Source organism: Otolemur garnettii, unplaced genomic scaffold (genome assembly GCF_000181295.1).
Source record: "Otolemur garnettii isolate 467f Iridium unplaced genomic scaffold, OtoGar3 scaffold00020, whole genome shotgun sequence".
NCBI classification, from domain to species: domain Eukaryota; kingdom Metazoa; phylum Chordata; class Mammalia; order Primates; family Galagidae; genus Otolemur; species Otolemur garnettii.
Genome location: NW_003852415.1, coordinates 20,163,786 through 20,235,874, shown reverse-complemented (window position 1 = coordinate 20,235,874; position 72,089 = coordinate 20,163,786). Strand labels below are relative to the sequence as shown.

At 43.4% G+C, this 72,089-nt stretch overlaps 1 protein-coding gene across 2 annotated transcripts; it reads left to right on the top strand.

The window, feature by feature from the left end:
• The first annotated feature begins 40,679 nt into the window (after nucleotides 1-40,679).
• Nucleotides 40,680-53,302, top strand: SERPINA6 (serpin family A member 6). 2 transcript variants are annotated; one of them, XM_003787011.3, is made up of 5 exons: nucleotides 40,680-40,804; nucleotides 44,551-45,179; nucleotides 48,369-48,639; nucleotides 51,396-51,543; nucleotides 52,952-53,302. In XM_003787011.3, exons 2-5 carry the CDS (start codon nucleotides 44,570-44,572, stop codon nucleotides 53,144-53,146), a joined length of 1,224 nt encoding a protein of 407 aa, XP_003787059.1. In that variant the 5' UTR covers nucleotides 40,680-40,804; nucleotides 44,551-44,569; the 3' UTR covers nucleotides 53,147-53,302. The 2 variants fall into 2 exon arrangements, with proteins under 2 accessions (XP_003787059.1, XP_023367339.1); XM_023511571.1 differs by lacking the exons at nucleotides 51,396-51,543; nucleotides 52,952-53,302 and adding an exon at nucleotides 50,551-50,828.
• Nucleotides 53,303-72,089: the final 18,787 nt, after the last annotated feature.

The following is a 72,089-nucleotide window of genomic DNA, read 5'->3' as shown; positions in this document are numbered from 1 at the left end:
AGCTGAGGGGAAAAAAACCTGTTAATGCCTTTCTATGAAATGCTAAGATCACTAATCAAGCAAACAAGACTTCAACCAAAAAGATCAATTTGCTTCTGAAATTCAAAGACCACTTAGAGATTTTGTTTTTCTTATACAATTCAGCCAGGCCTGGCTAAAGTGTAAACATTTGAATATTTAATCCCGAAACTCATTTGAAACTGAAAAAAAAAAAAAAAAAAGAATAAAAAGAGGTTTTTAAAATCAAACAGGTATGGAAACTGCTTTCACCAAAATGCTCATTGACAGCTTTCATAAGGTAACTTATCAGGACAAATAAAATTTAGCCAGGTTAACAGGTCCCATTTCGTCAGAAATGTAATTTGGACGCAACTGGCCTTTTAAAACCTGTTGAGTTTATATTACTGTCTGTCTTATGACCAAAGTTTCAAAACAGAAGCTAGAAATTTCAAAACAGAATATCTGCTTCTGTCAATGTATTTGTGTTGCCTGTACCTTTTTTTCTTTTTTTCTTTTTTCTTTTTTTTAGTGTCTTACTCTGTTACCCAGGCTAGAGTTCAGTGATGTCATCATAGCTCACTGCAACCTCAAACTCCAGCGCTCAAGCAATCGTTCTACCTCAGTCTCCTGAGTAGCTGGGATTATAGGAGTACATCACTGTTCCAGCTAATTTTTCTGTTTTTGTAGAGATAGGGGTCTCACTCTTGCTTAGGCTCAGGCTGGACTTGAACTCCTGATCTCAAGCAATCCTTCTGCCTTAGCCTGCCAGAGAGCTAAGATCACAGGTGTGTACCTTTTTATGGTGTATGTATGTTGTATTTTTCAACCAAACTATATCAAAGAATTTGAATTAATTAATTGACTGAAAGGGAAAAACTTAGTACTTAAATATTTTATCAAAAGTATACTGATTAAAATGTTTTTATGTTCATGTGACTTGGGTAAATCTTTGATAAAAAACTGATTTTAAAAGTGTTGGTAAAATGAAAACAGAAATGTCTTCAGAATTGCCTACATAAATTTTTGCCTAAGTTTACTGGTCAGACTATTTTATATTTGTCTCTGTTAGAGGTCTAAGGTGTGAGGGTTTGACAATTAGGTCATAAAACAATAAGGACAGTCTAAAAACAGAATTATCTTTGTTTACATAATTATTTGATAAGTAAGTCCAATTTAATATTGTTGTTTTAGTGAAAATAGCTGTATTTTCTGAGCTTCCAGTAATATACCCATATATTTAACTTTAAGGTTCTTACTTAAGTGATCAATGCCTGATAGTCACAGGCTGTACAAACGGTTACAAAGGAAATAGCTTGAAATAATGACTAACCTTGCCCAATATCTCAGTATTTTTAAATAGTAAGGGGAAATTTGGTACAAATAAATAAATTAGGAGAAGTTTAACATAAATATGTATAAACAAACTCTTCATAGCTTGCGAAATCATTTTGATAACTTAAAATCTTAAGTTATGTTAAATTAAGTGCTAGCTATTAAAGGTTAGGGTCATTTCCAAATAAAATATTAAAACATAAAAATATTTTGCCGCACATAAATATAAGTTTGTTCTTGGCTTCCTAAGCTTATAGGAAGACTATATTTGTACACATTTAATACATTATGTTATAGGAAAACAGGCCCCTAAATTTACAAGATGTTTTTCATCTATAAAATACTGAAATGTGACAAATCAAAATTTCTTGATTTCTATGTTTTAATTAGAAATTAAGGCTAGTAAAAGTTTTAATTTATACATATGTTATATAAATGTATATGATATATATGTGTATATATCTAGATATCTAATATAGAATACATATTATGTAATTATGTACATAAACTATACCAAATACATAAATGTGGTTTTGATGGGAAAAATTCTAAGAAAGGCATGAATATATTCTTTATTGAGAAAAAAAAAACTGTCTCTGAGGTTATTTAAAGATTGTTTCAAAATATAGATTTAGAAAGAAAATAGAAAAAAGATAGAAAGGAACCAGTTAAGTAGGAGAGAGATGTGAAGAAAGTTACAAGTATAAAAAGATACACATTTCTGATAGGAGAACATAATTTTTCAAAACAATAAAGGATAAAAGAAATAAAATTTCTATTGTAAAGCAAAAAGACTACTGGTTCTTGAAGAAAGAAGGAACACAGTACAAAACTGAAGGCTTAGCGTGTCATCAGCAGCCTTTCCAGGTTGTGAGAGGGTTCCAAAGGATGAATTTATGAAAGGAATTTTGTATATCATCAAGTTGGCTATAATTAAAAGAGAATTATTTATATGTCTTTCTAAGATTGACCTTTGATAGAATTGGCTTTCCTATTGACTTTTCTTGATGTGAATGAATTGCTCTATATAAGGAGGCTTTTCACAACCCTTTTCCTTTATCTAAGAGCCATGTATTCTCCACCTGCTCAAAGCATTGATTGTCTCATTTACTTCTTCTATGATATTCATAGTGTATTTTCATAACCTTGAACACATACTCTTCTCATGTCTGATGAAATTCAGGTACTTTTTCATCAGCTTTGACTTCCAGATTATCTCCATGGGCTTCCCATAAGAAGCAGCAGTAACGCTGTGAGTGCTTTATCTTTACCTTGTAATAACTAGCCTAGGAAAAAAGACTTTATAATAATATCCTGTGCTTTGTGCTGTCTTTCATAGGTTTTCTGATTACTTAGGAAAAGCGAGTTTTAAAAGCTTAGGACTTTTTTTTTTTAATCCATGTAATTATCTGTGTGGCTTTTGAAGTCTGTTGTTACCACTCTGATTAAATCAGTGACTATTACCTAACAGTGACCTGTGAGCCTGTTTTGATCAAGCATTTTCAGCCTTTGACATCTTTGACAGGCTTCCCCAGGATCAACTTCTACATTAAGTTTATTGAAATCAAATTAGCTTTGAGATTTTCCAGCTGGGCCCCTGAAGAGGTACAGTGAATGTATCTCTCATCAGGTAGTGATATTAAATAGATTCATTTGGTAAATTGTATCTGAAGCATTATCAAAGATAAGTGACATTAGATCTTTCAGTTACATTCCTAGATATATTACTGATATGACTCTTCCAAAATTGTCTAAAACTCTAAGAAATATGTTATCAGTCATAATTCTGAATTATTATGCTGTATGCCACAAAATAACCACGTTTTTGTGTTAATTTCTGATTTGGTAAATTTTTCGTCAGATCTTTAACCACAGGTATTCTAAGATTTTGTCATCCACTGTTAGTGTTTTGAATTCGTCTCTAAAGACATCCGCAATTAGACTCATGACTTTAAGTCAATGGATTAAATAAACATTTTCTGAACTCTGAGGAAGAAATTGATGGATTCATGATCCTGTTAAGGTCAAGCAAAACAAGAATTAATTAAATGAAACCAAATGAAATGACAAAAAGGAATGATGGCTCTTTATTTGAAATATTGCTGATTCTTTACTTAAATGTTTTGTTTTCCAGACCTAAGGAAACGTTATGTTTTAAACTATCTATAGTTGATGACAATTTGGTAAAGTATACATTTGTGAACAAGAATGGAACCATTTACTTTGTCTCCTTACTCGATCCCAGCAGCCTTGAACCTTTTTGGCACCACAGATCAGTTTTGTGGAAGACAATTTTTCCATGGATGGGAAAGAGAGGAAATCATTAGATTCTCATAAGGAGCATGAAACCTAGATTCCTCACATGTGCAGTTTACAGTAGGGTCTGCGCTCCTATGAGAATCTAATGCCACCGCTGACGGACAGGAGGCAGAGCTCAGACGGTGATGGGGAGCGGCTGCAAATACAGATGCACACAGCTTTGTTCATTCACCCGCTGCTCGCATTCTGCTGGGCAGTCCAGTTCCCAACAGGGCACAGACCGGTACTAGTCCACAGCCCAGAGTTTGGGGACCCCAGTTTTAAACCATTCATAAATATTCTTATTTTTTATGACAATATAATTGTTTACATAAGTTCAATAAGAAAGTGCTCTCTTTATAACAGGATACAATTGGAAACATTGGTTACATGACAAGGTTTTACTGGAATTGTTTATAGGTACTCTGGACAAAGTCTAAAGTCTGCCTGATATTGGCTTTCTAGACTCAAGAGGTTTTCACATGAGATTACTGTGTGGTCAAATCACTATTTTTGCAGGCTACATTTAATAAACCTAACTTTATTTTGCAAATCAGTCTGTCTTATTCTGATTTTCTTTAATAAAAATCCGGATGACGATAGAAAGGAAAAGTTATATTTCTAATGAAAAAGTACTATATTTGTTATTTGACTGTAACCCTGTACATCATTTTCTTGGTGTTCAAAGTTCTTATTGTTTACCTATTGACTGGATTAGATTCTGAATTCTCCTAATTTCCTTTAGTGTTTGGCTACCACTCCCCAAATAAGGACAAAAACGTCCCTGTTCCTATAGCCCTAGAAGCTGAAGCTAAACAACTTGATATAAATTTTAAGAAACAAGTCTCATGCCTGATGCATGGGCCACTCAGAAAGTTTACTGAACTGCCTAATGTCAATAACCAGAGACATTCAAACTGCAAATTGGGGCAGGAGGTTGAGAGTCTCACACTACAGGCCATTTTTCCAAGACAATGGAACAAGAATCCCCTTCATAATGCGACTCTTGCGCCTCTTAATTTTTCCTTTCTTAGGCTTACTTTTCTCTTTGACAGAGCTATGGATGTAACTGAAATTTCACAATCCACAGCTGCTGCTGGTAACGTGACAGAACCAGACTGAAGAGCCCCTTCATGATCTATTGGTTAAAGAAGGAGATGTACAATTTTTATTCTACGTGCTCTGCCCGGATAAATGCCGCTGAGGAAGTTGAGACCCACATACATGAGATTAAAAAAACAGGTCACATATCTACAACAGGTCTCACCTACTTCCCTGTAGTCATCTGATTTCTTCAATTGGTTGCCTTTAAGCCTAGCTTCAGACCTCAGAACCATTATACAAACTGGGGTGATCATATTACTATTAATTTTATTTTGTGTTTTCCTTTTCAAACTTAGTACCCATTACTTGTCAAATCTCTGCCGAAGTATAACTACTAACAGAATAATGTTCATCCAGCACCCTGAGATTATAGCCAAAAACTATGGAACAGACAAAATTGAACTTAACAATGGGTTTCAGATAGTCTTAACCTGAGAGTCACTCCCTCCAAACCTTCCTTGTGACTCAAGTGTGGCTAAAATGATTTTGACAACTGACTCCTAGTCACCAGTTATTCCTTCTAATGTGGGACCAGACCAACGGCCCAAGTCAGGTCCATCCTGGGAGCAAAGGACAATCAAAACCTAACTAGAGGATGATTGATCTGTGGTGCTTTAAGAAAAGATGTCGCTCAAAAGAGGAAAATGTTAGAGTTGTCAGAATCAAAGGGGAGTCATTTATTAAAAAAAAAAAAAGAAAGAAAAGAAAAGAAAAAGAAACCTGAAAAATGGTGCTGAGGAAGGCCATGAAAGAACTATCCTAATATATGAATGTCTAATGATAAAACACCATAGAAGACTGCAAAATCTACAGCCTAGCACAAACGCCATTATTACAACCTTACCCCCAAAAATACACTTTTGTGAGGACATCTGGCCAGCAATTGCCTGACAACATTGGACTGATGTTACTCTCAATATTAATCCTTGTAGTCAAGGATAATTATCTCAACACAATTACATAATCCTCCTGATTTTTCCTTTAAAAACCTTTGCCTTCCCTGCATGTGCACATAGTTTACTATGGCACCCAGGTTTCCATTCCAGTACCCATTACTCGATAAATATCATATTTCTTTAGAGAATTTCTGTTTGTTATTTAGGAAGACAACATTAAAAATATTATACACCATGACCAAATAGGACTGATTCCTTAAATGCAAGAATGGTTTAACATGAAAATTAATCAATACTGTATATACCGTATTAACAAAATGAAGGGAAAAAACCCACACGATCATCTCAATTGATGCAGAAAAAGCACATGACAAAATTCAACCCCTTTTCAGGATAAAAACATTAAATAAAGTAGGAATAGAAAGAAACATACTAAGGGACATATGTGAAAAGCCCACAGTTAATATCATGCTTAGTGGGCTTGGTGCCCGTAGCTTTGTGAGTAAGGGCTCCAGCCACATACACCAAGGCTGGTAGGTTTGAGCCCAGACAACTGCAACCAAAATACAGCCAGGTGTTATGGCGAGCACCTATACTCCCAGCTACTTGGGAGGCTGAGGCAGGGAGATCACTTAAGCCCAAGAGTTTGAGCTTGCTGTAAACCATGGCACTCTACCGAGGGCAACATAGTGAGAGTCTGTCTCAAATCTATATATGTGTGTCATGCTCAGTGGTGAAAGACTGAAACTCTTCCTCCAAGATCAGAAATGAAAAAAGAGTCCTGCTTTTTCTATATTTATTTAATATTGTAGTAGAAGTTCTAATCAGAGGAATTGGACAGAGAAAGAAAATACATCCAAATTGGAAAGGAGGAAGTGAAATTATTTCTGTTCACAAACAACATAATCTTATATGTAGAAAAAGATTACACATGCACTCACACAACCTGTTAGAATGAATAAGGTTAGCAAAGTGGTAGGATACAAAATCAGCACATAAAAATTAGTTGTATTTCCATACACTAACAATAAGCAATCCTAAAGAGAAATAAGAAAAAAATTCCATTTACAAAGAAGAAAGGATAACATATTTAAGGGTAAACTTTTACCAAAAATGTAAAAAACACACTGAGAATTACAAAATGTTGCTGATGACACAAATAAATGGAAGGACAATCTTGTGTTCATGGATTGTAAGACTTACTAGTATTAAGATGGCAATACTACTTTAAGCAATCTATAGATTACTGTAATTCTTATGAAAATCCCCCAAAAGTTTTTGCAGAAATAGAAAAAACCATTCTAAAATTCGTATGGAATCTCAAGGGACCCTAAGTAGCCAAAAGTCTTGAAAAAGAAAGTTCTCATATTTCTTGATTTCAGAGCAACACAAATCTAAACAGTATTGTATTTGCATACGACAGATTTACAGACCAACAGAATAGAATAATGAGCCCACAAATTAACCCTCATATTTATGATCAACTGCTTTTCAAAGAAGGTGCTAAGACTATTCTATGCGGGGACAGCATAGTCTTTCAAGAAATGCTGTTGAGAAAACTGAACATCCACATACAAAAGAATGGAGGTGGAGCCTTACCTAACACTATAAACAAAAATGGATAAAAACCCTAAATGTAAGAGTTAAAACTATAAAACATTTAGAACAAAACATAGGGCAATGCTTCCTGACGTTGGGCTTAGTGGTGATTCCTAGGAAATGCATAGGCACAGAAGTAAAATAAATAGGACTACATCAAAATTTAAAATTTCTGTGTATCCAAGGACACAACGGAGTAAAAAGGCAACCTATGGAATGAGAGAATGTATTTGCAAATCACATATCTGATAAGGGGATAATTTTTAGAATATATAAAGAACTCCTACAACTCAACAATGAAAAAAACAGATAACCAAATTTTTTAAAAGGGGGGGCATAAGACTTGAATAGATAGTCCTCCAAAGACATATATATATGCGTGCATGTGTGTGTGTGCACGTGTGTGTGTGTATCAATAAATGGCCAATGAGCACATGAAGAGGTGCTCAATATCATTAATTATTAGGGAAATGCAAATCAAAACCACAATGACATGCCACCTCCCACTCATAGATATTAGAATGACTACTATAATGAAAACAATCAAAAAATAACAAGTGTTGGCAAGGAGGCAGAAACACATAATTCTTGTGTACATTTGGTAGGAATGTAATATGGTGGAGCCACTATGGAAAACAGTATGGGAGCTCCTAAAAATAACTAAAAATTGAATTACCACAAGATCCAGCAATTTCACTTCTGGGTATACCAACTCTCCTGCCCCACCCCCACCCCCACCCCCCAAATAAAAGCAGCAATTTGAGGAGGTACCTGTACACTCAGGTTCACAGCAGCACTATTCACAATAGGTAAAAGCTAGGACAACCCAATTTCCATCAACAGGTGAATAAATAAATGCAGTATATACATACAATGGAATATTATTCAGCCTTTTAAAAAAAGAAAATTCTGACACAACCTACAATATAGATGAATCTTCAGGTGAAATAAGCCAGTCACAAAAAGACAAATACCAGATAATTCCACTTACACATAGTATGAAGCACCTAGAGTGGTCAAATTCATAGAGTTAGAAAGTGGGATGGCAGGTGCCAGGGCCTAGTGGAAGGGAAGAATGGGGAGTTTGAGCTTTGCAAGACGAAAAATGTTCTGGAGATTGGTTGCACATGTAAATGTACTTAACATGATTGAACTGTAGCCTTAAGAATGGTCAAGGTGGTAACTTTTTGTGGGAAAGAAATTCTCCTAACTCTGACAGGAGTGCAGCCATTTTAGAAAATCATATGTCATTTGGTCAGCAACCTCCCTCCCCAGACTCCTGGAGTGCTTCAAGGACAGAGTTTCATCCTGACCCTCACTAGATAAGAGCCTCAGGCAGTAAGCTAGGCTCGCTTCCCCATTCCAGCTGTACTAATAAGCTAATAAAAGCCTTTTGCAACTGTGTGGGACCAGAGCTGACATCTGGTCAGTCTCCTCTGCTATTCCCCTCTATTAGTCTTTCCTTGTCTCTGGGGGATAAGGAAAAGGTAAGGGTGACAAATGACAGCTCGGGGAGGCTGTTCTGTCCTGGACAGTAGGCAAGGGCCTGTCCTGCAGGGGAACATTCTCTCAAAGCATTTCTCCATGGGGTTAATTTGTGTTAGGTGGGAAGGGATTCCTTCCTCTAACAGTTTGAGAAAACTCCGGGTCTTTGCTGCAGGACTTCTCAAATCTTTTAAAATATTACCACTCAAATGGTTGAAAGAAGATGTGTTTTCCGTCTCAGCGCCCGTAGCTTAGCGGCTAGGGCGCTGACCACATACGTTGGAGCTGGCAGATTTGAATCTAGCCTGGGCCTCCCAAACAACAATGACAACTACAACAACAAAAAATAGCCAGGTATTGTGGCGGGCACCTGTTACTGGGGAGGCTAAGGCAAGAGAATCGCTTAAGCCCAAGAGTTTCAGGTTGCTGTGAGCTGTGATGCCACGACACTCTACTGAGGATGATAGCTGAAGACTCTGTCTCAAAAAAAAAAAACAATAAATAAATAAAGAGGACGTGTTTTCCCTAACTTATTAGACCAATGGAACCATTCTTAAACCATTTCTAGCATCCCATAGAATACCCTCTACAAAATTCTGGGGTGAAAAGTCTGTTAAATGAGGTAGTGGCAAAGGCAGACTTGCAGTTAAGTGTCTCGCACCAGCAGTGGCAAGGGGAATGTGTTGGGGGGCAAGACCTGGCATAAGCAGATCTCAGAGCTTACTTTCCTGCCATGCACTTCTGCTTCCCCATCTGAACTGATGCCCTGTGCCCAGAGATAGTGAAGCAGGTGCCTTCGATGCCTCACTTATACTTCCTGAACTCAGTGGCATGCACCAACCATATGCTGATGTGACACAGTGAATTCTTGGTCTGGAGTATAATCACCACCTGCTGCTGCCCAGTGTCCCAGCCTACCTCCCTCCTTACTGAGCACTAACTGGAGGGCAATCGGGGTATAGGAGGTGGGGTGACTGAACAGGATTGTCCACTGGGGAGGAGGTGGCTGGAACCATGATTGCACAAGCCCACATCACCTTGGGCCTGTCAATATTAACTCAAGCTCTAACCTAGGAGAGCACTAGCAATTCCCAAAGCCACTGTCCCGATAAACTTTGTTTTGCTCATCTTGTTGACTAGATCTTCAAGGCTTCTCGCTTGGCCTTTGAAGGTAACCTCATAGAGTCCCCCGTAAATATGCAGCTTTATCTCTGTAGCTGCATGCTGAGGAAGTTCCTCCCACAGAACAGAGTAGAAACTAGTGGGAGATTGCATAGGAGGAGAAACCCAGGGTAAGAAACCTGAACTATCAACCCAAGGGCTTCAGGATAACCTTTGTATGAGTAATTTCAATAGCTGTGCCATCAAAGCTGCTTCTAGGAATAATATATTTCTTTCTGATGGACGGTCCCTGTATTTGACCTCTGAACATTGTTTTTTGATTGCTAGTCATTGTTTACATAAATTGGGCTATAAAGAATTACATGTGGGCAGCACCTGTGGCTCAAAGGAGTAGGACACTGACCCCATATGCCAGAGGTGGCAAGTTCAAACCCAGCCCCGGCCAAAAACTGCACACACACAAAGAAGTACATGTGTTCAACCATCTTGTGTTGAGTGAACCATTTATTCATCCAACCATCCTGTGTTGAATGAATCATTCATTCATCTTTGCTCTGTGCCACCACATGCCAGTCCTGGGCTACACTTCATGCTATGTATAAGGTCCAAGTAAGATGAATGAACAATTCTGAATTACAAGCTTCTTTGTAAAAAAGGAAAGGACTTCGTGGATACTTTATCGTTCTGCTGCTTTAGGAAGATCATCTTCAAGGTCAGCGTAAGCAAAGGTACAGACTGTGTCCTGCACGTGGCTGCCTGGCAGAAGGAGCGCAGGACCTGAAATCCAACCTACATTCTACTTGCCAGGTGGTGTTCTTGTTGTATGGTGACAGTCGCCTGATTAAAAGGACTTTTTTTTTTTACTTTATACAAAGATACCATCACTCCAGAGAACATGTGATCAAACAAACATAGTGAATTGTTAATGGTGGGATGTGGGTAGTAGGTTTAGGTTACTTTAAAAATCTTTCCCCTTTGCTGTATGTTTGAAATTGTCATAAGAAAATGTTGGCGTGGCACCTCATTCCTTGTCAAGTTATATGTGGGCAGAGGAGTGCTGATGGATTGAATTATGCCTCCCCCCAAATTCCTACATTAAAGTCCTAACCCCCAATACCTTAGAATCTGAGTATTATTTTGGAAACAGGGCCTTCACAGAAGTAATTAAGTTAAAATGAGATGATTTGGGGAGTTCCTAATCCAATATAACTGGTGTCCTTAGAAAGGAAAAATTGAACACAAAGACACACACAGAAAAGGAACCTGATGTGTGAGGATACAGAGAACATCCTATGAGTAAGCAGATGGCCATCCCTGGGCCAGAGGAGGCCTAGATCCCTCCCTCAAAGTTCTCAAAAGGAACCAACACTGCCAACAAGTTTATTTCAGACCCTTTAGAACTGGGAGACAATAAATTTCAGTTCTTTAAGCCACCCCATCTGTGGTACTCAGTTATGCTAGCCCTAGAATACTTTCTAATATAGATGCCTTTTAAATAATCTGTACAAAGGGGATTGTCCTGAGGTCTAGCAGTGAGCTGATCACCTTCTTGAACCCTCAAGATGAAGACAGATGTAAGGAGGATAGTATTGTGGTAAATGCAGAGTTTAGAGAGCTGGAAACTGTGGACAAATGTTTGCCTTGGGAAGAAGTGACTGTAAATGAAGAGAGGTTATTGCCCATTGGGGTCTAAAGGCCAATTAATATCCAATGACAGGGCTATAATCGCAGAGCTTTTGCCACAATTAACTATTGACACAAAAGTTCCACAAATACACAATGGAATACTATGCAGCCATAAAGAAAGATGGAGACTTTACGTCCTTCATGTTCACATGGATGGAGCTGGAAAATGTTCTTCTTAGCAAAGTATCACAGGAATGGAAGAAAAAGTATCCAATGTACACACAGCTATTATGAAATTAATTTAAACCTTTTTATATGAAAGCTATAACCTAATAACAACCTAAGGATATGGGGAGGGGGGAGGGAGGGGGGAGACGGTGGAGGGAGAGGGATTCGAGGGTTCACTTCTGTGGTTCATCTTGCAAGGGTACAAGTGAATCTTTCTATGAGTCGAATATGAATGTTTTGACATAATAACTAAGAAAGTTACATGAAGGCTATGTTAACCAGTTTGATGGAAGTGTCTTGGATTGTGTATGAAAACACCACACTGTACCCCCAAAGTGCATCAATGTACACAGTTACCATTCAATTAAAAAAAAAAAAAGTTCCACAAATAAAGAGACTAAATAAGATTGTTGAAAACCCCAGAGCAACCCAAGCAATCTTATACGACAAAGAGTCTGCAGCTTGGGTTCCACTTCTGCCACTAACCACACACAAGCTACAGCATCTTGGGCAAGCCACTTGAACTCTGCTTTCTCCTGCACAAAGACATGAATAATTGTGGCTTCTTTCTAGTGTGTTGAGAGGAATAAACAAGATGTAAAGACGCAAGCACATAGTAAGTGCTCAAGAAAATGGGGGGCAAAAATCCAGGCATGGATTGAGAGGACTAATAAACAGACTCAAAGGCTTGTTTGTTCAAGAAACAGGTGGCTGCAAGTGAAGGTTATCAGAGCTGTGGAGGTTAGAATCAATACTCAGCTAGTATCAGATGTTTGTCCCCTCCAGACCCCATGAGAATTGGCTGTGCTCTCTCCCCAGTCCTGAGGGAAGGCATGGTGGAGCAGAAAGAGCCAGAAGAGCCTTCTTGCTCATGAACCAGAAGGATTCTAATTCTCACTTTCCCCCAGCTGTGTAACCCTCTGTAAATCTCTATCACTTCTCCCAACCCCTGCTTCCTCATCTGTAGAAAGAGAGCATCAGACTAGACTAACAATGGCAAGCATGTGGTCTGCACGCCAGCCCTTTTACTCTCATTTCCACAACAGACAGCACTAATCAATCATAGCCCTGACTACCATCTTCTTTTAGACACAGCTTCAGAATCCTCAAGATGATATTTAGGAACCAATATAATAGACCCAACATTACAGCTTAGGTGAAACCATTTACTGTTCTGTCCTAGAAGATCTCTAAAATGTCTTCCAATTCCAAAGTTTTCTCAGTCTGATCCCTTTCTTGGCCAGAAATGACCTCATTTTGCACCTTCCAATACTTTCATGTGGTATGTAGAGTCTTTCCTTGTCTGGCCCCTACATCATGAATGGTTTCCATATCTTCTTCTCCCAGAACAGATATCCAACATCCTCAGTAGGACAGGGTCTTAGATTTTGGTAATTCCATTATTTTAAGTAACCTACTTCCCCGTAGCCTCTCACTCTCTTCCCTCTTTACTTTTCAAAACTCCTAGACATGCTAGAGCAGGGTTGATTTATACCAAAATATTTATTTCACCCCCTCCTCTGCCCAAGCCCAAGACAGTCATAGTTAACAGATTAAGGCACAATCCCACATGAGATGGAATTTCAAATGCCTTCTCAACCCAGTCTCACAGGCAACTCCTGATAATTTCCTGAAATTGACATATCAAATAAAAACTATTGGCTGGTCTCCTTGAATATATTACTATCATTACTGTACTACTCCTACATTGATCTGTCAGTTTGGGGGCCAGGGTCTTGGGATTTTCCATAGAAAAATAACATACTGTGTCTGCCCAAAAAGTGCAAAAGGGAACAAAAACAGATGAACTGGAGAAATACAGTATTGCCACAAAAGGCTCTGAGTCCCTTGGGGAACTGTCCAGAGGTTGTTTATCCAGTATTTCCTCTTCCCTCTTTCTGGACCCTGAAATCCTGCCCACCTTTCAGAACCTAGCTCAAGGCCACATTCTTATGGGAGCCTCTACTGAAAACATGAACCTCTACTCTGCCTGGTGAAGAAAGTCTAACCTTAGTCAATTTAAGTTGAACTGTGTTAGTTCAACATCAACTTTGTCAGCTCAGGGTTGTTTCAGTCAAATCGAAGTTTCCCCAGTCCAGAGCATTTTTTACACCCTCATCTCCCACCCCAGACACAGTGAGATTTCAGTATGGAGACAATTGGCACCCAGGGCATCAAGTGACACATGCCTCCTGAAGGCAGTTGAAAGATTTAGTCTCCCTGAAACCACCCCCCCATACCTGCCCATGGTTAGATATGTAACTTCAGAAGTGCCTCAGAAATGGATAGAGGGATGCATAGGAGGGAGAAAAGAAAGCAGAGGGGAATATGGGAAAGTACTTCCCACACAGAAGGTGGCCTTCATCCTTCCCTTCTCAGGCTCTCAGGTAGTAGAGCATGACCACTTCCACGGCAAGGACAGCTCACCAGTTTCTGTCCTTCCAGTTTCCTCATGCGTCAGTGAGCACTGCACACTATAGGATCCACAAGACACAGGTGTGGGCTGGAACACTTGCCTGAGGACAGTACAAGCTGAACTTTTCACATGGTTCTGTGTCCTTAACCATCAGAATCAGATGATATCTGCTACCCTCTCAACTCTTTAGCCCAGGACAGCCACGTACAGGGACCAGACTTCAGGTGCAGTGGATACGTCAGACTCCTGTACATGGCCTGTAAGTAAAATTACCTCCCTTCTCCATGCATGCCTACTCCCCATGGCTCCCAGTTTGCACCCAAGGAAATAGCTCCCTACATGGCTATCAGCAATAAGGGGAGAACAAAACTCAGAGGTTCTCTCAGGCTTGCAGAGCAACACTACAGGATCTTCAGGGCTCACATGCAGGTGAATCTTGCAGTTTGGTTTATTTTGGGGGGGGGGCAGGGCTGGGTTTGATACCACCACCTCCGGTATATGGGGCCAGCCATAGCCGCCACCCAGGTGAATCTTATTGTACAATGTCACCTTATTCTGAAATAGGGATCTAGTGATGGATAAAATAAAACATTCATCTTTGGGGCAGCAAACCTGGGATGCTGCCCCTTTCCTTCCCTTGGACTCTATGTTTTGCAAGAGTTGGTTGTGAGGATTAAATGCAGTATTACCCAGAGCCCCCCCCAGTGCTACAAAGAACAAGATTTTAATGAAAAGTCTACATGGAAAGGTGTGGAAAGAAGAGAACATGAGTGTGAGGGCCCCAGAGTTTAGCAAAAGCAGGGAGATGTTACCTACCCAGAGCTGAGTGGAAAGAGTGAGGGCTGAAGCCATGGGGAGGGAGCTATCTGCAGGCATCTGTGGTGGTCATGCTCAGGGGGACGCAGCTCCTATTAGAGATCTTGAGCAGAATTAAGGGAGAGAGAGTGGGAATTAACACTGTGACTTTTCTCTTCTCCTTCCGAGGACTCCCACCACCAAACCCAAGAGGAGGGCAGCAGGGAGGAAAGCCCAGTGGTGCAGTCCAAGGGGGTCAGCCACTCAGTGCACAAAACAGGGCACAGAAGGTCAGACAAAGGATGTGGACGGGAGGCTGGCAAACAGAGAACAGCTGGAGAACAGGCATAGCTGACAGTAATAGTAACAGGCAACGTTTGCTGAGCATTTACCCTCTGCCATGACACATACACTTTTTCATTTGATTTTGGCTCAGAAAGAGCTTAGCCCTGAGCACAGAGGCACTCACTGTAATATAACTCCTATTATTGATTGAATGGAGTTTCCCACTGAGCCAGGAGGTAAATTCAGATTCTGAACATTTTTAGAAATGGGGAAATCAATGCCCCCCCCACCCCATGTTTTCCTTAATGACTTGTTTTTAATGAAGGTATGCCTTTTACCAAATCATGAAATACTGTATACAGGGGCACCAAAGATGGTAAGACTGATGGTTCTAACAGAGGACTGCGGAGGGATGGCCTGGCCTTCACTCTGCCAGGCCTGGCAGATGGCAGGGAGGCCTGAGGCCTGGGTGAAGCCTGGAATGCCCTAGGATACTCAGCAGTCCTCTCACACACATCCCACCTCTCACAAAGCACCTACCTAACCCTTCCGCAGCCCTCTTTCTCTAGACCAGTTTCTTCCACCCAAATGATAGCAAACCCCACAGTTCCTCTGCTCACAAGAGAGGGAAGTCTGCCACAGTCCCAAACACAAATTCTGAAGGCAGGGGCCGCCATCTTGGATCAGCTGCCAGCTCTGAACCAATCAGAATGGCCAAGGTGAGGGGTGGGGAGGTGCCTGCGCAGTGGGAGGCCACCCCTTGCACTGCTGCGCGTGTGCCAGGAGCAGCAGGTACCGACAGGCAGGTCTCACAGGTCTTTATTGCCAGGAGAAAGACAACACCCCTATATGCGTAAAAAAAACTTTAAGACACAACAGAGAGGTTTTTAGAATGACCAAGAGAATCTACTAAGGTAGCCAGTCAATCACTAGGTAACTTGCCAAAATTAGGTTCTGGCAATTAGAATGAGAAAAAAATAACCTCATTATCAATGGTAACCAAAACTTACCTACAAATACACTAATACCATATGGAATATAAGTGTAACAGGCAAAGGGCAAGACATATATGGAAAAAAAAAGCTACTTTAAAAGGTCTGAATTATGGGAGAGCTATACAGAATCCCTGGTTTTAAAGATTCACTTTTAGACATTTGTCCTCAAATTAATCATCCTAATTATATTTAGAACATATTATAACTAGAACAGGGTATTATTATAGCTAACATCTAAGGAAGTCCACAAGGTACAGTGAAGGCTTTTCTTCCTGGCATTTGTGGTTTGACTGAACACCTGTTGTGTTTCACCCACCCTCTTCCCACATCAAGGCTCACACAGTTCTGCATGGCAGGTATTTTTATTTCCATTTCACCAGGGACTACTTCTTGGGAGGGAAATTGTGTGAGATCACACAGCTGAGCGTGCCAGAGTCAGGCTTTGAATACAGGTGACTCCAAAGCCCGTGCCTTCCCACGTGACTGATTGTTCCCCTTGAATTCCAGGGGATTGAGCCCAGTAACACTGATCCCCAGGGGCACTCAATGTGGGGAGGCACAGAAAGTATTCTAGGAGAACATGCCAAACTGGGTGATGGCACTCTATGTCTCTTTGTCTAGGATGGCGCGCCCCATTCTGCCCCTCTTGCTGCTAGTGGCTGGGCTGGGCCATCATGCCTGTGGCCAAAGGGCTTTTGAGACACCAATCAGAGGGACCCTGTCGGCCTCCTCAACTTCCCTGAATAATTCCCACTTAGCCTTCAGCCTGTATAGGCAGCTGGTGGCCCCAGACCCAGAGACCAATGTGCTCTTCTCCCCGCTGAGCTTCTCCCTTCCCCTTACTCTGTTGGCCCTTTATGCCAAGCCAGAAGCCAGTGCTAAGATTCTGCAGGGCCTGGGGATTCCCCTTGCCAAGGTCTCACCGGAGCGGGCCCATGTGTACTACAGCCAGCAACTTCGTTCTTTACTGCCGTCCCCTGACGGATGCCAGATAGACATGGACAGCGTGCTATTTGTGGATAAAACGTGGAAAATGTTACAGAAGTTTATTGAAACTGCCCAGACTTTGTACCGCACAGACGTCTTCTACACCTCCTTTAAGAATGAAGACTTCGCCAAGTATGAGATGGACTTCTTCATGAAGAAGAAAAGTAATGGCAAAGTTGGAAATATTGTCCAGGCATTCGGTCTAGACACTGCCTTAATTCTGGCCAATTATATTTTGTTTAAAGGTAAGTAAGTATTCTTCATATGATTCGTTATAACTCTTTGCAGCTTATTGCAAAATTAATCCATCTTTGGTCCAAGAGGAATATTTCCTCAGCCTCTACTCCAGATTACATCCCGCCCTGGCTCTCCAAGATTTTGTTCTGTGGAGGGTTACTCTCTTCCCCATATCCGCGGCCTCTGTCTTTAGCCACCTTTATCGGAACATTCAAACTCCAGTTCCCTTTCTAGCTCTATGCCTCAGCTCTTTCCTCTGTCACAGCTGAAGTTTTAGGAAGGGGTGCCCCCACACAGGACCAACTACACAAATTGTGAGACCCTTGTTCAAAGTCTCATTTCAGCATGTGACAGCAGAGGGCTCAGCGCCCGTAGCACAGTAGTTACAATGCCAGCCGCATACCCCGGGCCAGCTAAACAATGATGACAACTGCCATAAAAAATAGCCAGGTGTTGTGGCAGGTGTCTGTAGTGCCCGCTACTTGGGAGGCTGAGGCAAGAGTTGGAGGTTGCTGTGAGCTGTGACACCATGGCACTCTATTGAGGGCACTATAGTGAGACTATCTCAGGAAAAAAAAAAAAAAGAGGCAACAGCAGAGTATTAAAATACCTGCGGGGCCCTATATGACTATTCAGACTATGCCTGCCCACAATGGCCTGCCTTTCCACTGAACATAAGTCTTGCTTCTGGACCTGTTACTCCCTTATCTCCAATTGCTTCATCAAGCCAGCCTCCCCCTCCAAGAAATTCTATTGAGCAGAAACCTCCTTCCTTGCCCTCTCTTCTTGGCCACACTTGACACGGCTTTTTGACCCTCTCTCTTGACTTTCCTCTCTGGAGCTCAACATGACTTTCCCTCAGCCCCCCTCTCCTTACTGCACCTCCCTGTCTTGTAGACCCAGAGACCATTAATTGTTGACATTCCTTAGAGTTCTTTCCCAGCCTCCACGGAGTCTGCCTCAGATGGGCTTGGCCTCGAATCCTCCCAGAGGCTGGAGACTCCCAACTCCCTGGGACCAGCCAGCACCTGTCAGAGCTCCGGACCCACATCCTCACTGGCCATCTGTCACCTCCTGAAAGAAAGCACCTTAAGCTCAGCATGTTCCAAAACAAAAACACCATTTCTTCTCACCCTCCAAAATCTCCTCTTCCTTATCTTTCCCTCTAAGTCTCTGTAAATGGCCCAAACTCCTGCCTAACCCAGAACCATGAGGTTGCCATTCACCACTAGCTGGGCAGATCAGCCACACTACGTGTCTAAACAGGAACCAGGTCCACGTAGTGTGTACCTTCCTCATCTTTCCTCAATTGGTGCACCCTTGTTCCTCTCTGCGGCCACTATTCCTGTTCATGTTACATTATCTCTTACCAAAATTATTGCACTTGTTTCCTAACTGGTCTCTGTGTCTGCAGTGAGCCTCCCACCTGTTATCCCTAATCCAATTTCCAAACTGCAGGCAGAGCAATCTCTCTATAAGCCAAATTTGACCTTGTAACTCCACTGCTTAAAATCTTTCTATGGCTTCAGCCCAGTTTTAGCCCTTGAACGATGCTCCACATCTGTAGCAGGGATCAGGCCTTGCAGCGACCTGTCTCCTTCTGCTGTCTTTGCCCATATCTCTTGTCACCTCCCTACTTTTCCTCTCCCCACAGGCTAGCCACACAGAACAATACCCATGTCCTGAATTTCACCCTTACCTGCAGGTCTTACAGAGGCCACCCCGTGCTTGGATTGCCCTTCTCTCCCCACTTCTCCTCTGCGTGCCCTGGCCAATAGATTCTCATTCTTCAGGTCTCAGCTCTGAAGCCATTGGCCCAGAAAGACTTCCTTGACAATCTCTACCACTGAGGTCACCAGATTTAGGAAGAAAACAGAATGACGGCAACAAAATGGAACATGTTTATATTTTAAAAAGTTATCGTTTCTCTGAAATTTAAATTTAACTGGGCATTCTATATTTTATCTGGCAACTCTACCCTACACCACCCAAGATCAGGGTGGTGAGGAAAAAAAAAAATGTTTTTTTTTTTTTGTTTTGAACATGTTGAGTCTAAGATGCATCTTGGGCATTTGGATGGAAGTGACCAGATGGCGAGTGAGGATGTGGGCCAGGAACTCCCAAGAGGTGTGAGCTGGTCATAGAGACTTGTACAGGAGAGTTTCAAGGGACAGGAGAGCACGCTCTTGTCTCTCTCTGTGGTCCAGCAGTACCACATCCTTCTTTTAATCCGAGGACACACTGCATTGCAATTTCTGGTCACTCTTCTATCCCCACAAGGCTGTGGGCTGTAATACCTGCCCTCACTGGAATCCACATACTGTCAAGATTGTAGGGCTCAGAAACTCAGCATCTCCTGCCCTAGGCCCTTAGAACTCAGTCTCTGCAAGGCTCACCAATTGGCCCCTCAGAGTTGAACTCCTTAACCCGAGAAGCCTTAGCTTCCAGGAAGGAAAGGCAGGCAGCAGGCCCCAAAGGAAAAGGTGTAAGCTCTCACCTCACCCTGGCAAAACGCCTCAAGCTCTGGGAGCACAGTTTTCTTACAGACTGCCTTCAGGCATCGCCAACAGATTACAGGGAAGAGTATAGTGCAAGGGTCTGATACTTTGTGGAGCTGCAGAAAGCACTGTAAAAAAAGAACATTATTAGCTAACACTTTCTAAGGAACTGCCATGGGTCAGACCTTGTGCTCAAATTTTTACTTGGAACATCTCATTGAAGACTCACAGATATCAATTAGATAGATGTCATCATCTCAGTTTACATATGAGGACATTCATGGGCCCTGTGCCCTTTCTTGGCTCACCGCCTATGACCCTCTCCCTTGCTTTTCCTTCACCAGCTACACAGGCTTCCCCATGTCCTTTGAGCATGCCAGACCCACTCCTGCCACTGGGCCTTTGCACCTTCCCTGTCTCTGGGCTATTCTTCCCCCAGCTATACCCTGGCTCAGCCCTCACCCTGTGAAGTATTTACTCTTTATCCCCTTCTCGGGTAGACTTTACATAAAATTTATATAACTTCGTTCCTGACATTTGCCATTTATCTCCCCTTGCTTTATTTTTCACTTTAGCACATGTTACCATCTAACACCTTTTTTTCTAGTTTATCTTTTTAGTGCTTCTCCCCGAGTATACAAGTTCCATGTGGGTGGGATGGCTCATGCCTGGCTGTACTGCTCAACACAAGAACGGTGCCTGGCACACAGCAGCCCCTCCCTAGATCTCTCCCAACATCTGGTGCCCTATCCCCTGAAAACTGGTGGCCTCCTTTAATGCTTGCCCTCCCTCTTACCAGGGAAATGGAAACATGGCTTCAACCCAGAGCTCACTGAGAAAAGGCCCTTCTCCGTGAACAACAAAATCACGATCCAGGTGCCCATGATGCAGGGTCTGGGCAGGTTCCAGGTGCAGCGTTTCGTCCATCTGCACAGCACTGTCCTCCGGATGCCCTACATGTGCAACAGCACCGCCATCTTCATTCTTCCAGACAAAGGCAAGGTCAGGGAGGCAGAAGAGGCAGTGATGAAGGAGAGTTTTGACACATGGACTCAATCCTACCCCCTAAGGTAACCAACCCCAGCTATCCCTGCCCCAGTGTGCAGTGAGACCCTCTCCTCTACCACCTCTGCAGCCTCTGCCACTGGAAGGCTGAGGCTCTTCTGGTCTGTGGGCCCATGGCATGAGGGGGAGACTAAGCCATGCACTAATTGTCCAACAGAGCTTAGCCATTCCTCCTCCAAGAGATGGGAGCAGGAGAACGACACAACCAAACCATTGCCATCTCCGTGTCATCACATCAGAGCTCCCTCCGAGAGATTTACAGTTCACCTTAGCATTTCAGAGCACTGAGAAGTTGTAAAGACTGGAACAGTGTTTAGCTTAGCTTTGCTCAGCATTTGCCAAACATCTGAACATGGCACATGCTTTAACATAAGACCTATAACCAAAGCACAGTGCTGTGGGACCCGCAGTTGGCCAATTACCAACATCTGTCTTCCCAGTTTGTGAACTGCATTCAGTGTGAACGGTCACTAACTCGGGGGAGCCAGGACCTGGCCTCTTTACTGGTTACTTCTCAGGGAGGCTTGCTCTCCTCTTCGCCATACACTGTGATGAGTGTGCTCACTTTATTCAAGTATTTGAGGTATTTTCTACTCAAAGTGTGGTCTATGGCCAGCATCACTGGCCTCGTCTGGGAGTTTGTCAGAAATAGAGGATCACAGGCCCCATCCCACACCTACCGAATCAGAATCTGCAGTTTTACAAGATACCAGGTGATTTGTGTGCACATTAAGGGCCAGGAAACCCTGACCCAACCCCAGGGAAAATCCCAGGGCTTCCCAGTAGATCTTACAGATCCTCCTTCGTTACAGATCACCAAGTGGTGACCTCTGTGTACTGTCCCTACGGGCATCATTCTGGCCTCAGGCCTGGCCCCTGTCTTCTAAACCAGGGTTTCTTAACCCTCGGCATGTTATGGGTTGTCCTGTGCTGAATAGGATGTTTAGCAGTCTCCCTGGATGTTCTATCAGGGATCCTCAAACTTTTTAAACAAGGGTCAGGTCACCGTCCCTCAGACCGTTGGAGGGCCAGACTGCAGGCCCTGGGACGAGTTGGCTGCTAAGCAGGACAGTCAGTGGCGGCAAAAACACCTGGCGGGCTGGATAAAATGTCCTAGGCAGGCTGCATGTGGCCCATGGGCCGTAGTTTGAGGATACCTGCTCTACCTACTGGATGCCAGTAGCAACCCACATACATATTCATTGTGATAACCAAACTTATCCCCAGTCATTGCCAGATATCCCCAGGGGGGCAAACTCACTCCTGTTCTAGACCGTGAATCCATGCATGCACTCTGCTCAACTCTGAGTTTGCATTGTCCCTGGAGGCCTGAGTGGACAGGCAGTGAGCCACATTGACCTGAGAATTGAGCTCATCCTGGCAGAACTTTCTCATGCCCAGAGTTGCCCTTCCCCTGGCAGGGACTGAGGGCCTCAGCTCTCTTCCCATTGCTATCGGGAACCTCTACTAGGCTAGGGAAGTGCATCACAGTAGAGCAGTGGTTCTCAACCTTCCTAATGCCATGGCCCTTTAATACAGTTCCTGTGGGTTGTAACCCACAGACTGAAAACTGCTGCAGTAGAGGCAAGGAAGAAAGGTTGGGGCTGAAACAGTTGGGGAACTAAAACTGGGAAGAGACTTTCTCCATGGTCATTTGTCCCCAAGGTTGGGGACACAAGTCATGGTCAGGCTGCCATGAGGGGATTGTCCCCATGGGTACTTTCAGTTGCTTTTGTTTTTTAATTTTTGCTTTTTCTACCTTTCATGAGGCATAACTGACAAATAAACATTATATATGTTTAAGGTCTGCCAGGTGATGCTTCAGTGCACACACACACTGGGCATGATGACCACAGTCATTCACGTACCCGTCACCTCACAGAGGTACCATGTTTTTGTGTGTACACATAAGATCTTCTCTCTTAGCAAAGACCAGGCATAGGATGTAGTATTAATACAGTCACTACGCCGTGCACTGAAAATCCAGGATGTTTTCATCCTGTGTCACGAAGCTTTGTACCCATTGACCAACATCTGTTCCTTCTCCTCCCCACCTGCAGCCCCTGGCATCTGCCTTTCTACTCTCTGCTTCTGTGAGTTCACCTTTGCATGTGTGAGATCATGTCCCCTTACATCCTTACATGTAAGATGTGAAAAGGTAAACACAGGTGAAAGTGGCACTCAGTCCTGCCTTGGGACCTTCTTGGCCTCAAGGCTGAACCTATGGAGAGAAGGAAACAGGATAAGGCTATGAGTTGGGCCAAGGACAGAGGGACAAAGAGATTCATGCTACTGGAAGTGGTGCAGGTCAAGGTCTGAGAATCAGCAATGCAGCTTGAGAAAGAGCTTTGGGTTTGACTTTGGGAAAAATTTCTTAATCTCTTTAACCTTCCATTTTCTCTCTCTCTTTTTTTTTTTTTTTTTTTTTTTTTAGACAGCCTCATTATGTCACCCTCAGTAGAAAGCTGTAGTGTCACAGCTCACAACAACCTCAAACTCTTGGGCTTAAGCAATTCTCTTGCCTCAGCCTCCCAAGTAGCTGGGACTACAGACACCTGTCACAAAACCTGGCTATTTTTTGTTGCGGTTGTCATTGTTGTTTAGCTGGCCAGGGTTGGATTCGAACTCACCAGCCCCACTGTACATGGCTGCTGCCGTAACCACTGTGCTACAGGTGCTGAGCCCATTTTCTCATTTTTAAAATGAATATTTTTAGCCCTCAGCCCCCGGGATTACTATGAGGATGAAATGAAATTACCTTATACCTAACAGAGACCTGTTTATTGCAGGCACTTGCTAAACACAGCTGACGGTAATTTTATTCCATTACTCTGCAGTGAAATTGCTGGCTGGGGCAATTTGTTGGATGCCATTATTTCACTCCTGTTTTCTCCTCTCATTCCCTGAGTAGAAAGAAGAGGTTGTATTTTCCAAAATTCTTCCTGTCTAGCAATATTCAACTGGACAAGTTCTTGCCCACAGTAGGCATCTCGGATATGTTCAGTTACCATGCAGGTCTCTCGGGATTTTCTCTGGATATCAGGCCCATCAAACTCGCCTATGTAAGTTATGACGCACAGGTGTCATGTCGTTTATAATAATGCATGTGTTTTCTCACTTCCTTAGTCATTCCCCGCACACCAGGGCTCCCCTGCAATGCTGTTACCGTGCTTGGGGAAGTCAGAGGTGGAAACGGAGAATTACAACACCTACAGCACCTGAGGCGCTGCACCTAGCATTATGCTGGGTCTGGGGATTTGTGTGTGGGGGATTGTTTCCCAGGTTTTCCAAGCTCACCACTCAGCAATCAGCCCTGCCATGGGGGGAAGGGAGGTGTGGTGGAAAGTCTCAAAGCTGGATGTTTCTGCTATAACGGCCCCTCCTAGGGTGGGAGATACCCTTGTGGTTACAGAAGAATGGTGTGGGGGAGTCATACAGGGATGGATCCAGACACAGCAGGAGGTTACACCGGGATGTGGGAGCAGGGGGTTAAATTGCACAAGGATGGGGTACAGAGTAAGAGGCCCCCTAGATGGAGTCCTGAGGTTTTAACACCACTACGGGACTTTCCAGGGGAATAGAAAGAGCCTGGAAATATTGCCTAGAATTGGGAAAAGGCAAGTTGGAGGAAAGAAGGGTGAGCAAGTTGGAGGACAGGTAGGGCAGCTGGCTGCAAGAGGGCCTGGCCTGCCAGGCTGAGGTACCTGAGGGCCAGTGATGCCTGGGCTGAGGAGGAGGCTACAGCAGGGTTTGGGGGTGGGTCTGAGCTTTAGGAAGGGGATTACTACAGAGCCTGAGGGACAAGGAAGCAGTAGGACAGCTAGCAAGTGACCGTTGGCATAGACCACAGCAGAGCGGAAAGGTGAGGTTGGAAAGGTGGGAACTCCAGGACTCAGTGGCTGACTTGGGAATAGAGAGTGAATAAAAAGTAAACCCTCTTTCTGGGAGGCTGGGGGACATGGTACACACCATAGGACATCACAGGAGGTCTCAAGAATTAGGGGTAGAGGACAACAGGCCCCTCCCTTGAAGCCCAGGCTGCCCCTGCGGTGGGGCACAGAGTAGTGGAAGGACCCAGCCTTGGGTATGGAGCCCAGTGGGAAGAGACAGAGTCTCCCTGAGCACCTGAAGATGAGGAAACTGAGTCCCACCAGGGGACAGGACCCACAAGGTCATGCCTATAGTAGAGACAACCAGGACTCAATTCTGGGCCTCCTGGGCTTAGCTCAGACCAAGCAAGGGTCAGTGTAGCACCTCCTGGGGAAGGGGCCACTGCTGTTCAGATCAACACTGTTAACCTTGGCCTCTTTAAGGCGGAACAAAGCGCAGAACTGACTGTGCAGGAGGAAGGAACAGCAGGGGATCCCAACGACCTCCAGTTCCTCGACAAGGACTACCTCCCTGCCCTCCATTTCAACAGGCCCTTCCTCATGCTGGTTTTTGAGGATAGTAGCCGCAGCCTTTTCTTCGTAGGAAAAGTGGTAACCCCAAAGGAGATTCAAACGTGACAAGACAGCATCCCTCCGCCCCACCCCCCATAGTCCTCCTTGTGCTGTGTGATGCTTGGGGCTCCTGAAGAAAACATCCTGACTGCAGCCCATAGCAAGGCACACAGCTGTGGCCAATCTCTTCTGCTCTCTGCACAAAACCTCCCTGAGTGATTATTCCCATTGCACAGATTAGCAGCGTCCAGAATGCTTGTCCAATTGTAGATCAAACTCAGTGCCTCAACACCAGCCTTCCTATGAGGACCCCAGACTGAGTCCTTCTCCAGCTGCCCACCCGCTGCCAACTTCTGGACTTTTCCCTCATTTCTAGTTTTCTCGGATTGTAGCGGATTGTATTCCTTAGAAGATCAGCTCAATAAAGCAGCAAACAAAAACTTTGTAGAGAGTGTTCTGATGGTGCTGGGCAGGCTGTTCCCCTGGCGGAATCTGGAGACTCTGCTGAGAGTGGCCTGGGAGCATGTTTGTGTGACAGGGAGGGGACAGAGCAGGACCGTCCTATCATTGCCACTTGCCAGCACCCAATGATCCACTGGTTTACAAGGTGCCAACAGGGTCTCAGATCTCCTCCACAAGTATCTGAAAAGGAAAGCTTGCAGGAATGTCTCTGAATCTCTCTGAGAAGAGAGACTCCTTAATACATGTAGAGTTTGAAGGCTATTTGCACACTTCAGCTATGCTGCCTAGGATTTAGGGAGCGAGAACAAACTCCCTCTAAACTCCATCCATAAAATTCTGTTCATTGAGAGTCACTTCCTCTTTGAGAGGAGATCTCAGAGCAAGGATTGAGTTCTCCACAAGGGTCTCCATCCAACATTCACTCCTATCACTATGACCATTTTGAGGCAGGCTGTATTATAGTCCATTATTTCCCTTCTAAGCAACACAATCGACAGTGTCCTTTCTGATTCACCTGTGCAAGTTTCAACTTGCTTGGCTTATTGGTGTTGCTGGAAGGGCTTCTTTTGTTTCTACCATGTGGATATTATGTTTCTTGATTTTTGTGTGCCTCAAAACTTTCCTAATGACCCAAATATAAGTCATTTGAATAAGCATCCATTGAGTACCAACTGTATGCAAGGTATAGTCAGAAAGCTGGAAGGACATAAAGTGGAGAAAATGGCCCCGTCCTCAAAGAACTCTTCATACCATGGTGCACACCATGCTGGCTTGCTGCAACCCCTCCTGAGTGTGTGGGCAAATGTTAATCAGTGTGATACCTTCTTTTGTTCTACAAATAGGATCCCTGTCCTTACTGGGAGAAGGAGTAAGATAGTTTTAGGCTGAGTGGGCAAACAGCCCAGTTCTGACACAGCCTGACTCATGTGACAGAGGGAGAAGAGTATACTGTGACCTCACATTGGCTGGTGCCAAAAGGCAGCTGCAAGTTGATAGGAACCTGTGGGGAACCTTGATCACTCTCATAGTTATGCCATAGGCACTGTTGCTACAACAGCTACAACCCGTAATCTCCAGTATTTCTTTCTATCTACCACCCCCTTTCTTTCCAGCTGATTCCTTTTGATATTCAACTCCAACTCCAGTGAATGCATGGTCCATTGACTTCATCAGTTTTCACTTCCCTCCCTTCCCATGGGTACTCACTTCCTCCCTGCCCAGCTTCAATCCCATGATTAATCACAGCCTTGGCTCCTTTGCTCTTGCTTTATCCGAGTTGCTTGACAAATCCCCCTCCCAACTCTCTCCTTCATCTGTGCCCACTCTTCAACTGCTGAATGTAGCTGGAGAAAAACAGCACACTGACTGGCTTTATTTGAAATTCATGATCACTAACCTCAAGAGCACTTGGATCCTGGAGGGATCTTGGAGGATTCTCTCCTTCTTGAATACTTTCACATGCCCACTGTCCTGAATAAATGCTTTGTACATTTACCTCCCACACCCCCAGCCCAAAAAACTCTGAGCTGATGACTTCACTTCCTTTTTCGCTGGCAAAATGTAGGCGATCATCACTCCACCCACCTGCAGCTCTGCCCATGCCTCTGCCATTCTTCCTGCTAAAATGGATGCCCCAGCCATGCTCTTTGCTAAGGCCACCCCTCCACAGATCCCGACATTGTATTTTCTCTCACTCAGATAAAATGCAGTCATAAAAACATCATACCAGCTACCCTCCCCTCTGGCTCCTCGCCCACAACTCTTCCCTATTTACTGGGCTTTTCTATGAGGAGGCAAACAAACTCTTATTGCTTCCATATTAAAATAGATAGATGGTAGATACTAAGAAGATAGATGATGGATAGATGACATATAGATGATAGATAATTCGGTAATAGATGGATGGGTGGATAGATGAATGGATGGATGGGAGAGTAAACAGATAATAAATAACAGATGGATAGAGGATAGATAACAGATGATAAATAGATATCATTTCCCCTTTCAACTACCAAACCATTGCTTGTAAAAGTTATTTATTCCCCCATCTCCAACTTAGAGTGACTAGCTATCCACCATCCCAGTCTGCCTGGGGAAGAATTTTAGGACATGGGAATTTTTAGTTTTAAAACTAGAGGTCACAGGATGTAAACATTAGTGCTAAATCCAGGAAAACTCCCCCAAATAAACCAGGACAAGCAGATCATCCCACAAAATCCTCTCTTTTTAGTCTCTTAAACATGGTCTACCCAGGCTTCCTCCCACTCCCACCAATCCCATCACCATTATGCCAGTCACCCATGATCAACTGCTCATTCCTCTATCAGTTGTGAATCAGTATCTTTCCTGATGACTTGGCTTAGCATCATTGGGCAGAATTTATCACTCTGGCTCCAGAAATATTTTCAGCACTTGACTTCCAGAACACCACAGCCTTCGGGTTCATTTTGCGTTATCTTGCACCCTCACCTGCTGCTGCTTCTCAGCCTCCTTTACTGGCTCTGCCTTACCTCCTTCACATTTTTTAACATTTGAGAATACCAAGGGCTCAGTCCTTGAGGGTTTTTTCTTTTCTATCTACACTCTGTAGGTAATCACATATGATTTTAGGATTTTGTTAAAACCATCAAAAACCCATATTCCTAAACTGATATCTATTGCACTAGTGTCTACTCTGAACTCCAGACTCACACATCCAACTACATACTTGCCATCTCCATTTGAAGTCTGAGAGTCATCTCAAACTTAATATATTTATAACCAAGCTCCCGATCTTGGCAGCCAAACTGGCTCTATCTGCAGTCTTCTCATTTTAGCTAATAGTATGTTATCCTTCTAATTGCATGAGTTCAATCTTTTGGAATCACCCTTAACCTAAACCTACCTTTTTTCACACATCATGCATTGCATCTGTTAGCTAATACCATCAGCTTTATCTCAAAAAAAAAAAAAAATCTACAATACAGTTGCTTCACACCACATTCACTACTACCCTTCATCTGGTCAAGCCACCCTGATATCTCTCGTAAGCCATTGCAGTGCAGTTGCCTAAACTAACTTCTAGTTAGGAAGGGGTGGGAAAGAAGGAGAGACAAAAGATATGGAAAATGTACCTATCCAATAAACACATTCTAAAGAACCAGGGGTTTAATATAGCATATAAAGTTATAAGAAACCCATACATTAATGCTCAATAAATTTTCAAAGAAGGTACAAATAAAATTCAGTGTGGAATGGATAGTCTCTTTAACAAACTGACATGGAACAATTGGATATCCATAGGCAAATTTTAAAAATAATTTAAGGCTCGGCGCCTGTGGCTCAAGCGGCTAAGGCGCCAGCCACGTACACCTGAGGTGGCGGGTTCGAATCCCCAGCCCGGGCCTGCCAAACAACAATGACCGGCTGCAACCAAAAAATAGCCGGGCGTTGTGGCAGGCGCCTGTGGTCCCAGCTGCTTGGGAGGCTGAGGCAGGAGACTTGCTTGAGCCCAGGAGTTGGCTGTTGCTGTGAGTGTGACGCCATGGCACTGTACCCAGGGGGATAGCTTGAGGCTCCATCTCAAAAAAAAAAAAAAAAAGAATTTAATCTCACACCATATGCAATAATTAACTCCTAATTGAAAATAAATCATATACCTAGATGTAAAAGCTAAAACTATAAAAATTATAGAAAAAAATCACAGAAGAAAAATGTTATGACCTCAAATTAGGTAAAGCATTCTTATTTATGACACCAAAAGCATGAGCCAGAGAAGAACAAAAACACTGATAAATAATTAGATTTAAGATTTTTCAAGCAAAATGACGTACTAGAGACATATCTGTACCAGCCACTCTCAATGAGATCAGGGAGAGAGGACTCCAGCCAGAAACATCATTTGTTGGGGCAAAGTGAGATAGCAGGGGACTCCAGGAGCCAAGGAGGTCTGGAGCAGTGGAAGACAGGCACAAAAGGTGAGTGCCTGGGTGCATGCAAAGGCCAGGTGGCCCTTTGGGAGAGGGCTAGAGATAAGGAACACCTGCAGCTTTTTGTGGACTTGGGTGCTCCTGGAGCTGCCTTGGGAGGACTTAAGTGAGCACGTGAACTTGAACTGTACCTGGCCTAACTAATAGGCAGGCTGCCTCCATTGTGGGAGGGAGGGCCCTGGGGAGGAACAGCCCACAGGGTCCCAGCACCTGCCTGGCTCTGGTGTACCTGCTGAATTCAGGCAGCCACCCTTGGGGCAAGTTGGGTGGTGGTTCCTACACCCATAGGAAAGCCCCATTGTGGCCAAGGGGCATGGTTTGGAAAGTTAAGGAATGTCTCCCAAGAAATCTGGTGAGACTTCAGGCTCTCAGCCCTGCAAGGATTGAATGCTAGTGAAGTGACTACACCTTAATTGAGGGAAAATAAATCAGAAATAAGGGACCAGGTGTCCAATCCAATAGATAGTGGCTTCCCAACCCCATCTAATATAGCAGAATCAGCATGTTTGTTTTGTGTCTCCTAACCCCAAAGCACCACCTGGTGTGCAGGAAATATATTACATTATATTATATATCTTTCCCCCTCCATCTTCTCAGAGCACTATCTGGTGTCCAGGCAATATATAGCAATATGTATTTTTTTCATTTTTGTTTTGTTGTGTTTTTTTTTTCATTTTTACTTTTTTCAATATCAAGGATTCCATTTCTGTTATGGGTTTTCTGCCTTTTTTCCTTTCTTTTCTATTTCTCTCTTTTTGTTTCTTTTTGTAGAGTTTTTTACATTTTTATTCATAAATTTCTCAAAAAACTGAGATATCTCTCTTTTTTCATTTCTTCATAATTTCATTTTTTATTTTCTTTATTTGTAAGTATTTTCTTGGGAGGGGTCTATTTTGTTCTATTTCATTCTGTATTTTCTTTATAGGACAGAGTCTTGCTCTGAGGCCTGGGCTGGGGTGCTATGGCACTGGCCTGACTCAAGAAGGCCTTGAACCCCTAGCTAGGACTTCTTGATAGCTTTGACCTTCTGAAGGAATGTATTGGTACCATGTTTCCCCAAAAATAAGACCTACCCCCAAAAATAAACCCTAGCAGGATTTCTATGCATTTATTAAATATAAGCCCTACCCCAATACTATAAGACCTAGTGATGGGTGTGGCTACGCAGGGTATATGCATAGCCACACCATGCATTTTGGTGCAGAGCTGTAAGGAAGACTGGAATACCTTTTATCTGCCACAGCTCCTTTCTCGGAGCCATTTACACTTGTGTGGGTGCACATGTGGTAACCGTGGTCACAGGTATCCTATTGTGCGTGTGCGAATGGCTAGGGGAAAGGAGTTCACGCATCACTAGCGCCAGCCCCACCAACAAAGTCAGATCCCCCTGTCAGGTTTCAGAAGATGACTTAACTGTGTTTGAATAAATGTAGATTGTTGTATTATACTTAATAAAAATAAAACATCCCCTGGAAATAAGCCCTAGTGTGTCTTCTTGAGAAAAAATAAATATAAGATAGTGTCTTATTTTCAGGGAACCACAGTAGGTCCCCACATTGCTGATTTTCTTCTATATTTGATGGAAGTGGGATCTTGCTTTTGCTCAGGTTTGTAAGGAGCTCCTGACCTCAGGGATCCACCCACTTGGGCCCCCCTCCCCCCAGAATCCTGGAATTGCAAGTGTGGGTCAACACACCCTGCTGAATACCACTGTTACTCTTGTCTTTCTCTTTTTGTTGTTCTTCCCTTCTTTTCATTTTATTTCCTTTCACCCTTCTATAATCTTTTTTTTTTCTTTTCTCCCTTCTTGCTCTTTACTCTTTTCTTCCTTTTGCCCCTATTCCATAAGGTCACTCCAGCACACAAGCACAAATACAAGGAAATTTAAGAAGAAGGAATTGAGAGGGAAAAGTAAGGGGAGGAAGTGAACAAGAAGAAAATACATATGAGCAGTAATGAACAATAAAATTCTGGCAACATGAAAAACCAGAACAGATTGACCTGTCTAAGTGATCATGAGATAGCTATCAAAAGAGAATCCCACCTATAAAGAAATTATGGAAATGACAGAAAAGAAATTTATAGTGTGGATGGTAAAAACATCAAAGGGAATCACTGAAAGGAAATCCAAAAATTGAACCAAGAAATGAATGAAAGACATGATGAAATTAGAAAGGATCTATCAGAGCGAAATGAATGAAAGACATGATGAAATTAGAAAGGATCTATCAGAGCTTAAGGAATTGAAGGAGTCATTCAGGGAATTTAAAGGTGCAGTAGAAAGTATCAATAACAGATTAGACTATGAAGAAGAAAGTGTCTCAGAGCTACAGGATAAGGCTCTTGAGCTAATTCAGGCATTTAAAGAGGCAGAAAAAAAAAGAGAGAGTAAAAGCAGAGCAATTGCTTGGAGCGTTATGGGAGCAAACAATCCCATCAATCACTGAGCAAGAGACATAAACAGAATCTCCTCTGAATAAAGCAGACAAATGGCCAACAAACATATGGAAAACTACAAATCCTCCTTAATCATCCGAGAAATGCAAATCAAAACCACCCTGAGTTATTACCTAACCCCAGTGAGGATAATCCAAAGCTGCAGATATTGGCACAGATGTGGAGAGAAGGGAACACTTTTACACTATTGGTGGGATTGCAAACTAATACAGTCTCTTTAGAAAGAAATATGGAGAATCCTCAAAGAACCCAAAATAGACCTTCCAGTTGATCCCACAATCCCATTACTAGGCATCTACCCAGAAGAAAAAAAAATATTTTTCCATTACGACATTTGCACTAAATTGCTTATCACAGCTCAATTTACAATTGCCAAGATGTGGAAATAAACCCAAGTGCCATCAACCCATGAATGGATTAATAAACTGTGGTATATGCATACCATGGAATACTATTCAGCCATAAAAAGATGGAGACTTTATATCTTTTGTGTTAACCTGGATAGAGTCGCGATACATTCTTCTTAGTAAAGTATCACAAGAATGGAAAAGCAAGTATCCAATGTATTCAATACTAATATGAAGCTAATAGGCAATCTAATACACATCCACATAAGAGAAAAACTCAATTTAATTCAAGTTGGGAGGAGAGGGGGTGAGACAGCAATTGGTGTGCTCCCACCTAATGAACACAATGTAAGGGTGTATGTGCAGGGACCACAACAGAAATCTTACCTAAAAAATGCAAACATTGTAACCTAATCATTTGCACCCTCGTATTAATCTGGAAAAAAAGATATAGAGAACATGGGTTGTCTTTGTTCCATAATGGCTAGGACGTCAGCTGTAATTTTTAGTGTTTTTAGCAAAGAGCAGTTACCATAAAACCAAGAATATAATGAATATATTTTTTAAGGCAATGAAAGAAAACTCAATATCAGTCTTTTCTTTCTTTCTTTTTTTTTTTTTTTTTAGAGACAGAGTCTCACTTTGTTACCCTTGGTAAAGTGCTGTGGCATCACAGCTCACAGCAACCTCCAGCTCTTGTGTTTAGACAATTCTCTTGCCTCAGCCTCCCAAGTAGCTGAGACTACAGGTGCCCGCCACAACACTCGGCTATTTTTTGTTGTTGTTGTTGCAGTTTGGCTGGAACCGGGTTTGAACCCACCACCCTTGGTATATGGGGCCAGCACCCTACTCACTGAGCCACAGGCGCTGCCCTCAATATCAGTCTTGTCTATGGAAACCAATAAAAGACACAAAAGGAAACAAAAAGAAAATACAGTAAATGGAAAATATTAAATAAGATATATCAATCATAATACAGCAATAATTAAAATAATGTGATTAGGTTAATTTTGCTGATTAAAAGACAAAGACCCTCATTTAGGGATAATAAAATTAAACCCAACAAAATGTTGCATACATGAGACACTCTTAAAACAAGAAGGCACACACAGTTTGGAAATAAAAGTATGAAAAATATCTGGTAAGAGCAAACCAAAAGAAAGTTAGAAAAACAATCTTAGCAATAGATAAAATTAAAGATTAAAATGTGCCATATGGAGCAAAAATACAAGAAAAATAAGAACAAGAAGATACAGTTATCAAAAGTGTATATTCTTTAACATAGTTTCAAAATATACCAGCAACAATTGATAGAGAAATAAACGAACAATTGTGATCAATGACTTTAACATCCCTTCTGAGAAACTGAAAGCTCAAGTAAATAATCAACATAGATATTAATAATTAAATAAAATAATAAGCTCTAATTATTATATAGATATGTATACAACTACATATAGATGCATATTAAACAAATAATATCCACTATGTTTTAGAGAAAACATGAAACATTCATAAAAATAGACCATATGAGATTATTAAACACTTCGATAACTTCCAAATGCTCACTATCATAGTAGACAATATTCTTTGACCACAATGAAATAAAATTAAAAGTGAATAACAAAAGAATAGTCTAAATTTTTAAATAATAAATTATTCTTGGGTTAAAAAGAAAATAATGAAGGAAATTTTAAAATACTTAGAAAAATGATAATGAAACTGGTAATTATCAAAACTTTGTGGAATACAGCGAACTGAGAATTTAGATAATGAATTTTTAACTTTATATACATTTACATGGAGAATGAAAATGTTAAGCAGTGAGGAACTAAACATTTATCTCAAGAAAATAGAAAAAGAGCAACAAATCAAATCCCAGAGAACTTTAAAAAGTGGTAAAAATAAAAATTAAAAAGAGAAATCAATGAAATATAGATATTTTTAAATATCAATATAAAAACTAAAAGCTAGGTGAAAAGATTCATTAGCTAGACAGATCTTCCTAACAGAACTTATCAAGGGAAAAAAAATAAGGGAAATACATAAATAAAACATAAAACAAAAAAAGTGACATTAGAGGGAGGGAGCAAGATAGCAGCCAAGTAACAGCTTCTTTGCGACTGGGGGTGGTGAGATTGGGGAAAGAAGACTCGAGGCATCTCTGGCTTGTGGGCTCTGCCCAGAAACATCCCTTTGGGGACACAGGGAAACAGTGAGAGACTTCTGTACCCCAGGAGGAGGACAAAAACACTGGAGAACTGGCAAGTGGTTGCGTTTGGTTGGTCTGAGGCCACGGCTGACACAGCTGCAATCATGACAGCAGTGAGATTGCAAACACAGAAGGCCTTCCCTGCACTTGGGCACTCCGTTGAACTTGGGCAAGAGTGCAGATGACTTTAAGCATTGTCTAGGACTGAACACTGAGCTGGAACAGAGCTAATATTGTTCAGCTGTGGGCCGTATAGCAGCCATTGTGGGAAAACTGCCCCTGCAGGCCTCACCCTCAGGGTCACAGAGCTAGACTCAGGCTGGGAGACCTGAGGTGAGTGATCTAGTGATTGAGCAGTGCCTAAGGCCAGGACTGAGATGCTGGGGAAGAGCGGACAATTCAGTGTTGGGAAGTAGCAGGGCTGCCTTGCAGCCTCGGCCCTCAGGGGCATAGAGTGAGACCAGTTTTGGCGCACTGGATAAGCAGCCAGCCACTTCAGGAGAGATCCCAGCCGCAAGTGCTTTTTTGGGAAAGCTTCTGCTTAGCCAAGTTTAATGGTTTAACTGTTAACCAAAGTGTCTTTTAAGTGGACTGGGGAGAGATTTAGGCTCTCAACCCTGCGGGGTTTCAGAAATCAGCAGAGGCCTCCAGTTTCCATCTCATACAGCTGTATCAGCATTGTGATTTAGCATGTCTTACTCCAGAAGATCGCCTGTTGCCCAGACAATATTCAGCAAGATCTACACACTGCTTTGATTTTTTAAAAATTTATTTCAACATTTTTCCTCTAGATTTTTCCTTTTTTTCTTCATTTTTCTAGTTTAAATATAATTTTCCATTGTTGCCTTCTTTAATAATAAGAACTTCATTTTTGCTAGTGTTTCTGCCCCTATTATTTTGTCTTTCCCCCAATTTTATCCTGTAAGGTTTTCTGTTTGTTTGTTCGTTTTGGTTTGATTTATAGTATTTTTCTTTCCTCTCTGTTTGGTGAAGGTGGGGTACTGCATCTGAACAGGCTGGCAAAGAGCTGCTGACCTCAAGGGAACCACCCAACCCAGCACTCCCAGAGGTTGGGGGGTTTTAAGGATGGGGCAAAGTACCCTACTGTACACATTTATTATTCTTGTCTCCCGCATTCTGTGCCTCTCTTCTTTTAGTCAATATTCCCTTTTACTCACCCTCTCTTCTTTTTCTTCTTCTTTTTTTTTAATCTTTTCTCCTTTCTTGCTCCTCAATTTTCTCATCCTTTTGGTCCTATATAAAAAGGATATGTTAAAACCTTAGGCCAGAGGCACAGGAACCTAAAGAGCAAGAGCAAGTGAAAGGAAAATTAGGGCAAATAAACAGATAAAAGGAAACACTCATGAGGAAGAACCAGCAGAAATATCCTAGCAACATGAAAAACCAGTCCAGAGCACCCTCCCCCATAGGACTGTGAGGTAGCTACTACAGAGGATTCCACCTATAAGGAAAAGTTAGAAATGACAGAAGGGGAATTTAAAACACAGATCATGAAAACAATGAAGTAAATTGCTGAGAAAGTGGAAAGTAACCAAAAGGAAATTCGAAAACAGAATCAAATAAGAGATGAACAATATGAAGAATATAAAAAGGTTATAGCAGAGCTAAAGAAACTGAAGCAGTCAATTAGGGAACTTAAAGATTCAATAGAAAGTATCAACAACAGATTAGACCATGCAGAAGAGAGAATTTCAGAGGCAGAGGACAAAGCTCTTGAGACAACTCAGATAATTATCTGAGAAAAGGCAAAAAAGAAGAGAGAGAAAGCAGAATGTTCACTGACAGAATTATGGGACTTTATGAAGCATTCAAACATACAAGTTATAGGTATCCCAGAAGGGGAAGAAGAATGTCCCAAGGGAATCGAAGCCATACTAGAGAATATTATAAATGAAAATTTCCTAAATATCACCAAAGATTCTGACACACTCCTTTCAGAGGGATATCAGACCCCAGATCACCTCAACTCAAATAGAGTTTCTCCAAAACACATTGTGATGAACCTGTTCAAAGTCAAGACAGAAGAAAAGATTTTGCAAGCTGCTAGGAGTAAGCACCAATTGACCTACAGAGGCAGATCCATCAGGGCAATTGCAGACTTTTCTAATGAAATTTTTCAAGCCAGAAGATAGTAGTCATCTACCTTTAATCTACTTAAACAGAACAATTTCCAGACCTGAATTCTATATTCCGCTAAGCTAAGCTTTAAAATGGAGGGAGAAATCAAATCTTTTACTGATATGCAAATATTGAGAAAATTTGCCACAATAAGACCAGATCTACAGGAAATACTTCAACCTGTTTTACACACTGACCATCACAATGGACCACCAGCAAAGTAAGCACCCAGAAATTAAAGGACAGAACTTAGCTTCCACAATGACACAAAAGACAAAACTAAACAATGACCTTTCTCTCAATAAATGTTAAGGGCTTGAATTCCCCACTGAAGAGGCATAGATTGGCTGATTGGATTAAAAAACACAAGCCATCCATTTATCGTCTGCAGGAAACACACCTAGCCTCAAAAGACAAATTCAAACTCAGAGTTAAGGATTGGAAGACAATTTTTCAGGCAAAGGGAATCCAGAAAAAAAGAGGGGTTGCAATCTTATTTTCAGATACATGTGGAGTCAAAGCAATTAAAGTCAAAAAAGACAAAGATAGTCATTTCATATTGGCCAAGAGAAAAATACAAGAAGATATTTCAATTCTAAATATTTATGCACCCAACTTAATTGTTCCCAGATTCTTGAAACAGACCTTACTTAGTCTGAGTAATATGATATCCAATTACTCCATAATAACACCCCTCTTTCAGAGCTGGACAGATCCTCTAAACAGAAATTAAACAAAGATACAAGAGACTTAAACGAAACTCTGGAACAAACTGTGCTTGATAGACGTATATAGAACACTCCATCCCAAAGATAAAGAATATACATTCTTCTCATCAGACCATGGAACATTCTTCAAAATTGATCATATCCTGGGACACAAAACAAACCTCAACAAAATCAAAAGAATTGAAATTTTACCTTGTATCTTCTCAGAACACAAGGCATTAAAGGTGGAACTCAACTCCACAAAAGTGTTCAACCCCATACAAAGGCATGGAAATTAAACAACCTTATGTTGAATGACAGTTGGGTGCAGGAAGATATAAGAGAAGAAATCATTAACTTTCTTGAGTGTAGCAACGATGACACAAGCTACCCAAACCTGTGGGATACAGTAAAAGTGGTCCTGAGAGGAAAATTTATCACTTTAGATGCCTACATTTGAAAAACAGAAAGAGAGCGCATAACAAACTCACAAGCCATCTGATGGAATTGGAAAAAGAAGAACAGTCTAAGCCTAAACCCAGCAAAAGAAAATAAATAGTCAAAATTAAATCAGAGATTAATGAAATTTAAAAAAAAGACTCATTCAGAAAATTAATGAAACAAGGAGGTGATTTTTTGAAAAAATAAATAAAATAGATAAAGCTTTGGCCAGACTAACTAGAAATAGACAAGTAAAATCTCTAGTAACCTCAATCAGAAATGATCAAAGGGAAATAACAACCGATGCCACAGAAATACAAGAGATCATCTCTGAATACCACCAGAAACTCTATGCTCTGAAATTTGGCAATGTGAAGGAAAATGATCAATATTTGGAATCACACCATCTCCCTAGACTTAGCCTGGAAGAAATAGAGCTCCTGAACAGGCCAATTTCAAGCACTGAGATCAAAGAAACAATAAAAAATCTTCCAACAAAAAAATGCCCTGGTCCAGATGGCTTCACACCAGAATTCTATCAAATCTTCAAAGAAGAGCTTATTCCCATACTGCAGAAATTATTCCAAAAAATTGAGGAGGAAGGAATCTTCCCCAACACATTCTATGAAGCAAACATCACCCTGATACCAAAACCAGGAAAAGACCCAACTAAAAAGGAGAACTTTAGACCAATTTCAGTAATGAATATAGATGCAAAAATTCTCAACAAAATCCTAGCAAATAGTCTACAGCTTATCATCAAAAAAGTCATACATCATGATCAAGTGGGTTTTATCCCAGGGATACAAGGCTGGTTTAACATACGCAAGTCCATAAATGTTATTCACCATATCAAAAGAAGCAAAAACAAAGACCATATGATCCTCTCAATAGATGCAGAAAAAGCATTTGATAAAATCCAGTATCCTTTTCTAATTAGAACACTGAAAAGTATAGGCATAGGTGGCACATTTCTTAAACTGATCAAAGCTATCTATGACAAACCCACAGCTAATATTTTACTGAATGGAGTAAAACTGAAAGCTTTTCCACTTAGAACTGGAACCAGACAAGGCTGTCCTCTGTCACCATTATTATTCAACATAGTGCTGGAAGTTCTAGCCAATACAATTAGGCAAGACAAGGAAATAAAGGGCATCCAAATGGGAGCAGAGGAGGTCAAACTCTTCCTCTTTGCTGATGATATGGTCTTTTTTTTTTGAGAATTTACTGAATATACTTCATTAATCTTAAAATCAGCCAGATAAATCATTTATAAAGCAATAAAAATTATACTGAGACTAGTGCACATTATAAAATTCCAGGAATATATATTAGAAATACAGATATAGACTTATAATGTAGGGAAAGAGAAAAATGGAGAACAAATACTGTGAAAGAAGGAAAGAAAATGTAGGAAAAACAAAGGCAGAGAATAGCGGAGTAAATACAGGACCAATTGAAACAAAATCCAATGGTAAAAATAAACCTAATATGTTTGTAATCACAATGATGATATGGTCTTATACTTAGAGAGCCCCAAAGACTCAACCACAGGACTCCTGGAAATCATCAAAAAATACAGTAATGTCTCAGGATATAAAATCAATGTCCACAAGTCAGTAGCCTTTGTATATTCCAATAACAGCCAAGGTGAGAGGCTAATTAAGGACACAACTCCCTTGACCATAGCTTCAAAGAAAATGAAATACCTAGGAATATACCTAACAAAAGAAGTGAAGGACTTCTATAAAGAAAATTATAAAGAAAGGAAATAACAGAGAATATTAACAAATGGAAGAACATACCATGCTCATGGCTGGGAAGAATCAACATTGTAAAATGTCTATACTTCCCAAAGCAATCTACCCCAGATCCAGCCATGTCCAAAGTCCTTTCCACCCTTTGGAACTCTCATTCATGAGACTTAATAAATACTCCTTTTTGCTTAGCAGCAACTGAAATTTGATATCGGTCACTTACAATCAAAAGAAAACTCATGACTACAACATGGGGGAAGAGAGAAAGTGCTAGACTTTAGAGTTCATGATCTTGGATTTGAATCTCAAGGGCAGCTCACTTAATCTCTATGTGCCACAGTTTCCCATTTGAGAAGAGTGCTAATAACAGTACCCACTTGATGGAGTGATTGTGAAGATTAAGTGAGAATCCATGGGAAACTCTTGGCTGATAATAGTTCAAGTCTGTCTCTCCCAGCAGGCTGAAGGCCCCTAGAAGGTAGAACCTGAACCAGGTCATCCCAGCAGAGCTAAGTTCCTGGTTTTACACAGGTGTCTGCACCTCCTGCTAATTATAGACATCTATAATGTCTCTGTCAGCTGCCATAGGACAACTACATTAACGTAACCACAGACATGTTTTTATATCAAAAAATAAAACTTCAAGGGATTGAACACAGAGCAAAGTTAATTTGCAGCATTGCTGTTTACTCTAATTTCTTGGAAAAGGCTCTCATTGGTTAATGGCTGGGGGCAGGGGATTATCAAACATTGAAGGCCACTGGTCCCCTCTAACCATTAACCAGAGGGAAGCTGCCAAACAAGATTTAGCAGGCAGCATCCTCCGGGCTTACTGTACACATGCTAGGATCCCGGACAGCAGGACTGAGCCAGCAGTAACAGCCTGAGACCACTGCAGACTGTGAGTAACACCTGAGAACCCTCAGTCCCTCCTCCTGCCAGAACCAAATGATGACTGCACCTTGCTTGCTTGTTTAGTTTGTTTTCTTTCTTTCCTTTTTTTCAATGGGACATTGAACATTAAAGCAGCGGGTAGTGATATGAGACAACCCTGTGGAGGATTTTCCAGGTCCCAGAGTCATCTACAGAGGTTCTGATGTCCCCTGGGCTCCTGCTTTGCAGGGAGCTGACACTGAAGGTTATTGCTAAGAGCCATTCCCACCTGCTGCTATGATGGATACTCCTAAGCCCCACCTCATGGCCACAATACCACAGAGTGGAAGTCTGAGAGCTAGGATGGGTCTGTACCAGTTAGCACCATTGATGGAGGATGCTGGCCTGTGGCAGGGGCCAGCGGGAGTGCCCAACTGGGGCAATGCAGAGTCATATAGACCATTGTCCAACATGGCTCCTCACTCAGTGATCTGGGACAGGGATAATGCAGACAGAACAGAACTATCTTCATTGTGCCTCATCAGGTATGAATATGGAAGGCCTAGAACCCTGCCTGCCCTATAGGGCATTTGTGAAAATAGAGAAGACTCTGGGTATTTACTAAGTGAGTCACTCCAGAGATGATAGGTGAGGTAGACATATCTGAAATGCATGAATAATATTGATATTTGGCATTGTTTTATGGTTGGGTACTTTTGAGAGACATTTACTCATCATTTTGCTTTTCATAGAGGCAGGCAGAAGGGCATGGACAGACTCTGAAGTCAGACTGCTAGGCTTAGAGTTCCAGCTCTGGATGAGTAACGCTACCTCCTGGGTCTTCAGTTTTCTGTAAAATGGGCCTCAGGATGACCCATTAAGTGAGGTCACAGAAGCCAAGCATTGATGGCAACTGTGCCTGATATTGACAATAACTTTGGGAGGTAGGTAGAATTGTTGTCCTTATCATGGAGTATTAATACAGGATGGGATGAGGCATATAGTCTTCCCAGAGAGGGCAGGAAGGGAGGACAGGCTCTTGGCATCATGCTGCATGGTGTCCATGCCCAAGGTGAGGAGAGCACAGACAGGTATGGCAGTGATCAGAGCCACACCTGTGGCTTATGAGGAAGCAGGGACAGAGGGAAGCACAGACAGGGCTTCCTGGAGGTGGTGACCTGGGACCTGAGTCTCAAAGGCTAAGAGGCAGTGGACCATACAAGGCAAGAAGAGGAGGGACCTATAGAGTGGAGCCACATGGGCCAAGGCCAGGGCAGGTCCATAGTCCACCTTTGTCACCTGCTTCTGCCCCCCCCTCCCCGAGCTGGGCTCAGCAAACCCTGCAGTTGTTACCAGAATTTCTTCTTCAGTAGGTCCTTGGTCTTGAGGATTCAAAAAATGAATCCACTGACCATAGGTCAGTGGTAAGACATGATTTACTTTACAGAAAAGAATACAGAGAAAGCACCAGCGCTTCTGGCAGAGGGAAAAATTTCCCCTTGGTTCTTTAGTCCACCCAAAGAACAAATGAATAGATAAAATTCCTTCCATTCCCAGGCCTAGGATACTTACATGAAATTGACCATGCCTGGGAAATGGGGGGGTGGGGTTGTTCCCCATTAAGTGCCAAGTGCAAGGGGAGGGAGACAAAGTCTGGGGCAGAGTCACTATAGCCTGGCAACTTGGAGGCCCCCTCTACTCCAACCCATTGATTCCTCTCCTGGCTGCTGCCACACCAACACTCCCAGGGCAGAAAGAGCAGGTCCTCCCCTCAGCTCAGGCAGAGCAGGCTGGGGTACCACCTGCGCTGTGTCACAGTGACCTGTCCTGACCTTCCCTGCCTGCCTGGCCCTGCCCAGCCCTGCCCTGCCCTGCCCTGCTGAGGGATAAAAGGTATGTGTACTGGGAGCAACCACCACACTCAGTGTTTCTGTGGCCAATCTCTGATGACTGGGGTAGGGCGGTCACCACAGTGACTAGACCCATGAGGACCCCCTGAGCCGTGTTAGTGAGAATCAGCCTCTCCTGAGGGCAATAGGGAGACACTGAAGATCCTCAGCAGGAGAATAGCTTGAATTTTAGAGAATTAAGAAAGACGTAGCTGGCTGCAGAGGAATATAAGGGCAGAGGGAGCTGAGCAGGAGGCAGGGAGACCAGGTAGGGGTGACTGCTAAGATTTGGGGGAGGTGATGAGCCCCAAACACGTGGGCTGTGCACTGGGACTGGAGAGGAGACAAACTGCAGAAAAACGGGCAAGAGTACAGGCAGGTTTTATTATCAGCTCTATTTTATAATGGGGAAACTAAGACAGAGTTTAAACAGCCTGCTCTACAGCACCGGTTCAGAAATACCAGCACTGGAGCCCTATCCAGTTCAGTTTGCCTTGAAACCCATTTAGAAATGTCCCAGTGACTCGGCAGAAATCCAAGTCAGAAATTAGATGTGGGAGAGAATCCAATAAACCCCAGGGGCTAGGGGTGGGTTGGAGAGCTGGTCCCACCTGCCTCTGTTATTGAAGTAGAGACATGGAAAACAGAGCAGCCAGAAGGGGAAGTTTTTCCAACCTAGTGAAATAAGAAGGGACACAGAGGGAGTGTTCAAAGGGTTCCAGAGGGGTTAGGAGTCAGTAGAAGGGACTCCCACCTGTCTCTCTTGAGGTTCTAGTTTTAGAACATGCCAGGGAAGCGACATGTGAGGTATTCCAGAGCAGAACAGTGGATGCCACATTCAGAATGCACCTGTTGAAAGAAAAACCTTAGACAAATTAAATTTAGCACAGCTATTTGAGCAAAGAAACAATTCATGAGCTCGGCAGCACCTAAACCAGTAAAAGTTTAGAGAGCTCCCTGTAGCAATGGGGTCAGATAATATCTGTAGGAAAAAGAAAAAAAGAAAAGGACAGAGGACACAGTAGCCTGATTGGTTACAGCTCCATGTTTGCCTTATTTGAACATGTCTGAGTAACTTCCAGCCTGTGATTAGCCGAAAGTTCAGCTACTGTGATTGGCCAAGACTTAGCTACTTATAAAAATATTCTTGAATTAGGTCGCAGTTTGTTTACATATGAAGTTACATATAGAGGCAGCATTAGTATAAATTTAATTTAATTGTATTCATCACAGGTCCTTGGGGTTTTGGTTTAAATGTGAGTTCCTGGCTCCTTCCCTAGAGCTGCTGGTTCCATAGGTGGGGTAGTATAGTGAGACTTGCTTCACTTATAAACATCTGTTGTTTATTGTGATACTGTTGGTGGCTCTATAATGTACACAGTCTGGGACTACGGACCTTGTGGACAATGTCCATTAACTACTTTGGACCTTGAGTGGATTTTTTTTTTCAATTGTTTTTGCCACTTTTTTTAAACTTATTTTTCTTTTTCTTTTTTATATTTTACCACTTTTTTAAACATCTGATATTTAATTTCTTCCTTAATTTGTATTGTGATAAAGTATTTTGGTATATATATATTGTATATATATATATTGTATTTATATATATTGTATTATATATATTTTGGTATATATAATATTGTGGTAAAGTATTTATAATATTTAACCTCATAAGCATTTTTAAATACACAGTTCAGTGGCATTGAGTACATTCACATTGATGTGTAACCATCCCTACCATCCATCTCCAGAGCTTTTTCATTATCTCATACTGAAGATCTACACCTATTAAACACTCATTCCTCAATCTTCCCTCCTCCTAGCGCCTGGTAACCACAATTCTTCCAGGATTCTGGGTCATCTAACAAGATTTCTGATTTGACAGGGCCTGGCCATTGTGAACAATGCTACTTGTTCTGTACACCTGTCTCCTCTGGCTATCTACCAGTGGCCTCTGGACCATCCAGGCTGAGCACTCCAGTGCTGATGTGAACGCGAAGAACCATCACCGGGGCTTAGCTCCAGCCAATGTTGACTTTGCCTTCAGCCTATATAAGCACCTAGTAGCCTTGACTCCTGACAAGAACATCTTCATCTCACCTGTGAGCATCTCTATGGCCTTAGCTATGCTTTCCCTGGGCACCTGGGGCCACACACGGACCCAGCTTCTCCAGGGCCTCGGCTTCAACCTCACAGAGATGGCTGAGGCTGAGATCCACCAGAGCTTCCAGCACCTCCACCACCTCCTTGAGGAGTCAGCCACCAGCTTAGAAATGACCATGGGCAATGCCTTGTTCTTTGACCACAGCCTGGAGTTGCTAGAGACATTCTTAACAGATATGAGGCACTTCTATGACTCAGAGGCTTTGGCTACGGATTTCCAGGAATGGGATAGAGCCAGCAGACAGATTAATGAGTATGTCCAAAATAAGACACAAGGAAAAATTGTCAACTTGTTCTCAGAGCTGAATAGCCCAGCCAACCTCATCTTGATCAACTACATCTTCTTCAAAGGTACCTCCACCTGTCCCACTCTGACAAGGCCCATCCACTATTGCCAAGAATAGTAACAGCCATTGAAATATAGGGTATATGCTTCAGCAGAGCCTTTGATTTTATGAAGCACATGCACATCTGGGAGTTTCCATCTTCACCACAATCTGTTGGGAAGGTGGAACTATAGCATTTTACAAAAGATCTAAATAACACCCAAAAGAGTTGATAGTTGAGCAACTCACCCAAGTTCTGGCAGGTGGTTCAAGGCCCATACTCATAATCATTAACAATCTGGCTGTGTCAGTCTCTACAAATATTGACCCTCAGTCACTGAGCCAAGGGCAGGAAATACAGTCTCAAACTGACATAGCCCCCACCCCTCAGGAACTCCCAAATGCTCCCCAAAGCATCTAGCACACAATGTCCAGGTACTTATGGCCAGCTCTGACTGTATCCTGCCTCAGTTTCTGAAAGTGCCTGTTGCTAAAAAATCTCCAGAGAGATTTGTTAAAATTATAGATTATAGGTCGGTGCCTGTAGCTTAAGCAGCTAAGGCGCCAGTCAAATATACCAGAGCTGGCAGGTTCGAATCCAGCCCGGGCCTGCCAAACAACCATGACAACTACAACCAAAAAATAGCCAGGCATTGTGGTGGGCACCTGTAGTCCCAGCTACTTGGGAGGCTGAAGCAAGAGAATCACTTAAGCCCAAGAGTTTGAGGTTGCTGTGAGCTATGATGATGCCATGACACTCTACCCAGGACACAGAGTGAGACTCCATCTCAAAGAAAATAACTAAATAAAAAAACTAAAACTAAATAAAATCTAAATTCCTTAGTCTAGAGCAGTGGTTCTCAACAGACGATAATTCCCTCACCCTCCTGGTGATGCTGGCAATGTCTGAAGACATTTTGGGTTGTCATGGCTGGGGAGGGATGGAAAGTGCTCCTGACAACTAGCAGGTAGAGGCTGGGGAAGCCACTAAGCATCATAAAGCCCAGGACTGCGCCCTGCCAGTGATCTCTGCTCCCAAATGCCCATAGTTCCAAGGCTGAGAAACCATGGCCTACGTTGTCTACTTTTTCTGTCTTCTCCAGTCTCTTGCCTCAATGCTTTCCTTCCTCCAAGCTCTCCACATATAACAGACAGGCAGACGTGCATGTGCGTGTGTGCGCATGTGCGCACACATGTAACCCAGTCACACCAATGTCTTTTCACAGCCTACATCTATAGTACACCTGTCTCCCTGGAGGCCTGTGTTAGCTGCTGTAACAAATCACCACAGACTTGGTGACTTAAAACAACACATATTTATATTCTTACAATTTGGGAAGTCAAAATTCCAAATTGGGTCATACTGGGCTAAAATCAAGATTTTGACGAGGCTAGTTGCTTCTGGAGGCTCTAGGGAGAATGTGTTTCCAGGCCTTTCCCAGCTTCTAGAAGCTACCTGGCTCCTGGCCCCCTTCCATCCTCAAAACCAGCAATTTGTGTCACTCCCAACTCTGCTTCCATCATCATGTCTCCTTCCCTGATTCAACTGTCCTGCCTTCCTCTTCTACTTCTAAGGCCCCCCTGGTTAATCTCCACATCTCACAACCAGCTGATCAGTAACTATAATGCCATCTACAGCTTAATTCCCCTTTGACATGTAAACCAACATATCCACAGTTTCTGGGGATAAGGACATGGACATCTTTGGGGGCTGTTTTTCTGCCTTGGGTCACAAAGCCCAAGCCTCTTCTGTCCAGTAAGCACTTTCTCAACTCATCTATCTTCCCACCCTTCTGACCTTCCTTGTGGTCCCTGATTCCCCTGGGGAAATCTTGTCCTTGCATGCACATTCTATGTTTGTCTAGGCCTCGTTTTAGCAATCATTTTTATATAACACGTAGCCCGGGACTCAAGTGGCTCAGTTTTAGTTAGGTGGTCTTGTTCAAATAAAAGCAGGTGAAACAGACAGAAATAAAGATAGCCAGCAATTATAATATTGAACATGTGTCTCTCAACAAAATCACAGGGTCAGCTGAGACATAATCCCCAGAAAAGGTTCCTTGTACTCCCATCTCCTTCCCTCATTCCCTTATTGCCTGGACTGACTTAGCATCTCTGAGAGTACCCTCCCCCACACCTGCCTCTGGGTTTTGCCATTTCTCCATCCCAAGTCTGGGAAGTTCCTACAGAGGCCACCCTGCCCTAAGGGAGGTGAAGCTGAGAGTCTGAGGGAGCACAGGTAGCTTTCCTTATATCTGAGAGTAGGAGGTTCAGGGAGGCTGGGAACATTTGCCCAGAAATGATTCTGGGGAATCCTACAAATTCTACAAGATATCTCTCCCATGAGACCATGCATTCCTGTGTGGGGCGTCCTTATCTCTTTAGGAGCCCAGGACCTTTGCTTAGTGCCTGGTACATGGAAGGAGAGTGTTTGCTTAGAGGTTCTGACAGTACAGCTTTTGGAGAAGGCACAGAAAACTCAGGTACCTCCCTACTGAGCCTGAGAGAGGCCTGAGAACATGTGAATAGCTTACCAGACATTGATGGGGATGAAATGCCTCTGTACACAGATTTTCTGTGATATAGCAAAACTAATTGGCAAGCCCTTGGTTAAGCTTGGAGAATACTCTGAAATGTTTCCAGCAAGCCAGGATAATAAATAGAAATGAAGAGTGATGTCACTATTATCACTAAATTTAGGGCTTGTAAAATGTCCTTGTTATGTTCTTTGTGTATTAGACTCCCCTGACAGCTTCTTTTAGAGGACATTAAAAATAATGTGAAAAGATTATTTTCTAGGGGAGTCATTCTTACTCTCTGATATTCTCCCATAGATTCTAAGTTTCTCCACTAACAGTTCTCCTAAGAACTGGGGTGACGGGTTGCTGGGGCAAGGTCTGGGTCAGGTGAGTCCTACTCCAGATCCAAGGAGCAGCCCTCTCTGGGTCTCACCCCTCTCCATGTTTGGAAGCCAATCTTAGAAACAGAGCTAATTCCCTACCTATTCCAAGAGGTAGAGGACAGAACAGGCTTTAAACCCCTTGGAATTTTCACATCTTACCAGAAAACTCTCAAGGCTCCAGCGGGGGCATTCCAGACATACAGGAGGCAGCTGTGTCAAGCCCTTTGGCCACCCATAGGGGCCACCTGAGTTCCAGTTTTCTCTCTCTGCCCTATAAGCATGTCCCTGACCTTCTCTCTGTCCCCTTCCCAGGCACGTGGACACAGCCCTTTGACCCAAATAGCACCAGGGAGGAAAACTTCTATGTGAACGAGACAACTGTGATGAAGGTGCCCATGATGTTCCAGTCACGTCCCCTCAGGTACCTGCGTGACTCGGAGCTCCCATGCCAGCTGCTACAGCTGAACTACGTGGGAAATGGGACCATCTTCTTCATCCTTCCTGACCAGGGGAAGATGGACACGGTCATCAATGCACTGAGCCGGGACACGATTCAGAGATGGTCCAACAGCCTGAACATTAGGTAAGGCCTCTGCATCTGTCCCCAGAAGGATTTCTGAAAAAAAGGGGAAAAGGGTGGATCTGGGCATCCTTCTTTGCCCAGACTCAGCCTTCAAGTCTTCATTTCTTGTCTTCTGGGTCCCCGGGGGCTGTTCGGTTCTCTGATCTAGAGGTCACACTCATTTATCAACCTGTCAATCATTGCTGAGATACTTTGAAGCCATTCTACAAACTGAGGTCCCCTTACCCTGTGAGGTTCATAGCCAACCTCTGTATCATCAGATTTCTGTATCTTTTTAAAAATGAGCTCACCAACCACCCATATCCCTGCTTACCCATTTTGTTAACTTGTTCACCTGAAATCAAGCCCTTCTAAAGATTCCTGGGAGATGCCATTAAATACCATGAAGATGCTGAGTGCAGTGGCTCACACCTATAATTCTAGCACTTCAGGAGACTGAGGCAGGAGGATTGCTTGAGCTTAGGAATTCAAGACTTGCCTGAGCAGTGAGACTCCTGTCTTCACAAAAAAGTAAAAAAACCCAGCTGGGCATTATGCCACACATCTGTAGTTCCATCTACTCAGGAAGCTGAAAGAGAAGAATCCCAGGAGTCTGAGGTTGCAGTGAGCTATGGTGACACCAATGCAGTCTAATCAGAACACAGACTCTGTCTCAAAAACAAAACATGAAAATGACCTCTGTGTCCATTGTGGAACCACTGCAAAGGCTATTAGTCACTCAGGGAATCTAATTCTTCAGTCAATCAGTAAATAAGAAAGTGAGGGTATTCATAGGTAATAAATGAGTAAGAAAAAAGAGATGGGGGTATATGCTGAGGGACCGGTAGTCAGGAGACAAGCTGTCTGTAACCTCAGACCCAAGCAAGGGGCTCGTGCAGAGTTGGTACTCTGGGAAAATCAGCTAGGTCTGTGAGTTAGCAATGAATGAACGAGTGAATAAATGAATGAATGAACAAATGAACTTATTTTCCCCTGAGAAGCTCTAGAGAGCAATTGAAATTATTGCATGCATATGCCCAGCCCTACTCTTCACCTTAGAGGAGGAAGGAGGTGTTCTTGAGAACATGATCCTTGTTCCCAGGGACATTCAAGTTCTGTACAAAAGAATCAGAAAATGCCAATCAACATAGAATCCAGTGGTGGATGAGCTGGTGTAGAGTCAAAGGGCAGAGGAGATAGGAGACAGAGTGGGCACGTGGGTCTGGAATAGCTCAGGAAGACTGCTGCAGCAGGCAGCGTTTCATTTATTCATTCATATGATATGTATAAATGAAAGCACCTGCTGCATGGCTCCCATCAGGCTACGCACACAGTATAGAATAGTGAACAGGACAAAACAGAGACTTCATAGAAAATGCAGTGGAGAGCAGACAACAGATTCTAGTGGAATTAATAGTGCAATGATGTAAGTTCTGTCAGAGAGAGAGAGAGAAGAAAAATAACTGTGGTTGGAGGTAAGGAACACCTGACTCCCCTAGGAAATGGGAAAGGGTTGGGGAGCAGATTACTTTTCCTTTGAACTGCCTTGAGCCTGAGGGGGAGGTTCAGCCAGTGGGAAGTGGTCCTAGAGCAGCCATGAAGAGGATGTGGCACCAACCAAGTCTGTACCTCCAAGCGCCAACGCCTCACCCTCCAAGAGCTGCCCTATGGTGTGGCAGATGGCAGGTGGCAGGTGGTAGACTAGTCTTGGTGTCTGCAATTCAGATGCTCTCCAATCATGTGACTCTGGGGGGGATGCCTCAGCCTCAGTATCAATTTCTGAGTCTGGAAATGAAAGATGCCAGTTCCAGCTTTCTAGGACTTTATGTGTGTATGCTAATGAGACAAGGCGGAGAAGGGAAAGAACAGAGACCATGTGTTTGGGAGGTGCTCTCTTCTCACCTTTCTGTCCGTGACTATTTCCCCATCTAGAAAGCAAGCATATACCTACTCACCCGAGGTCGCTCCTCAATGCCTTTTGGATGGCACAGCTCAGAATTCACAGAGGCTGGTTGTCCGCTGTCTCCAGGCCTTGTCCAAGGCTGCTTTTGTTCGATGAAGAGAGGGTCTCATGCCTTCCCTCCTACCTGCCAGTGAGCCCATGCACTTTCACTGATGCCCCCCAGTTTTAGGTTTCAGTCAACTTCTCTCCCTCCAGGGATCAAAGGAAAAAGTTAAAAAATAAAACTAATGCCCTGATATGTCAAAAAGTACGGATGCCCATGCCACTCCAATATGATTTTAATTACCTTTCTAGAAACCCCACCTGCCTCCTCCAGGGAAAACTGCCTGCTGAATCACTGAGTTCGTACAGAATCAGAACTTGAGCAGCCAAGGGCCCTGGGAGAACCTGGGTTCTACCACCTTGTTGTGTGGATGAGGACACAAGCACAGAGGGGCTGGATGTGGCAAAGGCCACACTGCTGCTCCCAGCTGGGTGCTGTGCTGCCTCCCTCTGCTGCTGCAAGCAGGGCGTCCTCTGGGAGCCAGGAGGACTCCTTTAGGGCCCACTGTCTTAAATGCTCAGTGGTCCCTCTGTATCACAGGTGAAAGTGGTTCAAAGGAATTGCTGAGAAAAAGAAGAATATGCAATTCAGGGGCTCAAAGAGGAAGCTGCCTGTGTGCTTGGGGCCCCTTCCTATCCTACCCCTTCTCTTGTCCCCAAAGAGCTCTGAGGCAGGAACTGGGGGAATCACAAGAATATGGCAGTCTGGTGGAGAAAGGAGAAAGGAGTTGCTGCCCTGGAATATCTAACCCTACCGGCTTTTCCTGAGCAGCCGGGTGAACCTATACATCCCAAAGGTCTCCATCTCTGGAGCCTATGACCTGCGGCATGTGCTGGCAGAGCTGGGTATCGGAGACTTGTTCACTAGCAACGCAGATTTCTCAGGCATCATTCAGGAGGGCCAGCTGAGGTTATCTAAGGTAAGTGTCTTGGGAACCCACCTTTATTTTCCTCCAACCTTCACAATAAAATTAATAAAAGTAAACAACACAGAGCTCATTCATAAATGGGCCCCTAAGTCCCAGGCTGAGAACCCCAGGTCTGAGTCAAGCCCCTTGTTTCACTCTGGAGTAAGCAGAGACTCAGCAAGAAAATGTGGTGTCCCCAACAAGGGAGGGCCACAGCCTAGGTGTCTGCCTGTCCCACCAGACCACACACAGGGGCCCCTACAGAAAATAGAGTTGTCATGGTGGCTCTGACAAAAAAGAAGCAGGGGAAGCTCAAATGTCTAACTGGGATCACATGGAGCCTCTATTGAATTACAGTGACTGTCTCTACTCTTCGGCTTTGTGTTCTGTGATTCATTTATTCAGAAAATTTTTATTTAACATCTACTAAGTGGCCCAAATCATGTGAGGCTCTGAACATGCTGCATCACTCAGATGTGTCCCATGCTCTGAAAGCACAGAGGCTTTTGTGGCCACCACAGTATGTGCTGTGCTCAGCAAAACACATGATTGAGTCACTGCAGCTACCTCCTCATAAGGTGAGTACCATTAATTACCCCAATTTATCACAGGAGGAATCTCTGGCTCAGGGAGGGTATGTAGCTTGCCCATGTTCACAGAGATAGTAAATAACAGTCTGACATTTGACCTTGGATCATTGACCCCAAACCTCATACTCTCAAGATATACTGCAAGGGTCCTGATCCTAGTTCAGCTTCTCCCTAGCCCAGGGTGCCTACTTGCAGAGCTTCTCAGAGCCTCAGAGTCCTTCTCACAAAGAATCAATGACAGTCTCCACCTCTTGGGGTGTTTCAAGGTCACCAGACATCACCTGTTGTTTAATTAGCTAGGTTATGATCCGCTGAAGGCTTTCAATATAAGCGAGTCAAACATTTGGCTAATCTCAGAATTTCTTCTAATTTTGACCACAACACAAGACATGTCAACAGTCAAATATTTACATTTTAGATTCTGCTTCAGTTTTCCCAAACAGAGAAGGAATTAGTACCTTGCAAAAACTGAACCCTAGTGTTTACCTAGAAGAGTGGAAAGGGAGCAAGGTCTCCTCTGCCAGCCCAGGACCCAGTAAGAAGCACCCAATATGTGTATTGAAGCCCAGTTCAAGCCACAAGATCCTAATCTCCATGTGATGGGCCCAATCTGCCCTTTATATGGGAAGGAAGCATGGGTGTGGCCCCAGATTCTGGGGGTGAACAGACTGTTTTCCTTGGGTTGCTGCTTGGACAAGAAGCAAATGACCTTCTCATAGCTTCAGCTTCACCTGGACAAAGCTGAGGGTGGGAGGAGTCCAGGCATTGAGGCCTGGAAAGTGCTAACACACAGCAGGGTCTCACCACCATCTCTGGTCCATACCTAACAGGTGGTCCACAAGGCCGTGCTGCAACTTGATGAGGAGGGTGTGCAGGCATCTGCCTCCAGAGTGGTCACCCCATACCTGACATCTAGCCAATCATTTACAATCAACGTCAGTTTCAATCGGCCCTTCCTCATCTTGGTCTTTGACCACTTCACGTGGAGCAGCCTTTTTCTAGGCAAGTTTGTGAAGCCAACCTAGAACACTTGCCCAGGAGCCATAGCACTACCTGACTTGGGGTCTGAGGAGCCTCATGGAAATGTTTTGGAGGGTGGGTGGTTTCCCCCAATCTTCTCCATCTAACCAGAGTTGTCTGTACCTTACACATCTTGTAATAAAAACTGTCACTCTGACTGATGACAGGAGTGGTTAAAGGGAAAGGTCTGGGAACACTGAAGTTTGCACAGTTATAAACCTCTAAACCTGGTGTCTTGGTCTATACCAGCTGCTGTGGCAAAGTACCACAGACTGGGTAGCTTGCAAACAACAGAATTGTCTTCTTACAGCACTTGAGGTGGGAAGTCTGAAATCAGGGTGCCAGACTCGTCAGGTTCCTGGTTCAGAGAAGCCAGATTTTCTGTGTCTTCAAGTGGCAGAAAGAACAGAGAGGGCTCTCTGGGGTCCCTTTTGTAAGGAAATTAACCTCACTCATGATCACCTCCCAGAGGCCCCAGCTCCTAAACCTTCACCTTGGGGGTGAGGATTTCATCATATGAATCCTCATATGATGGGATTCATATGAGGGACACAAACACTTAGTAACATCAGATACCAACACTGGAGGAGCAACTCCTCCTGCCAACAAACCCACCTATCTTAGCTGACAGATACAGATGGATATGGCATCTTTGATTTATGCTGGATCTTAGGGGTCAGAGCAATACAGGGACATGTGAGAAAGAGCAACACTTTAGAATGCGATTGGCCTGAGACAGAAATCCCAACCAGGTGACCGGGAGGCAAGACCCTAGAGCTCTGTGTTGCTCCTTCTGAGATTCCCTTAGTGGGTGGGAAGTTTCTGGGCTCCAACAGAGGGGCTGCACTTAAAGCGTGCTGTGAGTGAACAGTGGTGTCTCAGTCCAGAAAGACACAAAGAAACATCAGATGTGTGGGGTCAGTTTGAACACTCACTGGTTTTCCTTTCTTATTACCACACCAAGGGAGAAGCATGGTTTGGGCCACTTTGTGCTATGAAATAATTGCCCTCTCCCCTACAAAGAGTGACCCTTCCCCTCACAGCACTAATATAACACTGTTTCTCATTGGTGGGTTTTTGGATTTGTTTTGTCGAGTTTTGTTTGCTTAATGTAGTTTTTACAATGTTCTTTTTTTTCATTTTTTTTGTTATTTCAGAATATTAGGGGGTACCTGTGTTTTGTTTATATATTTTGGGTTTTGTATAAATTGAGTCAGAGTTATAAGTGTGCCCTTCATCCAGATAGTGTGCACTGTACCAGACAGGTATGAATTTACTCACCCCCTCCGCATCCCTCCCTCCTGCTTGATTTTCATTGAGATTTACTTCCATATGTGCACTTAAAGGTTGATCCATTAGTTCCAACTGGGTATTAAGTACATGTGTTTGTTTCTCCATTCTCTTGATGTTTGACTTAGAAGTATGGTTTCCAGTCTCATCTAGGTTATCATAAAAGATACTAGTTTGCCATTGTTTTTATAACTGACTAGTCCTCCATACTATACATGTACCACATTTTATTAATTCATTCCCGTATTGGTGGGCACTTGGGTTGTTTCCACATCTTTGCAATTGTGAATTGTGCTGCTTTAAACATTCAAGTGCAGCTATCCTTTTTATAAAATGATCGTTTTCCCTTTGGTTATATATACCCAGGAGGGGGGCTGCTGGATCAAATAGTATGTCTACCCTAAGTTCTTTGAAGTATCTCCATACAATTTTTCCATAGAGGTTTACTAGTTTGTAGACCCACCAACAATTTTTAAGAGTTCTTTTATCTCCACATCCATACCAGCATCACTTGTTTTTAGACTTTTTAATATGAGCCATTATCATTGGAGTTAGGTGATATCTCACTGTGGTTAATACCAAAGCCACCTACAAAAGAAAACTACAGACCAATATCCCTTATGAATATAGATGGAAAAATTTTCAATGAACATTGGAATTCAGCCGGACATCAAGAAAATAATTCACCATGACCAAGTGAACTTCTCCAAGATACAAGGATGGTTCAACATACACACATCTATAAATGTAATTCACCACATAAGTAGACACAAAAGCAAAAATCTTATATATGATCCTTTCAATCAATGCAGAAAAAGCATTTGACAAAATATACCATTCATTTTTATAAACCAAACAACACATAGTTTATAAATTTCCTCTCCCCTAACTCTAGCCAATTGAATATACTATATATGGGCATAATGTATGTGTATATACACATTTCAAAGCCTACTTTTTTAAATTAATGGATTAAATTAGACAAATGTAATTAATTTAATTAAATAATTAATTAGACAAATTAAATTAATTTAATTTGAAATTTATTTGAATAAATAAAAAGTGGCATTTCAAATCAATGAGGAAAACTCTTAGGCTTAAGTGATTCTCTTGCCTCAGCCTCCCAAGTAGCTGGGACTACAGACACCCGCCACAACACCTGGCTATTTTTTTATTGCAGTTGTCATTGTTGTTTAGCAGGACTGGGCCAGGTGCAAACCTCCTAGCCTCAGTGTATGTAGTCGGTGCCATAACCACTGCAGTATGGGCACCAAGCCATAAAATCCTTCTTGAATAAGATGCCTGAACATCACTTAGATAACAGTTTTCCCTAAGCTAATTTATCAATTTAATGGAATCCTAATAAAAATCTTCCCATTTTTTTTCCTTCGGTAGACAAGATAATACCAAAGTCCATATAGAAAAAAAACACACAAGAATGGTCAGGAAAACGCTGAGGTCAGTGGAAGAATAGAGGGGGAAAAAAGGCAGACAGACAAGATAATTTAGAAAGTCTGAAAATTGGCTCAAGTATAAATGGAAATTTAATATTTAACAAAGAAAGACTTTTCTGGGAACAACTGGATAACCATTGAGGGGAAAAAAAGATAAAGTTAAAACCTTTCCCCCTACTATAAAATAAGGATAAACTAAGAATCAGAGATATAACTGTAAAAAAATGAAACATTACAAGAAAGAATAAAACATGGGTAAATCCCAAATGTCTCAAATCTCCCTCTGCCTTTCCTTTATTAGAAAATTTGTCACTGGAATAAGAGCCCACCCTAAATTCAAGACAATTCCATCTTCTGATCCTTAACCTAATTATACCTACAAAGACTTTTTCCAAATAAAATCACATTCACAGGTTTCAAAGTGTAAGACTTGTACATATGTTTTGGGGGGCCACTCTTCAACCCAATATGTAATATCCATAAATCCTATTTCTAGGAATTTAGCCTAAAGACACACCTCTGACCATTTTAAAAATAATTTGCACAAGGTTATTAATTGAAGCATCATTTCTAATTCCAAAATATCGGAAACTACTTAATGGCTGCACAATTCATTGAAGAAACAGTAGAGCATTACAAAGTTGTAAAACAAATGAGGATTACTATGCACTCATTTCGTGAAAATAAAAAGAAATACAAAAGCATGAACATGTAGCTTGTCCTTCTGCAAAGAAATACAGGAAGAATTAACCAGAAAGTAACTCAGTGGTTACTTGTAAGATATTGAGGAAGAGTCTGAACCAGAGTGGAAGGGACGGAGCGGGAAAGGCATTTTTCTTCATGTGCCTTTCTACTTTAGACTTTTGGAACAATGTTAATATTCTATTAATTAAAAATACAATTAAATGTCAAAGATGAGAAAGACCTAAAACTGAATTTTAAAAAGGAACTCAGATATATTCCAAATAGATAAACACACTGATAGGGCAAGAAAAGTTAATCTAAGGAACTTTGGACAACATAACCCTTAGTTTTTTATTTAAGAATATAAATAAAGTTCCCATAGCTCAGTGGTTAGGGTGCTGGAGACATACTCCAGTGCTGGCAGGTTTGAACCCCACTCAGGCCTGCTAAACAACAATGACAACTACAACAAAAAAAAAATAGCTGGGCATTGTGGCAGGTGCCTATAGTCGCAGCTACTTGGGAGGCTGAGGCAAGAGAATCACTTAAGCCCAAGAGTTGGAGGTTGCTGTGATCTGTGATGCCACAGCAATCTACCAAGGATGACATAGTGAGACTCTGTCTCAAATAAATAAATAAATAAATAAAACTGAAAGAATATTAAAAACTGCAAACAAATGTTGAAGCCTTCTTTATTTATTTTTCATAATGGAATAGGTGTAAAAGATATGGCATAATTTATATGTATTGTAGGATTGCACAAAGAAGGAAAATGCTTACATAGAACAGGGTAAGCAAAAAAGTAAGGTTGGATATGAATTGGCCATATGTACTTATGGTTTCTAGTACATTCCTAATATATATTTATAACTGGGACAATTTGAACATCTAAATACATATGCATGTATACTTATATATATTAGGAAAATTAACAGATTAAAAAGCATTGAGCAAAACTGAGTCCATGAATCTATACTGACAATGCTAATAAATAAATATCCCTATATTTACCTGTAAAAAAACAGGTGAAAATGATGGCAGATGTGACAGATGCAAGTATGGATACTTTTTGTAAAGAGGATGGGGTAATAAACTAACTGATTCTGCACCCTGCAAAGAGGAAGGATGCTAGGATCTTCATCTCCTTGTACTGCTTTGTCCCTTAGTTGCCTTTGTAAGCCCCCAGACTCAATTCAAGCAGTACTCTGAGAGTCCGAACATCGCTGCAAAAGCATGAGGAGTTTTTATTCAAGCTCAGAGCGTGGGATGCCCCTTTAAGAAAAAGTGGGAACAGACCCTATAGACTATCCAGAATGTCCCTTTATACCCCTCTCTCTTCCCTCCCATTAGTCCATCCCACCCCGTCTCCTTATTGGTAGGTAAACCCTGTCTGTCCCAAACTGACAGGTACAGGGTGGTCGTGTTCTAGGCTGATTGGCTCAGGGATGAATTCTCTTAGTCTCAGTTGAGCAAATAAGAAGAAAGGGATAAACGTTGTGCAAAGGGGGCAGGTGGGGCGTGTGTATAGTAGAGTGGTGAGTGCAAAGAGGGTGGGCTGAATGCACAAGGGGGCAAGTAGGGTGTGTGCATAGTAGAGTGGGGAGTGCAAAGAGGGGAGGGGGTCAGGATATGGGCTGAGTGCACAAGGGGGCTTGCCCAACACCCAGGTATGCGATAATGTCCTTGGTATGTGGTGGCCTGTTGTTCTGAGTAAACAACAAAAAGGAGTTAGTTTGATTTGAGTCAGTTTGGCTCTCACATTCCCCCCTCTGCCTTGAACATAGAGGAGCCCAATCATGGGCTCCTGGCAAGCTCTGGATCTTCGCTGGTGTCAAGGGGGGTATAAGAGGATTGCAAGACTAGAAGTTGAACTGCATTAATCCTATTCTGAATGAAGACTAGTAGCTTATTGATTATACATGGACCAATTGTTATTAACAGCAAAAGGATAAGGAGAGGGCCAGCTATAGTGGATAATAAGGTTGTTAACTAAGGAGATTTAGAAAACAGGCTTTCATACCAGCCTTGGGATTGTTCCCTTTCTAATTTCCATTTTTGGAGCCCTTCTTGAACTAGTTCCATTGATTGTTTTACTACTTCTGAGTGATCTATGTAAAAACAGCATTCTTCTCCAAGGGCGGCACATAGGCCTCCTAAAGGAGAAAAAGTAAGTCTAATCCCCGCCTGTTTTGAAGAATCACCTCCAAGAGGGATGTTAGTGATTCTTGCAAATGTGAGATGGATTTTTCTATTCTTTCTATATCTAAATCTATCGTGGCCCATAGGGCCCTGTAATTTTTATCCTGCAATACTAGAGAGGATATTCCAGTTCCTGCTCCAGCAACTCCAAGCCCCATTAATACAGCTAAGGTTACAGCTGTTACTGGTTCCCTTTTAACTCTATGCTGTTGGCTGTAAGTTTCATAAGCTAAATATAGCTTATCTTTGTTATAATAGGTAAGTCTAGGAATTAGTTGGACTAGGACCCAAAAGTCACGGGTTACGTTTAGGACCACTCCATTTAGACATGGGGCTAGACCCGTGGAGCATGCCCACCAGGTATTATTAGGAGGAATCAGGTATCCCACACCATCCCAGGTCATGGTGTTGGTGCACAAGCCTCGGGACATGGGTCATTGCCCTACACAGGTCCCTTGGCCTATAACTGACTGTAGGGTAAGCCTGGGTCCTTGCTGAGTCCACCAGCACTCGGTGTGTTTGTCAGTATTAATGGGGCTCCCTGCCACTGCTATTCCTTCATAATAAGGTGGTTTTGCGTTTAGACAAAGCCAACACCCTTTAGTGAGGTTGGGCTGGGAGGCATTAAGTACCCAATAATTGCTGATGATTATATTCCATATGAGGTCTGGGTCAGGTGTTAGGGTTGGAGTGGCTAGAGTAGCTAGAGTAGTTGCTATTTGAACTGGCACAGAAGTAGTAACTACAGAAACAGCGGCTGTTGGAAGTAGTGCAGGGGGATTGAAAACGGGGTTGGGCCCTAATCTCGTAGGAGGTCTTGTTACGGGGAGACTATACATAGCTCGAATTCGGAAGACAGCGCCTGGGTCTGATTCTAACTTCAAGTAAAGCTGCATTCCCCAGTCACTCCCTACTTCCCATCCCCCTTGCATCTTTTTACCCCTTTCTGTGAAATTAATGCGGACGATGTCACATTTTGGATTTTTAGAGAGGCAGGTACCTGGACAGGTGGAATATCTTCTCACAGTGATTAAATCATTTCCCTGTGTTGGTTTCCACCAGATTTGGCCCGTGGTGACACAGCTCCAGTCCTTACAGAAAAAGGAGCCTGCTCCCCCACATTTGTCTGGGAGGTGCCCTGGGCACACATAGAAGGTACCTGATAAGTCAGGTCTACACCATAGTGGAAGTTTAAACAAGTCCTCCAAATCGAAATAGAGGTCCAGGAACCAAGTTCTTTTAGGATAGACTCTGGAAGTCTGGTATAGGATTTCCCTGGTGTCAGGCAGGAGCACCTGCAAGGTTGTATTCAGAGGGCTGTGGGGGCTGGTAACTGTAATATATGCATTTAACAGGATAGTTAGAACCCCTCTAACCACCCAAGCCTCCATGTTAGTTCCATTTTCTTATCTTGATGCGGAGCAGGTTGACGGGGTCTCTAACGGCAGTCCAACTCTGTGCCTGGGTGTCTCATGGAGCTGGGAATGGGTGGACGTGGGAGGAGTGGATCCACGCGTCAAGGCCATCTACTTTCACAACAGTTGGGGTGGTGAGGAGCACCAAGTATGGACCTTTCCACCTCGGTTCCAGTGTCTCTGAACGGTATCTCCGGACCAAAACAGTCACCTGGTTTGAAAGGGTGGGGGTCAACATTAGTATGTTTAGCGTACAGCTGTCTCAGCCTGGGCCAAATATCCGCATGTACAGCTTGGAGGTTTTTCAGGAACTGTCTTAAATCTGGAGTAGGGGAATGTTCTGTTTTAAGAGCAGGAAGTATAGGTGGAGGAACCCCATACATTATTTCATAGGGGGAACAATGTAATTTATAGGGGGTATTGCGTATCCTAAATAAGGCTAAAGGAAGGAGCGTTACCCAGTTTTCGCCAGTCTCTAAAGCCATTTTTGACAAAACTTCCTTTAAAGTTTGGTTCACCTGTTCTACCTACCCGGAACTTTGAGGGCGGTAGGCACAGTGCAATTTCCAATCTGTCCTTAAAACTCGAGCTACCCCTTGACTTACCTGAGAGACAAAGGTGGGTCCATTGTCTGACCTGATAGTCAAGGGGTATCCAAACCTTGGGACTATGTCTTCCAGCAGCTTCTGGACTACTTCATTTGCAGTCTCCTGTTTTGTAGGGAAAGCTTCTGTCCATCCTGAGAAAGTATCTGCAAAAACTAATAGATACTTATACCCATATTTCCCTGGTTTGATTTCTGTGAAATCTATCTCCCAGTGGGTTCCTGGTCTATGCCCCCTCTGCCTGTGGCCTGTGGTGTTATGTCCTGGGCCTACATTAACCATGGGGCAGATTTTGCAATTGGCCCTAATTTCCTCTAAGGTTCTTCTTAAATGTCTAATATAGTATGGAGAGGTACGGAGTAGCTCCTCCATCTTCTGCACCCCCAGATGAGTCACCTGGTGTAGCTGGCAGAGGAATTTAGTACTTATTTCCTTAGGTAAATAGATCTTATCTTCCACGAGCCACCATCCATCCGGTCTCATGGTCCCCTGGTGGCTTTTTGCCCATTCCTTTTCTTGGTCAGAATATTTAGGAGAGTCCTCTAAAATAGACTGAACCTGAGGGGCTCAAGTAACCAGGACAGTATTATTACTCAAGTTAACAGTTCTCTTGGCTGCTTCTCTGGCTGTTAAGTCAGCCAACCTGTTCCCTCATGCCACCTCATCAGTTCCTTTCTGATGTCCTAGACAGTGTACTACTGCCAACATTTTGGGGCACCACAGAGCCCTGAAGAGGGCTTGGATTTCCTGTTTATTTTTAATGTCTTTGCCCTCTGCCATGAGGAGCCCTCTCTCTCGATATATGGCTCTGTGTACATGGACAGTAGCAAAGGCATACCTGCTATGAATATAGATGATAATCTCTTTTTTGTCTCTGAGCTCTAGAGCCTTTATGAGGGCTATGAGCTCAGCTTTTTGTGCAGAAGTTCCAGCCGGGAGGGGCTCAGCCCAAAGGACTGAAGTGGCTGTAGTGACAGCTGCACCAGTCCATCGAAGTCCAATGTCCATGTAGCTCCTACCATCAGTGAACCATACTTCTCCTGGCAGAGACAGGGGGTATCTTTTAGGTCTTTCCAAGTTCCATGGGCTTGTGCCAGGACCTCTACACAGTCATGCAAGGGGTGGTCCTCAACCTCAGGTAGGAGGATAGCTGGGTTTAGCAGCACAGGAGCCGTGAAGTCAATTCTGCCAGGGTTGAACAGCAAAATCTGATACTGTAGAATATGGGCATTACTCAGCCATCTATCTGGGGGCTGTTTGAGCAGCCCCTCAATGGCATGGGGGGCAGTAATTATTAGTGATTACCCTAGTACCAGTTTATCTGCATCATGTACCAGTTCGGCTACTGCTGCCACAATTCTGAGGCATGGGGGCCACCAGCAGCCACAGTGTCTAACCACTTAGACAAGTATGTGACTGGCTGGTTCCAGGGCCCCAGGGGCAGAGTAAGAACTCCCTTTGCTACTCCTTTCTTCTCATCTACGTATAGACGGAAAGTTTTGGAGGAGTCAGGCAGGGCTAGAGCTGGGGCTGAGAGCAATGCTTGTTTCAATTCTTTGAAGGCACGGTCATGCTCCGACGCCCATGTAAACATTGCCCCCGTTTTGGTTAGTTCATATAGAGGTCTAGCCAACTCTGCAAACCCCGGAATCCATAGCCGGCAGTATTCTGCAGTTCCCAGGAATTCACGTACTTGATGTACATTGCTGGGAGTCGGAATCCCCATAATAGTCTGTGTTAGGGAGGGGGTTAGCCACCTTTGTCCTCTTTGCAGTTTATAACCTAAGTAGGTTACTTCTTGTTTGCAGACCTGGGCCTTTTTGGCTGATACGCGATACCCCAATCCCCCAAGGTTTCTAAGTAACTCTTGGGTTGCCAAACGGCAGTCCTCTTCCGAGGCTGCTGCTAACAATAAGTCATCAACATATTGTAGTACAGTCACAGTCTCATGGGCCCATTTAAACTCACTCAGATCCTCATGTAGCACCTCATCAAACAGGGTGGGCAAGTTTTTAAATCCCTGAGGCAATCTTGTCCAGGCTAGTTGACCAGTGATACTGCTCTTTGGGTCCCTCCACTCAAAGGCAAACAATAGTTGACAAGCAGGAGTGAGAGATAGGCTGAAAAAGGCATCTTTTAAATCAAGCACAGAGTACCAGGTTAAGGATGGCTTTAAGTTGCTTAGTAAAGTATAGGGGTTGGGGACCGTTGGATGGATATCCACCACTCTTTTATTCACTTCCTAAGATCCTGTACAGGTCTATAGTCCCCATTTGGTTTCTTTACTGGCAAAAGGGGTGTGTTCCAAGCTGATTGGCATTTCTGGAGGATTCCTTGCTTTAAAAGGTGTTTAATATGAGGAGCTATGCCTTGCCAAGCATCCTGACTCATAGGATATTGTTTTATGGCGATTGGGGTAGCTCCTGGTTTTAATTCAACATGGATGGGGGGGGTGTGTAGCTCGCCCAGGCCCCTCTGTTTCTGCCCACGCGTCAGGGAGTTCCGTCATCCACTGTGTCACTAAAGTGTCCAGATCAGTTCAATCTTCGTTTTCTAAGAGATGGTGTTCATCTTCTAGTCTCAAGGTTAGGACATGTATAGGGTGTCCTGACTCTCCCAGAAGCTGTACCCCTTCTTCTGTGAAGTGGATCTGGGCTTTCATTTTGCTCAAGAGATTACGTTCCAATAATGGATAGGAACATTCAGGTATAACCATAAGGAATGAGTCACTGTTCCATTTCCCAAGTCTACTTTCCGGTTAGTAGTCCAAGAGTACAGTTTAGTACCTGTAGCTCCCTGTACTAAGGTCTTTCTTTCTGACAGGGTACCTGTAGCCTTCTTTAGCACTGAAAATTGGGCTCCTGTATCTACCAGGAAGTTGGTTGGTTTTCCCGCCACCTTTAAGGTTATCCAGGGCTCAGGAAGGGAATTTGAGCCCTGACCCCTTCAATCACTGTCCTCTGTTGTGACCAGGACTTTAGACATTTGGCATTTCTGTCTCTTGGGGCATTCCCAAGCCCAGTGTCCTGATTCTTTACAAAAAGCACATTGGTCATTCCTGAGAGGTGGTTCCCTTCTATTCCTTCCCTTCTCCTCTCCCCTGTCTTTTAAATAAGGTTGAAGATGTTTCTCCCTATCTTTGGGAGGGGCGCTGGCTGCAAGAAGAATCTGGGCGAGGTCCCTGTTTCTGCACCTCTCGACCTTCCTTTCCTTATCTTCTGGTGTTTCTCTATTGTTATACACCTTCTCTGCTGCCTCTACCAATTCTCTAAGGGTCTTCTCTCCCAATCTATCTATTTTTTGTAATTTTCACCAGATGTCAGGGGCAGATTGATTAATGAATGCCATGGCAACAGTGGACCGATGGTCAGGATCTTCAGGGTCAAGGGGGGGTCCACTGTCGAAAGGCATTAATTATAGTTTCTAGGAAAGCTGCCAGAGACTTGTCCTTACCTTGTTTAATATCACTTTACTAAGATTTGTGGGCTTATGAGCAGCCACTCGGAGGCCGGCTAGCAGAGTCTGGCGATAAACTCGTAGGTGCTCCCTACCTGCAGCCTTGTTGTAATCCCAGTTAGGGCAGTGGACTGGGAAGGCCTCATTGATGTCTGCCAATACCTGTGTGGGCACTCCTGTAGGGCCTAGGACATTTTGTTTGCTGGCTTGGATGATTCTTTCTCTTTCTTCAGTAGTGAAAAGGACCTGTAAGAGCTGCTGGCAGTCATCCCATGTTGGCATATGTGTGAACAAAACAGTTTCCAGTAAGTTAGTTAAATATTTGGGGTTATCTGAAAAGGGGGGGTTCTGAGCCTTCCAGTTGTAAAGATCTGAAGTAGCAAATGGCCAATAATAGTACTGCCGATTGCCGTCTGCATCGGGAGTGCCATACGCACGCAAAGGGAGAGCCACCGCCCTATCTTCATTCTGTGCCCCCAGCCTACTTCATGTCCCCTGTGCCAGGGGACCATCCGTTGTTGATTCAGGGGCAATTTGTGGTCCCTGAGCCCCCTGTGCTTCCTCCTGGTTCTGAGGAGGGGCTGTGGGCATATTCGCATGTTAAGGGGGAGGGAAGGGGTCTTCTTCCCCTTGAAGGATAGGATATAGTTTTTTTTTTTCCTTAAGTTCAGTACTCTTTTCCCTGGCTGCCAGTATCTCTGCTTTTATTAAGTATGGTGCCACTCATGGGAGGGGATCGATGACTAAGGACTCCCATACAATAATATATGGTACCTGATCAGGGTGTCCTCCTTCTGGCTGGAAAACCTTGTTCTTTACTGCTTTTATCAGAGGTAAGTGAAAAGTCCCCTCCCGAGGCCACCCAACTCCAAAGGTGGGTCATTCATTAGTACAATATGTGTGGAGGTGGGCCTTCTTGATATCTACAGACAAGTCATGGGCCCTGGCCTTGATCTTCTTGAAGTATCCCAAGACTAGTTCAATGGGGGAAGATGGTGTCTGTCCCATTTTGCCTTCAAGTACAATAATAAACACACTTGGCAAATACTACACAAAATACCTACAAAAAGTAAAAATTTTCCCTTCCAAGTTTCTAGGCAAAACTGGAACTGGGTTGATGGTGGGGCCCCATCCGGTGGTCATAACTCGCCTCGTCTCTCCACCAATGGGATTACCTTTCCAGGCTCTAAAGGAATGGGAAGTTCTGCTCCCCAAATACCCATAAAGGGGGTGGGCTTAGAGCTAGATTAATCTCTTTTGGTATAGGGGGCATACAGTGTGAGCAAAAGTTTAGCCCCAATCCTTAAGAAGCTGATGAAAAGTGGCCAGAAAGCTGGGCCAATGAGACTAATCCTGGAGCCATCCCACAACTGTTCCCAGAGGGCCAGTGGTACATCTACACAGGTTAGGGAGTTTGTGCCCATATCATTTGGGCTGCCTTCTTCCCTGGTGGGGATGGAGATCTAGCCCTGGTATAAAGGAAAATTTGGCTAGGTGATGAGGGACGCCTGTGTAGGCTGACAAAAGTTATAGGATTGTATCCAGTCCCTCAAATCCTGGATTGACCACCTGGGGGTGATGGAAAAATAGATGGGCAAGACACTCTGCAGGGTTGGTGTTTTGCACCCACCACAGAGTTACTGAGTAAAGGGAGCACAGGAGACAGGACCAGCTAACTGTCCTAATGGGGTGTTCCACATGACAGCCCTCAGTGCTACACCTTTTAGATAAATGCCATGAGTATTCAGAATGATAAAGGATTCTAGGTATACTAGAACATGTGGAGCAACAGTGGACCTTTGCTTGACAAAACAAACACTCTCTCTATGGGTATGTAAACCTTACTATTTGTTGGGCTCTCTTTCCCACAGATCTCGTAACCTGCTTCCACGACTGGGCAAATGGAGTTCCTTTTTTAGGTCATGTAAAGAAAACATGAGACTTGGGGGGGGGGTTGGGATAAGAGCAAGGTTAGAGTAAAAACATGAGACTTGGGGGGGTTGGGATAAGATCAAGGTTAGAGTAAAAAGCAGAAAAGGAAAGCGAAGACTGCAAATCATCTGGGTCAAAATCAGAGAGAGTCCCCTGAAAGAACTGGTCTGTGATCCACTCAAAATAGTGTTCAGGGCTGAGGGACTGGGGTCTCAACCAGTCTTCACAGAGATACCAGGTGAAACACTGAAACCTGCAGTTTGAACACAAATAAGGTAAGCAGACCCTGTGTAGGTTTAACTGGCAAGTTTTACACAGTGTCCCATATATATGTATACATATATGGGTGAAAGCATCAAAGAAGGAAAAGCAGTGGACAGTTCTTAAAATGCAAACAGAAAGGAAAAAGTAAGTTAACAAAAAAACTCACACTTAAACACTTTAGATAAGCACACTGTCCAGGGGGACTCAAACCCATGCTGGCCCTGACTGAGTTATAGACAAGCACACTGTCCAGGGGGACTCAAACCCATGCTGGCCCGGATCGAGTTGTAGACAAGCACACTGTCCAGGGGAACTCAAACCCACGCTGTCCCTGACTGAATACAAAGATCTTACCACGCACTGGGCTTCCTTCCTGGAGTGTCTCATCACCTGCCTCCAGACTGGTCCCTAGAGAACGTATATGTAGTAGGAGAAGACGTCTCCTCTCCCCCCCTTCATGGCTCTGGGCTGTGATGCGTCCACCTCCCCATTCAGCCATGACCCACAAACACAGATACAGGGACCGACCACAAAAACGACACTAGACAGCTTGCAAGCAGACAAATCTCACCGATCAGTGTCCCTCCGATTTGGGGGGGTCTCTCAGAGGGGCTAGAATCCCGGATGGGCCCCCAAATGTATGGCCCCAGACTCAATTCAAGCACTACTCTGAGAGTCCGAACATCACTGCAAAAGCATGAGGAGTTTTTATTCAAGCTTAGAGCCTGGGATGCCCCTTTAAGAAAAAGCGGGAACAGCCCCTACAGACTATCCAGAATGTCCCTTTATACCCCTCCTTCTTCCATCCCATTAGTCCATCCCACCCCATCTCCTTATTGGTAGGTAAACCCTGTCTGTCCCAAACTGACAGGTACAAGGTGGTCGTGTTCTGGGCTGATTGGCTCAGGGACAAATTCTCTTAGTCTCAGTTGAGCGAATAAGAAGAAAGGGATAAACTTGTGCAAAGGGGGCAAGTGGGGCATGTGCATAGTAGAGTGGGGAGTGCAAAGAGGGGAGGGGGTCAGGATGTGGGCTGAGTACACAAGGGGGCTTGCCCAACACCCAGGTATGCAATAATGTCCTTGATATGTGGCGGCCTGTTGTTCTGAGTAAACAACAAAAAAGAGTTAGTTTGATTTAAGTTAGTTTGGCTCTCACACCTTCACCTCAGTACTTCAGAAAACAGAGCTCTGTGGCCATAGCAGGAGGTTCCAAGAAGCACTCAAACCATCTCAGAAAATTGTTTCATGATCTTTGTGATTCTCTGAATGTGCATAATAAACATTCTTCAGAAGATGATACATATATAAGCAGGAGTGAGAATAAAAAGAAATGAGAGTGTTTTACTGCCCCAGAGACAGGGTTTGGGATTATTGTTCCACAAGCTATGGGTTTAATACAATGGCAAATTATATTTGAATGTATTATTTATGTTAGAGAATCATCTTTAAAATTGAGTGAGAAATCAGGCTCTTGTTTATCCAAGCAGTTGGCTCTTTTTTGCTTTTTTGAAATGAATTGGAAAAGAACGTGCAGCGAAGCATCAACAGATGCTGCTTAACTAGACAAAATCTCTGAGTTAGAATCAATATCCAAGTTGGAAAACAGCAGAAGTCCTTGTAATGAAGGTTTTAAGTTGATGGACTTGGATGTGTTATCAAAGTCATCTCATGGCAGTAAAAAATTTCTGGAAGAACTTGACAAGATGGAAGAAAGAATGAAGCCAAACCTTTCCAAAGGCTTTTGAACTACAAATTTGCTAGAAAATGGAAATGAATGGAAACATTTCTTTTTCTCCCCTCTCCATCTGACAAAGAGATGAATAAAGATTTTTTCACTCCATTCAAGTTCTACTCCAGGAACTAATGAAACAAAATCCCAAGCTGTTTGTTTCAGTTTCCCAGTATGTTTTGTTAAGCAGTTCACAGTGAGTATTTGAAGCTCAAAGGTTGGGTTATCTTTGTTAAAGATGTCCTCAGACAGCTGTTATCAAAACCACAAGGTGGTTTCAGCTTAGGTCTAGCTTCTTCCTGCACAAAGAGCCAATTATTGAGATAAGGATTGCCAAGGAACAAAGAAATTTTTAATTTAAAAGTCACCTATTGAGAGAAAGGGGGTGGGAAGGTGGTAGGAGAATAAGCCTTAAATCATCTTCCTTTGTAAGGAGGGTTACATGCCCCAGGGCAGGTAGTGGTGTAATTAACAAGGGACTACTTGCAGTGGGGTGAGCTGTAGGCCTGGTAAGTCTTGGAGTCAGGAAGTCTGCCCAGAGGCTTTCAGAATCTGTATTCCTTGTCTTGTAGAAATTCTGCCATTTGTAGGAAATACCTTAGAAAGGTCAAGTTATTAGTCAAAAGTTTCAGGGTTCTGGTCATCATGCTCTACTGGGCCAATTACACATGAATGGTTTCCTAACCACCTTTGCTCTTTTTGATCTACTCCCCTTGTACCTGAAAAAGGGAATAAAAATGAAATTAATTGACAAAAAGGAAAGACCAGTGCCAGCCCATAAAAAACAACTAAAGCTTGGTTCATTGGAAAGGTGTCACCATGTTTTATTCTAAAAGGAATATAAAAGGTTTTTTTAAAGTTACTTTTTTCACTGCATAAAAGTTGTATATGGTATATGTGGGGAAGAAATACTCACAAAATAAAAAGAGGTAGAAGATATAACCAGACAGTGGATAGTCAAGGACAGGAGTTTGTGTGCATGCATGGTATGTATGTGTGTGCATGTGCATGTGCATGTTCATACCTGTGCCCAGATACCCTGTGAACATCCTTGTCACTGTCCAAGGCTCAGGCAGTTCATTTCCTAGTTTACTGAAAGCTTTCTTCCTCCCCCTATGCAGGGTTCAATCCTGGGTCCAGGGTCCTGGGTTCTGAAGCCATTTGGCTTGTTGGAAAATTGTCAGTCTGGGCTGGGAAGGCTATGAGATCCTGGGTCTGCTTTTCTGTAAGTGCACACCCTCAAAATCTTGCAGTCACTAGACAACCATGTAATTCCATCACCACCACCCCCATATCCTTAATGTAACACTTGAAATCCTGAGCAGCTAATTATTAATCCATCCCTCTGCCTCAGGCAGAGCCATAGACAATGCTGAAAGCAGCCCCAGTTGCCATGCTGGCACTGAATTTGGCGTCATAGATATCTTGTTTACTCTTAGGACAATTTTCCTGTGAAGTCAGTACTGTTTATGATCTCCATTTTACATTTTACTGTCTTTGAGTTGATTATAGCCTTACACATGCCCCTTCTTGTTCTTGGGACATTTACTCCCCATAAGCCCTAGGAATAATTTCATTTAGAAGCCCCTCCATCTTTGCCTGAGGAGGTTGTGCTTCCTGCCTGAGGGAGTTCTAGGAAGGGTTCTACATCTCTGAGTTTACTCAGGTAGCCAGAGTCTGGTATATAGGAGCTTTCTGGATTCTGGGAAGATGGCTGACTGGTAGCAACCCTTGTCAGAGGCTCCTGAGCAAAGGAAGAAAAACTGGACAGAATCAGAATCTATGAAGCCAAAGATGGGGAGCTGAGCCCAGAAAGAAGTTCGGCAAGCTGTAAATCCAAGGAAGAGCATATAAGAACACAAAATACATTACAAAGTGGGCCCTGGAACTGCTTACTAGAGCCACACGCCTCCCGCAGGTGGCAGGTGGCTGCAGAGGAGCTCCCAGCTCTGGGCAGGCACAGAACTACTTGCTAGAGCCATGTGTGCCCCAGGGGCAGCAGTGGAGGAGTTCCCCACTCTGGGTGGGCCCAGAACTGCTTGCTAGAGTCACAAGCCTGATGGGCGGCACAGGAGATCCCCGCTCCAGGCTCCTAATCTGGGCAGGCCCAGAACTACTTGCTAGTGCCGCAGGCATCCCGTGGGCAGCGATGGAGGAGTCCTCCATTCTGGGAAGGCCCCAAACTGCTTGCTAGAGATATGCACACCCCACAGGGACCAGCAGAGGAGTTCCCCGCTCTAGGCACCTGTGCTGGGTGGGCCCAGAACTGCTTGCTAGAGCCACACACAACCAGGGGGGACATGGTGGGGGAGTCTACTGCTCCAGATGGGCCCAGAACTGTTTGCTAGAGCCACGTGCATCCTGCGGGCAGAGGGTGGAGGAGTTCTCTGCTCTGGTCTCCTGGACCAAGAGGACCCAGATTGGCTTACTAGAGCCACACACAACCTGCAGGGCCATAGTGGAGGAGGCTACTGCTCTGGGCGGGCCCACAACTATTTGCTAGAGCCACATGCATCCTGTGGGTGGTGACAGAGGAGTTTCCTGCTCTGGGCTTTCACGCTGGGAGGGCCCAGATCGGCTTGCTAGTGCCACGCACATCCAGTGGGCAGCGCTGGAGGAGTCCTCCACTCCCCATTCCCCTGACTCCCCCCGTTGCCCCAGTGGGGCTGAACAAGGTCTGATCTAGGTCTGATCTAGCTGCTGCCATTCCCCTGCCTCCCGGTTGCCCCAGTGGAGCCGAACTAGGACTGACCCAGCTGCGCGCATTCCCTGCACAGCCACTGCCATTCCACTGCCCTCCGGTTGCCCCAGCGGGGCTGATCAAGGACTGTTCTGGCCGCTGCTGTTCCCCTGCCCCCCAGTCACCCTGGTGGGGCTGAACTAGGACTGATCCAGGTGCTGCCATTCTCCTGCCCCCATGGTTGCCCTGGCAGGGCTGAATGAGGATTGACCCAGCTGCCACCGTTCTCCCTGCTCCCCACCCCCTGTCACCCCAGCAGGGCTGAAGTAGGGCTGATTCGGCCACTCCTGTGCTCTGCACAGCCACTGTCATTCCCCTGCCCCCTGGTAACCCCAGCAGGGCAGAACTAGGACTGATCCAGTTGAGCGAGCACCCCACACCATCGCTGCAGTTCCCCTGCCCCCCAGTCACCCTGTAGAGCCAAACTAAGACTGATCCGGCTGCTGCTGGTCTCCTGTCCTCCCATCGCCCCAGCACGCCAAATGAGGTCTCATCCAGCTACGCACGCTCCCATGCAGCTGCTGTGGTTCCACTGCACCCCGGTCGCCTCAGCGCCCAAGAACTGGGAGAAGATGACAGACATGCCCTGTCTCTCTGGGCAACTAGAAGAAGCCACTGACTGAACAGTTCTGATAAGGTTTCCAAATAGGGTAAACTCAGCATGGGGTGGAATCAGTGGAAAAACTCTGGCAACTTGAATAACTAGAGTAGATCAACTCCCCCAAAGAAAACTGGGCAGATGCAATTGAAGACCCCATCCGTAAACAGATAGCTGAGGTGTCAGAAATCGAGTTCAGAATTTGAATAGCAAATACGATTAACAGAATGGAAGAAAGGAAAGAGCTAGAACTTCAAGAAATTTTGAAGCTAGACTTCAAAAGATGTCTCAAGAAATTATTCAAAAGATGTCTCCAGAATTCAACAATTTCAAAGATAAAATGACCAAAGATTTTGAAACACTGAGACAAGAAGTTGCAGCCCTCAAGGATCTGAAAGACACAGTGGAATCCCTCCGTAACAGAGTGGAACAGGCAGAAGAAAGGATCTCTGACATTGAAGACAAAGCTTTTGAACAAGCCCAGGAACACAAAGATCAAAAGAAATAGAGAGAAAAAACATATCTTTCTCTCAGAGAGCTCTCAGATAATTTGAAGAAAACTAATATTCACCTTATAGGA

Bases quoted from the DNA above. Each gene is read 5' to 3' on its own strand.
- SERPINA6 (XM_003787011.3), top strand. From the start codon at position 44,570: ATGCTACTTGTTCTGTACACCTGTCTCCTCTGGCTATCTACCAGTGGC. The intron at 45,180-48,368 runs GTACCTCCACCT...TCCCCTTCCCAG, and splicing joins CAACTACATCTTCTTCAAAG to GCACGTGGACACAGCCCTTT. The intron at 48,640-51,395 runs GTAAGGCCTCTG...TTTCCTGAGCAG, and splicing joins TCCAACAGCCTGAACATTAG to CCGGGTGAACCTATACATCC.